Raw genomic sequence first — 72,089 nt, 5'->3', positions numbered from 1 at the left:
TGCCCGAGTCTGGCCGGGGAGCCTCCCCTTCCCCACTTTCCGGAGCCCCGGCAGGCCCTGCCGGAGGAAACGCGGCCCCGGGCAGCCCAGGGCGTGGGGCGGGTCCGCAGTACTCCCGTTCGCAGGCAAAAATGCTTCGCGATGCGAGCTCTCCTCTGCCAAGTCACTTTGTTGCTTTATTTATTTTTTTAAACAAACTTTTAGTCATTTATGGTCTCTCCCTCGCCTTCTCTTCTTCCCTTCCCCCTGCAACCTGCTAATTTAACACTGGAGCGCGTTATGGCAGTATTACAGGCAGAGAACGAGAGAGAGAAAACAACAATACTGCAATGATCCAAATGATACAGTAGAATTATAGCAATTATAGTTCTGCTCGGAGAAGAAAACCTTGCTGAGCTCAGCCAAACAAACTGATACCTTGTACGGATAACAAGCCCGGGGACTGACAGCCGGTGCTGAGAGAGGCAGGAGGGCACAAACGGAAATATTTGCCTTATTTCACTCCAGCCAGCCTACATTAACACCCTCGGCTGCCTCTACCAGAACAATATCCGCTCCGGCTCCTCGCACCCGGGGCCTCCGCGATGAGTTTCTCCCAGGGACCGGCCTCCGCACCTTCCCGCGCCGGCTCCGCTGGGGCCCTGCCGGGAAGGAGCAGCGGGAGCGCTGGCGCTGCCGGCACCGGCCCTCTCGGCAAACCACCCCCCATTCCCAGCGCGGGGCGAGGGCGGCGCGCACTGCCCGGGGACCCCCGGCCCGGGCTGCCCTCGCCGTGTCCCCTCCGAGCGGCGGCCCCGCGTGGCCTCGGAGCGCGGGCGGACGCGCAGCTCCCCGCGCTGCTCCGCCTGGGGCGGCGCGACCGCGGCTGCGGCGGCACCGCCGCCCGACGGCTGCAGCAGCGCACAGCCTTCCCCGGAGCGGCCCGGGGACGGCGCTTGCAGCGGGCTTTGAGCTCCTTACTGATTTTCCCTGTTCATCTTTCGCGTTACACAGAGCCCCGTCGTTGGGAGGCTCCCCCGTCCTTGCGAGGGGACGTGGCTACAAAATGGCAGTTCGCTGTCAGGCTTGGGGAAAGGTGTTTGATCTTAGGGCGGAGACAGGGCGAAGCTCTGTTTCAGACGTTGTGGTTGTAAATGTGCACGATCGGTTCAAGACTGGGTGAGATGTGTTCACCTCGCAGGGAATAGCGTCTGCCTCGGCTGGGGAGGATTTGCCCTCCCTGCGGCGGCCACGGGAGACACAAGGTTGTGACCCATCGAATGAGCACACGGCAGCTTTTGGTCCGTGAGCAGTTTGTACCCATCCCGTCCCCGGCGCCTCCCGCAAGCCTCGATACAAGCTGCTGAAGTCGGGAACCCCTCCGGTGGGTTCCCGCTCCCTGCCAGCCCTGCGCATGGGTGGAGCCGCAGCCGCAGCCCATCCCCAGGCTTTTACACAAGCTGGTGGTTGTTTATTTTTTACTCTCTTTGCAATGGAGAAGAAAACGATAACAACTACCGAAAATCCTGATTTATCGCTATCTACTATAGATACCACAATTCGATTTATCACTGTCTACTTTATGCGGAAGAAAACGCCTTGTGTAGAAGCTGTCTGTAGGGAGGTACAGAAAAACTGTACTTCTGCCTGCCCTCTCAGCTCTTCGCTGTAATTTGCTCCCCGTTCCTCGACGTGCTTGGCGCCCTGGCCCCATGCTCCCCCTGGCTCTGTGCTGTGGGAGCCACAGCTCCTGGGTAACCCAGGGTCAGCCGCAGGGAACGCGAGTCTGAAGCGCCCCACACCCGAGCGCGCAGGAGAGTGACACACGGGAGACCACTGATCTCCCAGAGATGTGATTTAGTCTCATTCCTCCCCTCAACACAGCCCCCTCTCTCCCCCCCGACAAGCGTTCAGGACTATAGTCCTGTGAACAAGAGTAGCACAGCTGGGCGTTGGGGAAGGTGGGATGCCTTGGTACCAGGCAGTGGAGAAATGCCTGATGCCGTTTGGATGTCATGAACTGGCACATGATTCCCCTTGTGAGCCTCACAGCGTTTTATCTCAATCCATATTCACGATGTATTTTTCAGCTTTATGGAGAGTCCTGTTCTGAAGTCTTTTCTGGGCACAGCCTTGGCTTTGCACAGTTCAGCCCTGAGCTGTGGAGATGGGTGGTTGCACTTGATTGCAACCACCAGAACTACTCAATTCCTCTGCTAGAGTCTTGTGAAACACTTACAAAAATTGGCTAATACCCTCCAGACGGTCATGCGGGATCTCAGAACAGCTGCACATCCCCTATAGCCGCGATCAGACAGCTGGGGGAGAACCAGCACATCTTTGTGTCCCCTGGGGCTTGGACAAGTCACTGGTCACCTGAATACTACACCTCAGGGTTCAATGGCTTAACAACCTCCTCAATTCAGGTAAGATAACTGCTATCCCGTCACTGCAGATTGACAATTTAAGCACTGGCTAATCCATACCCAGCAGCTATCACTAGGGCACTGCACTGAAATCTCTTTGCAGAATGATGTTGGACCTAAGCACGTTTGAATTCACATCCAAGAGAAAAACTCATTTTGCAAGTATTGCTTTTTTTGGACTCTCATCACCATTTTTGCCAGTTTTCAGCCTGTTGTCCTGGACGTGAGGCTGCAGCAGCTGCCCATGGGGTGAGCTGGGAGAGCCCTGTGCACCAGGTGTCAGTGCAGGTCACAGTTAGCTGGACTGTCTGGCACTTGTAGTGCCACTATTTTCTGCCTGTGAAACCAGCCCCAGCTTTTGTTGCTCACTTTGGTTTTAGTGCAAGCTCAGGGAGCAATTTCAGTAATAGTTGGCATCTGGGCAGAGGTTGGACATCAGCAGTGGTGGTGACTCCAGAATAATTATTCGTAAAATTCAGATTTAGCCCATGTCTATGTGTAGGCAAAATCTGGGCCACATTCCATGGATGTAATTTTAAAAAAGTATTTTCTCAATAATTTTTTATTCAGTTGTCATTATTTTTAATCAATTAGTTTACTCTTCTGTTTATATGGGTTTCACTATGGACAGAGGACAGCAGTCAATTTAGGTCAATGTGTCTCATCTTTACTTCTCTTCTGCTGTTTTCCCATATCTGGTAACACAAAACTTCTCCTCTGGTCCATGTTCCAGAAGCATTCCCAGCTCATTTTTGGGTTGAACCTTTTTTGCATGGCCATGAGACAGAACAGGTCTGCAGTGATGTCTCTGAGTAATGCTTTCACCTACTGTAATGCTTTCACCTACCTGTTAGATTTAGTTACTGTATTTAACTTACTCATTCCTTGAGCCTAGTCACCAAACCAGTACTCCTGGAAATAATTTGATAAAACAGATGTGGGCACACAGCTTGGTGGTACCACCCCTCCACAGCCTGCTCTCCCTCCCCGAGACCATGTAGCTTCCCCTCTTCTTGCCTCAGGTTTGCCTTTGGGGACAGAGGTGTGTGTGTCCTTTGCTGGCATGCCATTGTCCCCAGGTCGCTGATCTTATTGGTGCGTCACAGCTCTCTTTTTGGTTTGGTTTGGTTTTTTCCCCCAAGTCCTTGGCTTCATGAAATCCTGTCAGGGCTGGCAGTTTGCTGGTTGAGACTGGGATGATGCCATCAATACTGTCTCTCTATTTTGCCAGCTTCCTATCCCATCCCATCCCATCCCATCCCATCCCATCCCATCCCATCCCATCCCATCCCATCCCATCCCATCCCATCCCATCCCATCCCATCCTCATCTTGGGTCCTCAGAGTCCCTCAAAGGCCTTTTCTACTCTTCTAGATTTACCCAGGAGGCTCCTGCCTTTCACATTTTTCCCTCTTCCTCCCATTTCCATGTATATCCTTTTCCCAGGATCTCAGCCTTCCCACACCTCCACAAGCTCTGGCTGGCCCTGCTGCCTGCAGTGATGTTTCTCCAAGGAGGTGGATTTCTTAGCACTCTGTGGATTTAAACCAAGACCACTCCTTTTCTGGAAGGCATATTTTCACCTAATGTAAATGTTTTGTCTAAATATAAGAAGAGCTTTGTGGAGCTCTGCATCCTACAGCCCCAATGACTGCATCTTACAGCAGTTTGGGTGATGGAGTGAAATATGGATCTTCTGACCCTAGAAAACCCATGGATAAAATCCCAAGTAGCTTTCTCACAGTGAGCTTTAGAAACTCAGTGAAATTATTAATGCATTAAGGTGCAGTGGTCTAAAAAAATTAAAAAGATGATCATAGGCTTATTTAATGTTATACCTTCCGTGTTATTTTCTTTTGTATGTGCTGACTAGAACTGAGCAAAGGCTTCATAACAAATAATTTATTTGTCAAACGCATTCTCTTCTCCTGCTCGTGGAATATCCATGAGCAAGAACATTGTTTTCTCAAATGCATTTATCTAAAATGCTCCGGTGGCTCCTTTAAATGAATAACAGAAGGGCTTGCCTGCAAATGGTTTCCGTTGTTTAGCTGTACTTGGGCAAATAAACCCCCTGCTATCGACTGCTTCGCCCGCCTGTTGCGCCAGCAACACCCGGGTTGTGCAAACAGGGTGTGAGAGTGAGTGTGTGTGTGTGTGAATGCTGCCTCAGCTGCTGGGCACAGCCCTGCCATCCGCTGGCACTCGGACCCCGAAACGCGGCCTCTCAGCCACTGCAGAGGGGCTGAGCGCCGCTGGAAAGCAAAGCCATTAAAAATTCAAATGAGCGTTCGATGAGCGAAGGACAATGCTGCACCGTGTCTGAGCAGCTCCGGCGTGACCTTCATGTGGGGCTGTGTTCTATTTCAGTCAACGCAGCCGCACAGGGCAGAGCAGGAAGCAGAATGATCCGGGCAAGGGCATGGGTTGGTGCTGGTCTGGCATTTCATTGCTCAGGAGATGTTATCCATAAGATCAGAGTGTTTTCATCCACAAGCATGGCTGAAGTGAAATAGAATATCAGAGGGAAGAGAGAGCAAACGGTCTGTGAAGGTTGGTGGGACCATTCCACTCAGAAAATCTAACCTTAAAACCATATTTATTATCATTATTTTCTGCATCTCTAGGCACCATTGCATCTGGCTGTCATTTAGGAGCACCACTATCTCATAGAGATTAAAAAAAATATTCTTAGTAAAGAAAAACCTGCATTTCACAGAAAGGAATGGACATTTTTCCTGGTAACAGGCTGATGCTCGTGGGTGCGTGGAGAAAATTCTTCAGTGGCTGTTTGTCAGTGCCTCTCATGGCTTTTTCTGGTGTTGGCCCCTTTATATGGAGCATCCCTGATATCAATCAAGGCTGAATGCTGCTCAGATATCTGAAGGATCTATTCTGATACAGCATCCGTGTTCATCTGTTTAACATTCTGCATCTCCTTTAATGCAAGATTCAGAGTACTCTGTTGTGCTCTGTGGGAAGGGGATGTGTAATGGATATAAACTGTGTTGTTATGAATGAACCTGCTGTCTCCCAGCTTTACACCACTGAGAGCAACACAGACCAGAGATCTCCCAAACTGCACTGAGCACAATCCATTGATAAGAGGGGTAGAGGTGAACAAATGGAAGAGTTTCTACCAAGGCACCCAAATCAGGCACAGATTTGATTTGTCGAGGAGATTTAAGTGGGAAGACAAAAATGAGGAAAAAGCTGCTGTTCTGAAAAATAATTAAGAATGGAGATTCTTACAGGTGTCTGTGCTAACACTAGTTGTGGTCCCAAAGAACATGGATAGCTGGGGCCTTGGGTGTGCATGACATTGTGGAAAAGTAGTAACTATCTGGTAGGGAGCACACTTCTTCCTTCCAAATTCAAAGGGACTTTATCTTAATGGAAAAAATAAAAAAATCAATTTGCTTGTAAATTGGCTCAGCAATTCCAACAGCTGCAACTTGTTGGACTGCTGATTCAAAGTTTTCAATTCAGAAATACAATAAAATAAAGGAGTATATGTTTTAAGGTTTCCCCTTCATATACAGTCCTTAGAAAATTTTTATAGACATATTTCCATTCATATGCACAGATTATAAAGTCTTGAATTCACTGGGTGCAAGTTATTGTTTGGAATCAATGTACTTTCTTGTTTTTTTTAGCTTTTTATCAAACCTTGAAAAAGGCTTGTCATTTACAGAACTCACCTATTATTTCCATTCTTGAAATTTAAAAATAATATTATGGAGCCACAGAAAACTAATTTTAAACAAAAGATGTTAGATTTAACTAAATTACTGTTCCTGTTTTGTAATCATAACACAGAACCTTTAATTCCTCCAGTAAACAGGGTTTTCTCATGAGTAAAAACATATTTGTGTGATGGCTTTTGTGTTAAAAACCCAGGGAACTGTTAAAGACTGGCTGGGCTCTAAGCGAGTCAAGGGCTACTTGGGAAGCCTGGTTACTTCCTTCAGCAGAGGATGTGCTATCATCATTTTGTATAGCAGTGCTGGGGGAAATCTCAGTTTTCTTCTCTTTGAACAAGAACTAGAAGGGATGGTTTGGCTTTATTCTGTTTCAGGTTTTGTTTTGTTTGTATTCTTATATTATCAAAATGTTTGAAGGGCTGTGGATGTCCATGAGGTTTCTAAAACTGAACATGGTTTCTGATTTTTAAAACTGTCTGTACCATAGGTTTCCTGTGGACCCATCACTCAGAAGAGGAGCAACACATGTCCTCCTTCTCTGAATGGAAAATGAGAACAAATGGGCCATTATTTATACTCACTTTAATTCCTTATCCCATAACAGGGCTCCATTTTCAATTTTTTTCTGGGGGGGGGAAGAAAAAGTTCAATGAATAAAGGAGTCTTTAAGACCTTCAAAAGAGGTGGTTTCTGACTTGCAGAATGGGAGACTGAAACCTTTTTTTTTTTTTTTTTCCCTGCAGGAAGACAAACTGGTGATCAGGCAGGGAGCAGAACCAGACAGAAGGAATTTTGTATGCTTTTCCACATTTTTGCAAAGGAAAACAAAAGGAACAGGTGTCCAGGGAGAACCATGAAGTGCTATGAAAAAGAAGAATATGAATACAACAGCAGGGACTTAGGAACCTTCTGATTTACAGGCTGACAAGTGCAGTCTGGGTCCAAAGGTAACCTAATGGAGTGGTGTGTAAGGATTATCCCTTAGAGAAGTGAGGCCAGATCAAACCCTGTATAATTCAATGGAAACAAAGCTATGATTTGGTAGGAAAAAGCAAATCAGGTTTGTATTCATGTTCTGGTTGAAAAAAATCCATTTTCTGGCACTGTGAGCTCTTCAACTAACCTAAAAGCTATGCAGAAATTATTGTGCTTCATAACCTGGGATTTCTTTAGGAATGCCCAAATGATGTAGGATGCCATGAAAACTCTTGTTTTGATCAGTGTTCACGGGAACCAAATCCATTGGATCTCAGCAGAATTTGGTGGCTGTCACTTTGGACACAGGACGGACTTTGCTGCATCTTCTGGGCATGTTTATTCTGTGTATTTAAGAATAAACTGAGGTTGATTCAGAAGGTCCAGGAACATGGCTCCAGAGATTTGTCCTTGGCCATCCATTCTTTCTGGGATCTCCTTGGAAGAAAAACATATTGGATACCTTTCAAAATATCAGTATCTTTATAGGAGAGCTCAAATACTGTAAATATAATAATAAATTCCAACTATGTTTATGGCAAAAAGCTGATCTTTCTAAGTTTCTATCTAGATTTTAATGTTCTCATGTATTTCATATCCCCTGAAATGTGTTTTTTCCCCACCTGCTGTTTCTAGACCAACAAATTCACAGTTGGAGACCCTGAGCTGCACCACAAGGCCTTTATTCTTTCACAGCTTCCCAGTGATATCCTTGGGCTCCTGATGGGGGAAGGACCCTGGCTCTGACCCTGTGGCACCAACCATCACTGAGGTGGAAATCAGTGGCTTTGAGCTGCACAGGTGAAGAAGCAGCTCCCACAGCCCTTTGCAAAATGGTTGGATGGAAATTATTCTGAAAAAAAGTATGTTGCCCCTACTTGGTAACCTTGCCAGATGCTCACTGCACGTTCAAGAATTAATATCCATCCATTCATCTGGATGGCTCCTGGCTCAAGTTAAAAACTGCTTTGTGTGGCTCATATGTGTGAGGCAAATCAGTTGTATGCAGGCACAGAGACCTTGGTCAAAGGCTGTGCAAGAAAGAATTCATCCCAGAGAAGTCAAGGTTGGTGACAGCTGTAGCAACTCTTCCTGAAGAGCCAGCTGGGCCATGGAGTATCGAAACAACATGAAACAAAAACTCTCCAAAAGCAGCATTTCTGTTTGAAGGCAGCTCATTGCACCAGAAGGGCACAAAATGCAGCAGGGGTGACATGCTCTTCTCAGATCGCCGTCACCACTGCACATCAGCCCAGCCCCTGTCACAGCACGGAGGGAGCTCCAGGGTGGCATTCAATTTGAGCTTCACATCTATTGGCTTTCTTCTCAGCCCCTTGTGAGCATCATTTGCTTCAGATACCAGATCTACTAATGATTTTTTTTCCCTCCCCTTGCTCACACTTTAATTGCAGGGTATATGTAATACCCTTAGGAATAGCTGTTGCCACCTGTATTATTATTTATGCTGTGAAAACGAAGCTTGTGGCAATATATTTATTAACATGGTGCCATGGAATCACACGAGTTAACAGCTTAATCCTGTGATTGTAAACACTTTTCTCTACATGTTCAAGCACCATCCAGGTTTTTTAACTTAGCATTGGGAAACTGTGAGCATGAGCAGGTCATAATTTCTTGAGAAAATCTACTCTTTACCAAAGGAAAAAAAATAAATCTCATAACAAAAAAGTGATTTATCCATCTAAAGTGCCTGCCATACTAAGCAATAATGCCTTTTGCAAAAGAAAGAGTTAAACAAAACATTTATGCAGTATAAACTTTGCTCCTTAGCATTAAAATGCACTTTATTCATACTGTAGATTTCTCTTCCAGCCACGGCTATTGTTTGTCACTAACAGCTAGCTTTTGTGAAGTTAATAAATGTGCATAATAAGGACATAAAGGTATGGAGAAGTAATACTGTAATCCTTTTGTTTGGATAATCAGTCTAATGTATGCAAATTAAACCTTATTAGTACTAGGGTTTTGTGTCTGCTTATCAAAATGTGCCATTTTCATGAAAATTGGAAGTCCATTATATAAAGTTATTATTAACAATCATTTAGGAATTATATACGGTATGCAAATTAAAGTTGATTACAACTAATTAAGGGCTTTCTTTGTTATTTGACCTTGTCTGCTTTTTATGTAAATATGTTTCTTTTGGTCTGGCATATTTTTAGACTCAGAAAAGTATATTAAGACAAGTTACATTATGTATTTTTAATATATTTTTGTATTGCATAGAAACCCCCTTGCCATTGTTTAAGAGCCTGGTTTCACTCTGGGCTCTTCTGAGTGACGATATGCAGACATGTGTGCCTTGCAGTTTTAGGATGGCTCTGTGAGATGGACCACGAGTGGAATTGTAGGAACACACTTCCAAGACCCTCCAATGGTTTAAGGAAAAACGAAAAAAAAAAAAAAAATCCCCCTGTGAAATATAAACAGCCTTCATGCCAGAGTAGCCTTTGTTCCACCAGTAATAGAGCTGGATAAGGCTCAGTTTAGTGGCTCCAGACACAGCTAAGTAATAAATGATTGGTCCCTACCTGCAAGGTGCATTGCAGAGCTTAATCGCTTGCTCGCTTCCCCATGACCACTGATCTCAGGATAAAAGACTTTTAACACAGCCAACACGGCGAGCTGAGCAGCAGCAGCCTCTGGGAACTTTTGTCTACCTGTCAAAATCCAAGAAGGTTCAACATTAAGTAAAACGAAAAAAATCTCCTGAAGAAAACTTGTGTGAGTTGAATAATATTTCTATTAAAAACAACAGCAGCACGTAATGCAATTTTGATGTGTTTTCTACCTAGACAAGAAACCTGCCATGTAAGCCAGCCACCAGTGTGGAGACAAGAGAGGACATATTTTGTGGTGTGTCAGAAAGAGATGTGTAATCAATATCTTCACACCTTTCAGTGTCAGTAAAACATGCAAGAGCAAGAAAGCCTGGGAAAGAAAAGAGATATAAGCGTTATAATGTAGGAATATCTTAGAAGTATGTATAAAACTTGTCATCACATATTCTTTGAGTCTAAAATATTGGGATCTGAGGAAAGATGTAGCATAAATCTCCTCCTTGGTACAAAAGGGTGGGCACAAGGGGACATTGATGCTGGAAAAAACACTCTGCATAGGCAAGGTATGTATTTAAGCATAAAAATGGGGATATGCTTCAAAACCCACGTTTTATTTTTTCCTTTCCACATCTTGGGTGTCTTGCATTTTATGTCAGACAGTCTTGATGCCTCCTACTCTACATTTGGGGCTCGCAGGATCTGTCCCCTCTTGCCTGTGGGAGCGTGTCCCACCACCACAGATCCACAGACAGCACTGGTGCCTGGCTAAGCACATGCTGGTCTCCTGAGAGCTGGAAGAAGGGAGTGTGGGTGTTCAGATCCAGCTGGGAAAGGCAGGCATGCTGGGGTCAGACTGGGAGATGGAGTACACATTGCATCATGGAAATGGAAGGTGAGGGTCTGTCTGCTCTCCTTTCTCTTTGGACATGCTTGTGGCACAGAAAATGATAACTTTTCACAGCTGAAGGCCAATACAGAAAATTCTTACTTTGCCCCTTGCAAAAGCAGAGCCTCCTGGCTAGGTATCCAAATCCCAGGGAACCCAGTCAGCTTCAAGGGCCAGGTCTTGAATGAATATGTGCTGCAAATGGCTGGATGGGAAGTTACAAACTGCCGATTACTGGCATGACTTATTCAGCAACCCTTGAGAAGATATTTGAACAATTGGAGAAGTTGGTGATTTGCTCGCTCACAGTGGGACCATGGGGTGCAATTCAGCCAGTGACTTATTACAATGAATCATCTGGGGCTGGAGTGGGGACATTTTGCTCAATGCTTCTCTGCTGGCAGGAGCTAAAAAATGGAAAATCAGAACAGGCAAAACCTGTCTCTGCTGCGTGGGGCAATGTCCAACCTCAGTCACCCTCCCTTGTACTTGGGAAAGTCATGCTGGAGTCAGGAATGAAGTAGCTGTAGAAGCAGCAATGTGTGACCTGGGGTAGGGTGCCAGCCCATTCCCCTGGGAGCTGACCATGGTTTCAGAAACACTCCTGCTTAATGGGTGGTACCAGGCAGATGTGGCAAAAAGAGTTTTTATTTCCAACATTTTCCAGTGAAGAAAAAAAATCAAACATAAGTTCTTCTCTTCCACCTAATAAATGCTGAGCGTTTTCACCCAAGTGTTGGGGACTCAAGGCTCTCAAAATAGGTGGAAAGGAAAGCTAAGAAGGGGTTTCAAATTATTTTCTCTAACAGAATAAGAATGAAACCCTGATGCCATCAAAGGTAATAATTCAGGATTTCCCTCAGGGAGGTGAAAGTCATTGTCGTGTTTTTAAAATAGTTGCAATTTTCTGTCTCTAAATAGCACAGACTACAAAATGTATTGCAAGGGGAATATAAAAATAGTCAAAGTCTTCAAATCTTTTAATTCAATGAGAATGTAATATGCAATTAAAATTAATTATCTCATAATCGAACTGTAGACACTGATTATTGCATCATTTTCGTAAGAGACATGCATCTCAACTTGCATAATTTCTGGTATCTTTGTGGAGTTGGCTCAGGAAAGAATCTGGGCCCAGATGTTTTCATGCCTTAGCGCTCAGAGGGGAGCTGTTGTGGCTGGATGTGCCTTTTTCTCCATGGGGCACTTTGAGCACCTGGGCTTGGCAGAGCCCCAACCCTTGTCCTTGGTGTGCAATTGATTAACTCCTCCCCAGCACCTCCCAGTCACTTCTGCTGCCCCATTTATTTCACTCCCACTTGCCATCATGGAATCATAGACTCATTTAGGTTGGAAAAGACCCTTAAGACTATTGAGTCCAACCATTAAACTAACTCTGCCAGGTCCACCACGAACCCCTGTCCTCATCACCACACCTACAGGTCCTGTAAACACCTCTGGGGATGTCAACACAACCACTTACCTGGGCAGCTTATTTCAGTGCTTCACAACCCTTTCCATGAAGATGTTTTCCCCAGTATCCAATCTAAACCTCCCCTGGTGCAACATTTGGTAATTTCCTCTTGTCTCTTGTTACCTGGGAGAAGATACTGGCCCTCACCTCACCACAGCCTCCTTTCAGGGAGTTGGAGAGAGCAGTAAGGTCATCCCTGAGCCTCCTTTTTCCCAGGCTAAACACTCCCAGTTCCCTCAGCTGCTCCTCCTCAGACCTGTGCTCCAGACCCTTCACCAGCTCCGTGCCCTTCTCTGGACCCACTCCAGCACAGCAATATTCTTCCTGTAGGGAGTTGCCCAAAAGTGAGCACGGGATCTGAGGTGCAGCTTCACCTGTGCTGACAGGGGACAACCACTGCTGTCTTCTCTCCAGCTCCCATTGCTCCCCATGAGTGTCCTCAGGTCACTTATCCCAGCCTGCTGAGATCTGCAGAACGACATTAACTTTTCTCAGCTCATTTGAGTTGTGTCTTCTGTACATCACCTCTTGTTCTTCCGACACAAGGTCCTAACGCAAGAGACATTCCTGTTTTCTGCCTTTATGTTAAGTATGATGTAAGGTGGTACTCACATGTATTTATTTGGTGTCATAATTCATTAGTGCTAAATGTTGAGGAGGGCTTGGCTCTACTGGTGCTTGTCACTATGGGCTTGTGAGACCCTGAGAGGTTCAGGGCATTGAGGAGGATCTGGCTGTACCTTCACCTGATGGTGAATTCTCTGAAGAGGAGGAAAAGAATTTTAAAATCCAGACTCCATTATAATATTAAAGTATAGTAAGCAACATAAAGAAATAGAGAAACATACGGAAATGGGAAAAACAGAATAGAGATAAAATAGATTTGTAATCCAATCTCCAATTTTTCACAATATCCTTGTAGGTGAGACCGTGCCTCCAGGCTTAGTTTCAGCCACCTCTGTGGTTTCATGGGTTGCAGCAACCTTTTCAGAACTCCCTTAGGGCTCTTATTCTCATGACATTTTTCTTTCCCCTGCTGGGTCCTGACTGCTATACATATATTTTTTGTAAGATCTTTGAAAGCACCATTATACTGCCTTTAAACAGACCCCCATCAGCCCCTGGGGAGCTGATAAGAGTTTGGGAATGCCTTCTCCTGGTTATGCCCTGCTAAAACCCTGTCTTCACGACCCTTAATTTTGTGTGCTGTTCATGTGCCATGCAAATTCCCTATGGTGGTGTGGTTTTTTTTTTGTTGTTGTTGTTTTTTTTTTTCTTTTTTTTGGTAGGGTGGTGAATCATGGTTCCCATCTCCTTCTGGACATTCCTGTCCCTTTTGCAGGAGTTTCCTCCAGAGTGCTTGGGCAGATACTGTTAAGCAGATTCCTTTATTTTCTCAGTTGTTTAAATTTTCATTTACTTTAAAAATAATTAATCTGTAATTTAGAAGAAAAATAATGTTTGGATTCACAGAATGGCATTTGAGTAAGCCAAGCCTGTTTGGTCATAAGTAAGGAGTTTCCAGTTGTTTTCAGCAAAGGTTGATTTCTATAAACACTGTGTGTATGAGCTGTAGGTAAGACACTCTTATCTGTTTGCATGTACAGTACAAAAGGTTTCCTTTTCGCCTGTAATGCATGATGTGATTTTGATGACATCATTTTAATACCCCTGATTTCATTTCCATAAATGTCCCCAGAAAGAGCTGAATTTTGCACTTAACACACAGATGCCATAAGGTGGAGAATTTGTGACTTTTGCAGTTTCTCCAGCTCTGTTGATGACTGCATCCTGCACTGGCTGGAGGCTCATATGGCTGTCAGCCTGGAAGGCTGCTTATTCACCATTCCCAAACACCCTTCTTTCACCCCCTTCACTCAGAATATATCTACTGAAAATGTCCTTTTATTTTCTTGGCCTCTATATCTTGTTCTGTGCATTTTGTAAAAGTTTACATTCACTTGCTGGGGTTTCTTTGGCCTCTGTTTACCCCTGGGAGCTGTGTGAATGAGTGCTCTGCCTTGTTCCCCTCTTAGGGGCTGGCAGGAGCCTCCTCCTTCCCCTTGCTGCAGGGCTTGTGTGCCTCTTTCCTGTGTGTGGGCTCTACATTTGCCATTCGCTGCAGCGCTGGATCAACATCTGGGGAAGCCTTGCTAGGTGCAGCAGGAATCTTTTAACAATGACATATCAAGGAAAAAAAAAAAGCTAGAGAAGTGGATTTGCACATTTTTCATCCTGATAAATATAACTATGAAATTGCTTTGTAACTTTGGACACAGTTGGAGCTTTATAATAGGTTGTCAGTGAAGGAGCACCTGTGATCCTAATGCTTGCATCTATTTTCCTGATTTTAGCTATAAATTCCATTTCACAATGCTAGTGGGGATAGCTCTCGGTCTGCAGTAGGGGGTGAGGGTTTAATTCCTTCTGCCTTTTCCTATTCCACCACATCCTTAGGTTTCCACAGACCATCTCACCTGTACAGTACATCCTAATTTTTGCTTTCATGTGGATGAGAGTGTCTTGGTTTTAAAGACAGGTGTCTGCAAAGGAAGGCAGTAGCCTCCCTTGGAATGGAGAATTTAAACCCCCTCCTGCCGAATTATTATTATAATTTTGAAATTAAGGGGCTCTCAGGCAAAGATGTGGGAATAGGAATAGCAATTCTTTACTGGTATGTACAATAAAGCAAACAAACAAGCAAAAGCTGCAGCATTAATAATATACAGAACACAAACCCAACACACACCACACAAACCCAGCACAAACCCAACACACAGAACACAAATCCAACACAAAAACCACAAACCCAACACAAAGAACACAAACCCAACACACAGAACACAAATCCAATACACAGCACACAAACCCAACACAAACCCAACACAAACCCAACACGCAGCACACAAACCCAACACAAACCCAACACGCAGCACACAAACCCAACACAAACCCAACACAAACCCAACACACAGCACACAAACCCAACACAAACCCAACACAAACCCAACACACAGCACACAAACCCAACACGCAGCACACAAACCCAACACACAGAACACAAACCCAACACAAACCCAACACAAACCCAACACAAACCCAACACGCAGCACACAAACCCAACACAAACCCAACACAAACCCAACACGCAGCAAACAAACCCAACACAAACTCAACACAAACCCAACACACAGCACACAAACCCAACACAAACCCAACACGCAGCACACAAACCCAACACAAACCCAACACACAGCACACAAACCCAACACAAACCCAACACAAACCCAACACACAGCACACAAACCCAACACAAACCCAACACGCAGCACACAAACCCAACACAAACCCAACACAAACCCAACACACAGCACACAAACCCAACACAAACCCAACACAAACCCAACACACAGCACACAAACCCAACACAAACCCAACACAAACCCAACACACAGCACACAAACCCAACACAAACCCAACACACAGAACACACACCCAACACGCAGCACACAAACCCAACACAAACCCAACACAAACCCAACACGCAGCACACAAACCCAACACAAACCCAACACAAACCCAACACGCAGCACACAAACCCAACACGCAGCACACAAACCCAACACAAACCCAACGCAAACCCAACACACAGCACACAAACCCAACACAAACCCAACACGCAGCACACAAACCCAACACAAACCCAACACAAACCCAACACGCAGCACACAAACCCAACACAAACCCAACACAAACCCAACACACAGAACACAAACCCAACACAAACCCAACACAAACCCAACACACAGCACACAAACCCAACACAAACCCAACACAAACCCAACACACAGCACACAAACCCAACACAAACCCAACACACAGCACACAAACCCAACACAAACCCAACACAAACCCAACACAAACCCAACACAAACCCAACACGCAGCACACAAACCCAACACGCAGCACACAAACCCAACACAAACCCAACACACAGCACACAAACCCAACACAAACCCAACACACAGCACACAAACCCAACACAAACCCAACACAAACCCAACACGCAGAACACAAACCCAACACAAACCCAACACACAGCACACAAACCCAACACAAACCCAACACAAACCCAACACAAAGAACACAAACCCAACACAAACCCAACACAAACCCAACACACAGCACACAAACCCAACACAAACCCAACACAAACCCAACACGCAGCACACAAACCCAACACAAACCCAACACACAGCACACAAACCCAACACAAACCCAACACAAACCCAACACACAGCACACAAACCCAACACAAACCCAACACAAACCCAACACGCAGCACACAAACTCGCTCCCAGCCTCTCTCGGCTCGGCGCCTTCCCTCGGTGCAGTTCCGGGCGCGGCCAGCAGGGGCGCTGCTGCTCCCGGTGGGCCGGGCAGGCGGGGATTCCCCCGCGGCTGCAGGGGGCGCTGTGCTGCGGGCCCGGGGAGCACGCGGCAATGGCGGCCGGGCCCAGACGGGAAGGGATGGAGGAGACGAGAGAGGCTTTGCTTCACAAACCCTGAGGCACGCGATCCTGGTGCTGCAGGATGACTCTCAGAAGCAGCAAGCTGGGAAGGCAGGATGTCTCGGCAGGCAGGGCGTGCTGGGCTACAGTGCAGCGACAACTCACTGCAGTGCCGAAGAAGCAGCGGGGCAGAGCAGCGGTAGCCCTGCTCCCAGCAGGGCAGGGAGAGGCGAGCTCATGATCCTGGGCACCCAAGCAGATGGTGATAGATCCCTCTCTTAGGGAGGTGGGTGTTAATGAGGTCCCTGTTCAGTGGCTGCTCTCACAAGCAGAGGCTCACCCCATGGCAGAAGAAGCAGCTCTAGGCTGGGCTCCAGCGGCAGCAGCGAATTCCCTTCCCAAGGGAGCAGCTCCAACCATCCTCCTCCAAAGCCGAGAGCGAGCAAGAGACAGACAGAGAGCAAGAAAGAGCAAGCCAGCAACTGCCTCAGCCTCATCTTTTGTCAGCCCAATTGTCCTGGTACCTCTGCCCCTCCGAGAGAAACTCCCGGATAAGAGAGGTGCAACCAGATGCCCTGCTCCCCTGAGCTTGGCCACTTCTTTTGTTTTTCTTAAGGACCATTTGTTAGTGTTTCCTAGCAGTTTAAGGGAAAAAATTGTATAAGTAAAAAGGAACGAAAGGCAAGAAACCTAACCTCCAAGAGAAGGTTTCAAATTCGTCCACATTTTTGTAACTGTACTTACACTGGCATACTTGTGTCCCTGTTAGACCTAGAAATAATTTTGTAGTTCAACTTTCTCAAAGAATGCAACTGTCAAATTATTCTTCAGAGGAAAGGAAGGAAGGAAAGAAGGCTGAAGTGGGTGGAGTGTAAGTAACAATTACTGTAGGCTGATAATATTTAAAGATTCATAGAGAGATGTATTTCATGGGCCTTACATATATGTAACAAATTCGCCTACTCTGTAATCTTTCTCATTATTGACAACACAACAATCACATCTTTCCAGAATGGTAAACTGCAGAATGTTTTTCTTCTGCAAATGCTGCATCTGAGCTCAAATAATTAATGTGAAGTGTTATTACTGGGAAAAGCTGGCAAGCCTCCTGAGCAGGTTACTGATTCAGGCATAAAACCTTCACTGAAGGAGCCTTCAGTATGGGCTTTCTTTTTGAGTCTTAGGTCTTGATTTTCAGATTGAAGGAGGGGGTAGTCCTAGGGGGCTGCAACTCAGTGCTCAGAATGTGTAGAAATTGGACATTTACTTGTATACTGAAATATGGCTGAGGGAAATGTAATTTGGGAACCTCTTCTGCAGCCCTTGAGCTCATCTGACGAGAAGATACAGAAAGCAAGCTAAGTCATGCATGAAGGAGGTATGGCTGTCATTATATAAATGAACACTACTGAAATATATTTAAAAGTAAAGATCACCCTACAGCAAAATTGAGTTTTATTTCTACAAAGAGATAAATACCCATAACTTGCTTTTACATTTAAATTAAAAATATTTCTTGTGAAGGGAAGGAAGGAGGACAATCTAGCCATGAGAAAGAAGAATATATTTTCCCTTTCCTTCATTTGAAGTGATTTTTTAAATGCAGGACTGTAGTGATGGGCTAGCAATAGAAAGCAGTTGTGAAATGCACCAATTTTGCCCAGCTGATTCTGGTGTCACAGTGCAGTCTGACACTTCTGAAGATGCATCTGCTCTTCTGATCCTGGACTTTGGTTACTTATCCAGCAAAATCAATGTCAAATAATGAAATAAATACTTTGGGCAAAGTCCAAAAAAAAGTGAGTGTCCTTTTCCTTCTCTGGGGCTCGAGGCAGCTCCCAGTCCTGTTACCTGTGAAAAATTCTCACCTAGCCCAGGATCAGAGCTTGTGGCTTTGGAGCAGCTCAGATTTGTCCCATACTCTTCTCCCTCTGTGCTTTTGAGCTAGCAGAGATGCCGTGTGTATCCTGGCATCCAATCTCTTGGCTGAGAGGATGCAAAGGGGGACAAGGGGCTGCAGGTACAGGGCTGATGTGGCTGGTTTGCACCAGCCTCCTCTCCTTGGGGTGCAAAGCACACAGGACACGCTGGTGTACTCCAGTGCCTCTCAGCTGGTCAGGGATACACGGACCTGAGGCAGCTGTAATTTAAATTGGAGCTGCTCAGGACAGATGGTGAGAGCTCTGTGAGTGGTGTCCTGCTGGAATCCTTTCAGCCTCTTGTACTGAGCATAGCCATGCAAGGGAGTGGCTCAGTAGGTTTTCATCTTCTAGAAGAAAAAACAGAGAGAAAAATACTTCTTTTATTTTCTTTATTTTCCCTTTTTTGTTCTTTCTTTTCCCCCACTTTTTTGTTCATTTCCTGCGTATAATGGGTTTTGTATTTTCCTTTTCCCCTGTATTTCGAAGACTGTTAATAAATAAATAATGTGAACACAAAATTGCCATTCAAATTTGATTGTCTCAAATTATGTCTAGAATGAAACAAAAATTTACTGATCTGTGATTTTGTACGGCAAAGGCAGCTCAATGCTATTCAATCCAGTAGGGGAGATTTAAAGAAAGAGTATAAAAAAGCCCAAGCAACTAGCAAAGAAAAGAAGAAGCAGGGAAAGTGTGATAAAGAACAGCATAATACTTTAATGGTGTGAAGAGATTTTTCAACAAAACCATTACTAATACTGGGTATTCTTCTAAGTCAGTTCTTACCATCACAAAACCATTAGCTCTTTGGTAGTCACAATCCCCCCTGTATCTATATCATGTCTTTTCATTGCTTTTTATTTGTCTTCTGCTTGACTGGTAACATGCAGCACCCTTGTGCTGTGTACTTATTTCAAGACTGACTGCAACAGTTATAAATATCTCTTCAGCACTGAGGGAGGCAAAGAAAAAGCAATGAGCTTCAGTAGCCAGAGTTCTGAATTGCTGCAGACAAGAGAGTCTGTCAATGAAGACTGGTGAAATAAAATTTTTGCTGGCTGTTTTTTGTAGCTTTAAAGAAGAACCTGTGGTTATTTTCATAATATCAGAGACAAAATTATTATTAGAATTGTTTTTTCTGAGGAACTTGCACATGATACTTAAATAGCCAGAATGTTTTCCTATGGTAACAGGGCTCTGCTCATTATCTCCTGAATATTTAGTCTCCAGGCATGAATTTGAGTGAATATTTGGCAATAAGCTTTTAGTTGTGGGTGGGGATTGGGGCATTTTGTGTTGTGCCTCCTCTTTGAGAAGGCAGAAGAGCTGCTGGCTTTGTTGTATTACAATGTACACTAGTGTGTAAAGAATCAGTGTGACCTGAATCAGACACTTTTTCCTGCATAAATACCCAGGGAATGCTGCATAAATACTCAAGGCAAAACAGTTGTTACTGAGGTATATTTTCAGGTTTGTTCACCGTCAATAAAATGGAAGTAAATAAAAGGAAACTGCTTAAATCTGACCTAGAGTTTATTGCTTATATTTGACTTGAATCAGACACTTTTTCTGTCAGGTGCTGTGGAAGCCCTGCACATCTCATCCTTTGTCTCCAACAGCAGCAACACATTTTTTTTTTCTCTGTGCTTTCAAGAAATAAACACTGTGTGAATTTGGTTTCCATGCACAATAAACACAATTTAAGTAAAAAGCTTAAGAAAACCTTTTTTCTCCTTTTAAACCTTGCTTCTTGCCAGTTATTCACAATGTTGGGTATGTGTTTTAAAATAATAAAATAAAATTAAAGCTTCCCACTATTATGTGGAAGTCTGAGAACTTATTCCTTCAGCTCCGGTGTTTTTTGAGACCTGTGCACTGCCTCATCCAGGGACATTACCTGTCCCATGTCCTCAGTAAAGAAAGATAAATTCAGAAGACAGAGTTGGGTTCTAGATGTTTGCTGTATCTTTTGCAGTAGCATCTCCAGGAGTCCACCAAGGATTTATATTTGAGAGGGTAGCAGCCAACTGCCTAGGAGTTTGTCAAAGTAGGAGAACAGGATTGTCTGAAACAGACACATGATCACAGAAAAAAAAGTTGCATGGCTCTCATCACTCAAAGATTGTGGTGTGCTGAGTCCTTCTCCTAGGTCTGTTCTTTGAGGGCCCTTCTGGCAAAGCTTTTGTGGGGCATGTAGAGACAAATAACACAGTGACTCTGCAGGAGCCAGTGAAAAAGCTCTTTACGAGCAAGGAGTAAAACTTGGGCTGGCTTTGGAGGTGAGAAAGTGGTCAGATAGCACTGCTGGCAGACTGAAGGAAGGAATTAATCGTGAAGTAAGAGAGCCTGTGTGGCACAGAAGGATGAGCTACATGCTGAAGAACCATAAAGGCAAGCACTAACAACTTATGGTTGATGAGTGAAGACAGAGGACAACAGATGCCACAAATTCACCATTGTAATAAGAAACCAAGGAAAGTTATGTTGCCACCAGTGTCTCAAATGGTGCTAAGGCTCTGCACCGATGTTCTGTGCAGGAAGGTTTTACTTGTGTGATGGCTGAGCTCCAGGACAGGGCAGAGCAACAGGTGAAATTTGGGCCCTACGTGATGTTGCCCTCGGCTGGCTTTAGAAGCTGCAGGTGTTTTCATCTGCACAGCAAGGAGGGTAAAGGCTGGAGGAAGCTTCAGAGAGTGATGATTTGCCCCACATGGGAAGGGACATTTAAATTCCCCATTGCCTGTGATGTCTGATTGTGTTAAGTAGAATCCTTCCAACTCTGTCAATAGAAGGAGTGGATATTGATCATTTACATGGGGCATGATGGATAATCTCATTTTTGTACAGTACTTCTTATCCAAACTGCTTTGCTCAATTAAACTCTGCTCAGCAGAGACTATTCAAATCTGCTGTAAAGTTCATGCCATGACCACATTTCCTATCAATTTCTCCACCGGAATATATATTAATGGAAACATGGGGATATATTAATTGTACAATTTTGAATAAATGCAACCTTAGCAGAGTACATTTTTTATTATTATTTAATAATTATGAGTTCAGGCTTTTCTTAATTTCCTGCTGTGAGCTTTTAAAAGTCACGGCAATGCTGAAACATAAATAGAGTATGTGATGCAACACTTTGCCTAGGCAAATATCAGACATTTTTACCTCAGGAAAAACAGAATGAGATTTAAAAAATTCATTTGGCTCATTTGAAATTTTGCACTGTTGAAACCAAACAAGGGAAAACTCAAATCAAGATGGAACAATATTTACTTAAAAAAATTAAACTAATATTTTCTAAGACTTGAGTAGGCAAAAAATGATAAAAATCCATAGAGAGCATGAAGATGGTAACATTTCTTGAAAAAAGATCTTCTAAAACATGGATTAGAAAATATCTAACTCGGTCAAGTTTTTCTCAGCCATTACATTCCATAGTGATAAAACCGGGGTGGAATGATGTTTGGATTCTCCCAGACAGTGGAAAAGCAGCAGTGGAGTCCAACATGAGACAGTAGGATGAGGAGACCTGGAACCACCCAGAACAGAGGGATCATCATTGCTTACTCTCTCATCACCTGGGCATCAAACTCACACATTCTCTCCCTTCCCCCTCTCCACTTTGGTTCCTTCCTATTTTGTCTTTGAATTTTTTCCTTTTCGTCTTTGTCTTCCTTTCTTAGCCACTTGCTTTGTTCTGACAATATGATTACTTAATACTTACCTGCCAAATTAACTGACTTATTTTACCAACGAGTGGATATACTGTTCCCTGACACTCGGTATTTGACAGTCCCACAATCTTTTCTGTGTCCATGAGGTGCACACTGTAACAGGAAAATTCCACTAAGTATGGTGGGCTTTCTCTACAACACACTACAGTTACATACCAGCATGAACCAGGACGTGTGTTGGTTTGCCCTCTCTTTGGCTTTTAAAGGCAATAAAATGTGAACAATTAAAAAAAATCTTTTACAACCCACTCATCCTCTCTCCTTTATTCCAAAAATCACACCCAACTGACCTCTTACTGAGAATGCCGTTCCGTTCGGTAAGACTTGTCTTTTCACAATGAAAAGAAAAAACCCTATTCAGCTAATTGAGCAATTTGCTTAACTGGATACACTGCAAAAATGTATAGTGGAAATGCTAATGTATTAAGTATGAGTGTGTATTTGTAAGCGTGGGGAAAAAGAAATGCTATTAGATGCTGTAGCTGGAATGCTGCATAAATACCCAAGGCAAAACAATAGTTACTGGAGGTATATTTTTAGGTTTACCCACTAAGTGTTGTTCATTGTCAATAAAATGGAAGGAAATAAAAGAAAACTACCTAAATTTGACCTAGAGTTTATTGCTTATATTTGACCTGATTTTTTTTTTTTTGGTTGATGTTGTTTTTGCTGAATGTTACATACAGAGCTGAGGAAATCATCTTCTTTTGCTTTTTATTAGCACAGTCTACTTGGAACCTAGCCATGGATCTGAATGCATTTGTACAGAACCCACTGAGAAACAAGGCAGGGGGTCTGCTGTGCATAATCCTTAAAATGTTTTGCAAGACCACACCCAGAGCAGGGAACACCTGTAGCACTCTGTTGTGCTACAACCTCCTGCACTGACATCATCAATCACCCCAAATCTGGCAATGGTTTGCAGGAGAGTGGAAAAAAAGGATTTGAAGCAGAATGGTGAGATCACTTTAAGGGTGATTATCAGGGGCCCTTCCAAACACAGTGAAAGACTGTATTAAAAATCATGGAATGCCAGCAGGTAGATAACAGAGGTTGGAGGTGCTGGCCCCTAAGTCACAGCCCCTCTGTCCTTTCCTGCCTCTCAGAAACAGTCCTGAAGATGTGCCTTTCACACTGGGTGCCGAGCAGGCTCCAAGAGCCTGGAAATCCTCACAGTTACAGCAAAAAACTGGGGCAAGAAACAGTTTACTTACCACATCTTTGATTTCCCCTTTCCTCTTCATGGAAGGGGGCTGAGACTTATGCAGGAACTTTCTCTGTGGCACATGGATGAGAAGAGCACAGCTGTGGTGGCCCAAAAGTTGCTTTTTAAGAATAAGCTACTGCCTCTTTTCTTAGCTTGCTTTTAGTTCCCAAATATTGCAGCAATGCAGTACCTACGTAATGTGTGTACACTGACGAATACCCCGCCAGGGGATGAGGTATTTGAGACTCATTTTGTAGAACCTGTAAGCCACCCATGTAAAACCATGTTTGTTTTCTAGGTAGCAAAGACAGTAACATCAGGACAATCGTAGAGCAGAGTGCATTGAGAGGGTGAGCAGTGGAGTGCAACACCAAAGTGGAATTGAGAAGCAACTGAAAGACTGGGATGACATAATCACCATTTCTTTTTCACTGTTTTTTCTTATGTCTATGACTGTTTTATCCCACTTTATAAAAATGAGGTAATGGAAGCAGCTCAGCAGTGTCTGGCATTTACGTTCTCCTAAAATACAAGGGTGTACTGAGCTGCCAGTGGCACACACTATAAGACTTGCAAGACTTTTTAAGCCTATACCTTTCTATTGCTTTTTCCTGACAGTCCAAGACCTCCAAATGGGGTCTGTCATCCTGCAGCAAGACTCTCCCACTGATTCTCATAAGAGAGATCTCACCAGGTATCTTTTGAGGTCTAGCCTGAGGTGGGTTCTATGAAATTTAAGCCAGTCTAGGAAGAGAAAATTCACCCACTGAGAAGCTAACAACAATTGCTTCCTCCAAGGATTGAATCTAAGAGTGAGGGAGTTTTCCTGTCCAGAATCCATTAAATTCCTAGCCAGTTCAAACCCTCTTTTATAGGAAGTGGACAGTTTTTGCACATTGTGTGGGAAATAAGAAAATAGGTTTATTTTTCTTCTTTTGTCTTCTATCTACATATAATGGCAACTTTATGGGCAGGTATTTGAGGATAAATGGATTGCCTCTCACACAAAGGTTTTAAATGAAACCTCTTTTCTGACTAAAAAATAGGTTAGTCAATTTTTAATGGCTTTCTCCTTCAGCTGAAGATCATCAGCTTGTATTTGATGCAAAAATGACACTATCACCATAAAAGCTCCTTCTGTTGGGATTCACTGCACCATTTAGACCAGATAGCAGTGTAAAGTCCTAATGGAGAAATAAACATTTGAGCATCTTTCCTGATACTGTAATTGCCACACTTAGGTGCTGCTGTATGTGAAAACAGAAGTTCATAGAAAATTTCCTTGTTCATTCCATATGCTAGAAATTTTGCCGTCCTGCCTGCATATGTTGTTTGTTATGTATGTGAGTGTGAGATGTATACCAAAGCAGAAGCTTTCCTTTCCCTTCCTGTGGTGATGGAGATGCTTTGTGACACAAAGTGTAACTCTGTTCCTGATGCCTCTTGGAGAGGAAAACTCACACAACCCTCTCCCCGCTAAAACTCTGATGAGAGAAAAACCAAGGATAAATTGCAGCAAGAAACTCTGAAGCTAGAAGTGTAGTAAAATGATGGAAGCAGAGATGAAGACTCAAAGCTGGTGAGATATGACAAAATTAGCATGCTGTACTCAGAACTCCTGACATCACTTGGTAGGAGTCACAGTCATAATATGTTCCAGAGATTTTTCTTCTGGCCAGCCCTGTTGAGCCTCTGCAGTCCCTTCTTGGGAAAACCCCCTGCATCACCTGGGATGTGCTGACACTGCTGGGAAGCTCTGACACGGACACAGGTCACTCAGGGATGGGGCCATGTCCTCATTTTGCTGGGTTAAAACCCTCAGCACCTCAGAGAGGTACTTGGAGCAGCAGCTGTCATGTTGTAGCACCTCTCTGGCTGAATGCTTGGCTGTGACAGAGTGGAAGTTTGGCTTTTGGCAGGTGGGGGTTCAAATGCTTTCTCTGTGGCAGGCACATATTTATGCTAAGGAAAGAACTTGAAACATCAAAGTAGGGAAAAGGGTGCTTGCTGGGAAGAAAACCCCACTGAATTACCCTAAGGACACTCTAACATTAGGAGGTCTGGGTTTAGGAATGGACAGATTCGGGAACATATTTTGTTGACCTCTCTTCCCAGAGTAATTGAAAATTATTCAGCTCTGATGAGTGTAACTGCCAGTAGCTTCTGCTTGATATAATTAAGTTCTCTACCTTCAATTTGTTTGCTTGTGTTTCAAGCTTTGAAAAAAGAGCACTTAACCTTTTATTGTTTATTCAGATTTATTTAGAGAAAACAAAATCTCTGTGGCTGGCTCTGTCAACTACCTACATTTGTGCTAATTTCTGCAATGAGGTATGTGTCAATAAAAAGCAGCTCAAAAACTCTTTCTTCCAGAATTATTACTGACAATGTAAACAGTTTTCAATGACACTGGATGTCACTGATTATGTTAGCATATGGAATGGATACAGCCCTGTTCCTCTCAAAGGACTCAACATGTATTTTTGCCTGCAATTATTGTGTCATCTATGTTTGAGATTTCACCCAAAACATAAGAAACTCTAAAAACATTAAAAAGTGGATATTTTAAGTGTCTTGATCGCAGAGAAAATCTCACTGCAATTGGAATCCACTGCTCAGGCATGAAACTTCCCAATGCAAAGTTCAATGCAGCTGATGACATGGGTGGGATTTTATTAGATCACAGATATCTAGCCTGAGTTTTGCTTTTGTCTTCTTTTCCATCACATTTAAGAGGCTTTGTACCTCTCTGCAGCTTCTGTAGAGCTCAGAGTGCTTCCTATGCAACATGACTTCTACTCACAGAATCACAGGATCCCAGAATGGGTCAGGTTGGAAGGGAGCATGGTGAATCATCTGGTCCAGCCTCTCTGCTCAAGCAGGGTCATGGCACAGGATTGTGGCCAGTCAGTTCTGGAATATCTCCAGTGAGGGAGATTCCACAGCCTCTTTGGGCAATCAGTTCCAGTGTATGGTCACCCACACAGTATGAAAAACCTCTGACTGGCATATCTTGTGTGACAGAGACATTTTCAATGCAGGTTTGTGGTGACCTTGTATTTTTCATTTTTGAGTCTTGCTCCTTCAAGTGGGCATGGGGCAGTGTGCTCCTTGCTTCATGCTGTCAGAGAAGACAGGAGGTAAGCCTGCAGTGCCAGGCAGGACATTAAAGAAGGTTTACAGAATGCTGAGGGCAGGGAGCTGGGGAAGATCAGGGTAGATGTAGATGTCAGGAGAAATGTACATCATGTCAACTGGAGAGTGAGCTGAGGTGAGAAACCAAGAACTTTTGTTCTGCCTAAAATGACTCTTAATTCCCCAAGGTGAGAACCTACACAGGAAGGTCCTTGCTCTCAGGTCTCTGACACCTTGAAGTGCAGCTGCTGATTTGGGTCCACATCCCTCTGGCTGGTAATTTCCAGAAGGAGAAAACAAGGTCTTTATCACTGGATGTTGAGGTGCTGTGGAGCTATCACCATTGCTGGGGAAAATCAGTGATAAACAAACAGTGTGTGACACCCCCCTGCCCAGACATGTGCCCTCCCTGCAGACCTTCACAGAGGGTTCTGCAGCCCAGAAGCACAATCACTGCCCAGGACATAGACAGACATGGCTGCTTTGGACTCCTCTGTGGCTGCAGTGCAGTATCAAGTGCTTTTGCTGGCTTGTAAGTCCAGTGATTCCAGGATTCTTATTTTAATCTGCGGTGAAGAAAACATTGCAAAGGAAACAATCCATGGATTATATGGAGTGGGGCACACAGAAGGAAAAGTTTGCACTTTCACCTTCAGCTTCTGATTTCTCTGCCTTTAGCTTTTCCGGTGGGTTGATACATTCTGTGGCAACCTTCATGGTCAGGCACAGCAGCCTTCGGGGCTCTGAAAAGAAAATTATGACTATCCTCAACCTCTACTTTTTCAGAATAAATCTTGTCCAGAATAGCTGTATTGTTCTTCACACAGTAGAAAACTGTTGGCTTTCCATGGCTTTGGCAGGGTTGTAATAACTCTGAGGGCATGATTTTGCCTGAGACTGTGTCTGTGAATAACCTTTCACGGGCAGTGATCCTGCAAACATTCTGGCATGTCAGTGTTCTTACGGGTTCTTCCATGCATGAACGTACAGGACTGTTGGAACTGAGGGCTTAGGCATGGAGATGTTAATGTTTGCAAAGGTAGTAATTTCCCAAGTGTAATGTCAAAAACTTGGGTTCAGTCTGGATTGTTTTCTACTGTTCTATAAGTTTATCAAACTCTGTAACTTCCTAAACAGGACTGTGCATAGTTGTTTCAGAGAGACTCACCTGTCTGAACAGGGAAAGTTTATTATATTTTAAAATTAAAAGGAATTTGGACTTGTTTTTGCAAAGATGCTGATAAGTCTCTTCAGATTTTTTTTCAAAAGGGTCCATGCAATGTTCATATACAGACAAAATGTATTTTCTGATAGGAAAAAATAATCCAAACCCATAGTTGTTCAGTTCTTGATTGCCACTTTATAGAGAACAGAACCTTACATAAACATGTATGTGCTAATAAACATCATATATGGACATGCTGGTTTAATGTTGCTCTCACTCTGGAGTGTTCATCATTGACTGTCATGAGTCTTTCATTTCTTTGCCTCTTTCCTGGTTCTGGCCAGGACAGGGGTAATTTTTACAGCACCCAGCTGTACTTTGAGCAATCAGAGGTGAATCCTTGCACAATCACATGTGAATGGTTCACCTATCCTGAATACTCTTGTTACTATTGTTGTTGTTGTAGTTTTCTTATTTCTTTGTTGTTTCTAGTAAATTGTTCTTACCTCAACCTGTGATCTTCACCTTTTTGTTCCTCCAGTTCTCCTCTCCATCCCTCTGAAGGGCTGTGGGGGATGACTGTAAAGTGAGTGAGTGGTGCACAGTGGGAACATTAAATTGGGGAATACTATTCCTAAACTATGACATGCCCATAATTTCCTATAGTCACAGGAAACAGCCATGGGAAATAGACTGGGCATTGAATGCCAAGATCAGTCACCTCAGCCATTCATTACTGACTGTCACATCAGAAGAACTGAGGTTGTGACAGTATTTCCTCCTTAATCAGCTCGAAGGGAAGGGTCTTCCCAGGCAGGTGAAACACTGCTTACTTTCTTCCTACAAAATGGAATGGTTTTGAGCAGCACCAAACCATTAAAGATTTTGCAGTGTTGCAGAAAGGTTGTAAGAGGTCACCTGATACAAGCTGGGTGAATTTAAAGGGCAAATCCTCAGCAGGTGCAAAGGATCACCCTTCAATTGACATCAGGGAGGATGTCATGGTGGGGCTGCTGATAAGACTCCAAGGGACCTTAGAGAATTAGTCTCAGCCAGAGAGCCTGCAGTGCTGCAATTACTGTTCTGCTTTCTCAAATATTGTTCCAGTAACTCTATTTGACTAATTTTTTTTTTCTTGTTCTGTTCGTAAGTGTAATCCATCAAAATCTGTTTTTTCCACTGCAGTACAGCATATTGTCAAACCCACGTTTTTTGTTCAGCCTGCTTGTTAAGCTAGGTACACTGAAGCCATGGTCTGAATGCATCTAAGTTCACATTTAAGACATGTCTGAAAATCTACAAAATCTACTTTGCTTTTTTTTCCCTTTCATTCCCTTTTTTTTTTTTTTGTGTTTTTTTGGTTTTTTTTTGTTTTGGCAAATCCTAAGTGATAAACGCATTCCATGGCCTGTTTTGATACCTGGAAGTAATATGAAGCTGCTGATCATGATACAGTTTGGGTTGAGCCTGGTTGGTAGGGGCAGGCTGAAAGAAGTAATCTGAATAAAAGTGCATGGCCTCTTGGACCCAAAATTGGTTGCCTTGCCAGTCCCAATTCATTCATCTCACAAAAAACCCTAAACAGAAATAAATCCTCAGCAAATTCCTATCAGTTTCACAGCGATCATTTGCTTTTCTGGCTTCCACTAAGGATATCATTATGCTCTTTAGTCCTAACCCAGTCCTAACCTGCTCAGCTTTCTAAATAGTTTAATTAATCCCCTGCCTTTCTGATTGTGAGTGCTATGTATTGCAAGTGAGATTTTGATGCAAAGCATCACTAAATTAATTAGTTTTGGCCCTGATCCACCACATTTAATGGGGGTATTTGCACGTTCAAAGGTAGACCACTGTTGAAGTGCCTCATTGAATGGAGCACTTCTCCTTAATGAGAGGGGGCTAGGCAGCTTGGCCTCTGGCTGCTGGATGAAGTTATCAGGGGGTACTTACTGCCTCAGCAGACAACCTCTGCTTCTGGCATGATGATATTTTACTTATGTCTTGTACAGAAGTGGAACATCTTGAATAATCATCTTATTTCATGCCTTCTTCTGTATGCCATTGTTACCTCATGCTGAAGGTGTTATCACTAAATTCTCTGTGCACATCTCAGAAAGCACTTTGGTTAAGGCCATGAGAGAGATCTACCTTGAAAGGTTTGATTAACAACACCTTACATGTTAGATTTTTAACACAATTGTTTCTGTGTGTTCGTGGACTGACATTATTAGTTTGATTCTTGGCCAGTAGTTTATTGTTACCTTGTAGACTGAGATTAAAATTGATGCTACGTTTGTGTTGCTGCAGGATGATAGTGTGTTCCACATCAACAGACACCACTTGTTAACTTTTCATCAGGATGTACATTAGAAAGAGGGAGGGCAAACACTGCCAGCCTGGCTTTGGTTCCTGTGGCTTTTTAGATCAACTCAGTGAGTGGCTGGAGATCTATGTCTTCCTTCAGTAAAACTCTGCTTCTGCTGAAATTCTGGATGTTTCCCATCTGTCTCACTAAAGATGGAATTTCATTTTCATGGGCTTTTCTCAGTATAGGATAACTGTACCCAGCAGCACATGCCAAGATTCAACAAACAGTGTTGCAGAGTTTTTTAAACAATTACTCTTGCAATAGTGTCCTGATAGTTTGGCATGGCTGGATAAGATGCTGCTGGAGTTTCATAACCATATGGAATAGGTGTTATAAGATGCTGAACTCAACAGACAAATCACAGACCTTGAATGATGAGAGGCAAAATTACTCAGGCAGAAACCAACTGGGTTTGTGAATCTAGTGTCTGAAAATGTTATCTGAACTGGTGTTGGGAAACTATTGTTTTACTGTCTTTTATTTGCCAGCTCCCTGGGCTCCTGGGCCACTGAGGTGGATTACATCAAAACTTCAGGATGACCTTTCTGTTCAAGGCAACAGTGATGCAGTGCTTCATCTCAGGAAGTTAGCTCTGAAAGACTAGGTTATTAAGGTCCTGACTGACTCATACAGCTATTCAGATTTTCATCAGCACCTTTGGGAGTGGAAAAGTTCATTTCAGCCTACTAAACAGTCCTGCTGGGAGAATTCTGCCTCCCCTCCTAAGACAAGCCATAGTCTAGTGGTGCTACTGTGGGTAAGGGGGTGCAGTTTGGGGTAGACAAATAAACTCCTGGTTGTCATGGAATCATTCTCCAGTAGCAGTGATGTAGGCTGTGGTCTTTCCTACAATTTCTTCCTTAGTTCCAGATTATTGTAGGAACCCTACAATAAACCAAAAATCTGTGTACCTTAATGACCCTTTGGTCAGATGTATGCACAATATAAACTCAATTACTTTCTGCTTTAGCTTGTGGTCAAGTAGTAAAGAAGCAAACAGTGGAGTCAAGGTGCAAAACAGCCTGGAGGGAGGAATTTCAAGGAATCACAGCCAAATATTACAAGTGTTTGTCCCCCTTTTAGTGGAAGAGAGATGATTAGTGACACAATATCTGTGCAAAAAAAGTCAACATCCATCCTGAATAAAAATCACCAAAATAAAAGTTTGCAGACCCTGTGCTACACCTATCCCCCTTTCCAGGATGATGACGATTTTAATGGTTGGACTGTGTTTTGCACGAGGCAGCCTGGCTCCCCAGGGAGGCACGGCAGGCCTCTGCCCTCCGCAGGGCCGGAGCCCGGGCCGTGCCAGGGCGCTCGTTCCCAGGGCAGGGCCGGGCCGGCCCAGGTGCCCCGCGTTCCGAGGGGAGCGGCGGTAATGAACCGGCGGCAGCCTGCCGTGGGAGCCCTGCCACTGTTAAATTTGTAGCCAATTAGCCGTGTTGCACAATTCCAGCAGAGTAACACCAGTCTCTATAGACTTGGTATAGAGAGAGAAATTAGTTTAGACAAATACCTCTTAATCCCTTGTTCTTGGCTGGGCTGGAGCGCCTACTGCTAAGCGCTAATGGCACGGGGAAATCCCAATTTCCAGTGTCAAGGGCTTCGAGGAATCAGGCTATTAAAGAGAGACATTTATTTTGCATTAGCTTTGATCAGCAGCTCCTGGGTGAAATCTCCTTAAATAAATACCCCGTGCGGCCTCTCGCTTGGGGACGCGGGCTTCGGGCCGGGCCGGCGGCTGAGGGAGAGGGCGCCGGGGCCGCCTTCTGCTGGGCCTTGCCCCGCGGGAGCAGAAGCACGGAGTCAATTACGATGGAAAAGATCGCCAAGATTATCGAATCCAACCTGTTACCGAACACCAAACTGGACCGTGGCACTGAGTGCCACGTCCAGTCTTTTCCTTAAACACCTACAGGGGCGGTCACTCCACCACATCCCCGGGCAGCCTGTTCCAGTGTCCACGCAGAAAAGGTCTACTGACCTTTTCTGTGAAGAAATTTCTCCTAGTGTCCAAACTAACCCTCCCCAGGCGATGTTTCTCTCATCCTGTCGCAGGCTGCCTGGCAGAAGAGGCAGCCGCCTGCTCGGTGCGGGCACTGGCGGGGACGGGCGCGGGCGGTGCGGGCAGGCACCGGGCCCTGCTGTGCGGAGCCGGGCGCTGCGGGCAGACACCGGGCCCTGCGAAGAGGAGCCGGGCGCTGCGGGCAGACACCGGGCCCTGCGAAGAGGAGCCGGGCGCTGCGGGCAGACACCGGGCGGTGCGGGCAGGCACCGGGCCCTGCGGAGAGGAGCCGGGCGGTGCGGGAAGGCACCGGGCCCTGCGGAGAGGAGCCGGGCGGTGCGGGAAGGCACCGGGCCCTGCGGAGAGGAGCCGGGCGGTGCGGGAAGGCACCGGGCCCTGCGGAGAGGAGCCGGGCGGTGCGGGCCCAGCCGCGGCGGCGGCGGCGCTTGGGCGATCTCGCGCTGCCCCCCGGCGGCCGTTCCCGGCCGTGCTGCCGCTGCCCCGCCGCCGGCTCCGGCCCCGGCGCCTCTCCCGCTCCCCGGCTCTTTGGCCAGGGCAGGGCTGGGTCCCCCGCCCTGTCCCGCTCGCAGCCGTTCCCCCTGTGCCCGGGGTTGTGCATCCCGCAGGTCGGTCGCCCCTCGGGCAGGGGAAGCCGGGCGAGTGACGCTGGGAGCCGGCGGTGCCTCTCCCGGGGCCTCAGCCCGACCCCCGGGGAGGCGAGCGAGGCAAAACCGCACGGCCTCGCCTTCCCCAAGCGAGAACGGGTCGACACCCATTTAAAATATTAAATTGTCGCCGTTTGCAACCCAAACACCTCGGTGTTGCAAATAAAGCCTAAGGAAGGAAATTACTCAGTCAGCGTCGCTGCACCCTGTCCTCGTGTCAGGTAGCTGGAACCTTTCCATGGCATTAAAGGATAATACCTCGCACCGGGGCTGCCATGAGGCACAAGAGCGTATTTTTACACTTCAGCCTCCCCATGTTATTCCAGATGCAATTTGCCAAATAATACTGACGTCTAAATAAGCTAAACATATAATAAAAGATGAAAATTGTATGGGAATCTCTCTGGACGCAATTATTAGGCCCTCATGACATTATTTAGGTGCTCCAGAAGCTTCTGGGACTGAGGCGAAATTGCACTGACACATGCAAAGTAACTTAGGAACCGACCAGCATTTTCAGATCACAGAGTGGCATGCTGGGAAAAAAAAAATGTATTGCTCCTAAATACTAATTGCATGCACTGGGTCTTGGTGAACAATGTGTACATATAAAATGTAGCAATTTCTGTACTTATGTAAGTAGCTGTTATCTAAAAATTACACAGCTTACTACTGTGTTAAGTTTATGACTGCTTCCTGGCATTGCATGGACACACAGTACCTGCAGAAGGCACCTGCTGGGTTTCTGAATGCATCAGGTACATCCCAGCATTTCTGTGGCTTCGGAGGAATGGTAATAGCATGACAGTAGCACAGCAGGCCCCGCGGCACACTGGTGGGGAGGGAGGATGAGCAGTGCTGGCTACATTAGGGCCACTTTGGAAGCATCTAAAATAATTTTGCAGATGAAATACCCATATATTAAGCAAGGATATGAAGATGGAATAGGTGAAATTTGCTTTTCTGAGTGTTTGGCTTGTAAGTACCCAATTATTTTTCAGCTGTAAATAACAAATGTGGCTGCAAGTCCCTGCTTACCTCGTAGCCTTTCCTTCAAGCAGGACACTGGGTCTTGTGCCATGGCCTTCTAACATACAAATTAATTATCTGGTCTGCTTTGGTCACATTTTCCATGCCCCTTGGTGTTTATCCTTGGTGTTAGCATGTTTTAATGCTGTGTTTGCTTCTGTGTTGTCAGGGGCTAATGGCCATAATCTGCCTCTCCAGGGCAGCCAGGGTGGGCTTGTCTGTGTGATGGGGCCTCTGCTCAGCTTGGAGGTGTGATTCCAAGACATGAGGCTGGTTTATGGAACTTCGCTGCCGTCCTTTCTGCTGAGTGCTCCCACTGGGTGTACTTCCCATTGTGGAGAGTTGCAGGGATCAGCTGTCAGGATGGGGTATTGCAGGGATGGTACTTGGCCATGAATCATGCCTAATTCCCTAGTGAATCAACACCTCTGAGTGATAAAAATATTTAACAAGAAATTCCTGACTGCCAGGCTCTTAACTCCTAGGCACTGGGAAATGTGAGAATGACTGGAGACCTCCACTGTGGCAAAGATACCCAGTGGCTAAGGTTAACACAAAATTAAATTCACATTGGAAATAAATTGTGGATTTTTAACATTTAATTAAGTATTCAGACAGATTTCCAGGAGGTGTAGCAGAATTTTTTTTCATTGCTTTTAAGTTTTAAAATGAAGACTGGTTATCTTTGTAGAAGATATACTCTAATCCAAATGTAAATTGTTGGGATCAATGCAAGAATTACTGGATGAACTTCTCTGGCCCTTGCTATGCTGCATGTCAGCCTAGATGATGCTAACAATCACTTGTGGCCATAAAAATGTATGAGCAGTAGAAAATTATAAGTTTGAGAAGAATAAAATGATATGAAATTAACTCCATAACAGAAATATTTTTGCAACATAAACTCCCCTTTAACTTCTCTTGCATTATTTCACACCCTCACTGAAAGCAGCACAGATTTATAGTTGCATGTTCACATTAAAAACAAGAGCTGAAAAACTTAAATAAGGAAAAATTAACGTACTTCAACTGAATGGGAACTGACTCCAAGTAAAAGGTCTGTCTGACCAGTTAATTTGCTACTCAGTTTCCTTATGGAGGAACAACTTCCTGCAGCCATTGCTTGTACTTGACTGACTCAATTTTTAGAAATTCCCCCATTTAAGATACAGTGTGATTGAATAGGTAATTGACTTTAGGGAATAGGTAACTGAATAGGTATCTTTCTTGATAGATGAATAGTATTTATATTTAACCCTCTCAGATAATGGTCTCTCAAAAGCTCAAAGTAGGTTTTCAACCTCTCTGTGTTGTCCCGATGATCCTGAGAACAGCCCCCTGACTTCAACAGAAACACAGTTAGCCACTGGGACCTTACATTTATTAGGCATGTTCAAAAATATTTGTGAGTGAGTGGGAGGTGGACTATAGGATTAACACAATTGCCGTGTGACTACCTGAGCCAACTTCATGTGACTTTAAGTCCACTGAAGTGAGTTTTTACTCACTTCAGTGGACTTAAGTCACATGAAGTTGGCTCAGGTAGTGAACCAGCCTTTTGCTTAATGAGTGTATTCAAAGAGAGGAATGAAAATTAAAGCAAAAAGTCAAATCAGTTGGAGAAGTATATTTTTTAAAATAAAAAGAGGGTGTGAAGACCTTGCATTGCTAATATTTTTTCTTGCCCTTTCTCAAACACAATTATTGAGGAAAGACTTGATCTGCCTGGAGTTCAATCATGTTATGTGGTTTTGCTTTATTTTGAAAAGTGGAAAATTTTGAATTGCCTTTTTCTATTTTGAATGAGATGAAGCAATAAATTCTGGTTTTAACACATTTGAGATTTTCAGTACTTTCTTCCTTAGCATTACAGAGACCTGGTCCAGGTTCCTTTCTGAGATATTTTCAGTGAAAAACTGTCTGGGCTGCTCACTCCTTAACAAGGAAGAGGACAACTCTGCTTTCCAAAACTTTTCCACACTAAGAGAGACAGAAGAGAACTAGATACTTCCATATGTGATTCATCATTATCCACTGCTACATTGGGATGAGGTAATTTGTAATTTGATGAAAATTCTCTACAGGGGCTATTGATTATGAGCTTATCTTCAAATGTCAGCATTGTGTTTACCTGGTGTTGGCCATTGAACATTAACTAGGAATAAATATGAAAGAATAGAGAGGGAGAGAACAGGAGGTAATATTTTCCAAAAATACTTAATAAGGAAAAAACGAATGGCTTGAAAAGCAAAAGTGGTCTGTGGATTCATAGAAAAGGGAAAATAGTAAAGAGGAGGCAGAAGGAACATACAGACAGCAAAAAAGAAAAAAATATCTTTCCCCCTTTTCTGGGGCCCAGATGGGAAAACAAAGGTGGTTATGTGTTTTCTTGTAGCTGCAGTAGTTGAAGTCTGGCCAAGTGAGGAAGGCAACCACTTGTTTTCAACAGAATATAGCCCAGTGGTAGGGCTTGGAAAACTGATGAATGTTGAAATCTTCTCAATACATCTTTGCTCAGCTGAGCACCTTCTCTGGTACTGCTCAGGCAGCCTGTAATGTCACAAGTGCTTGTAGCCTCCAGCACATCACAGAGTCCTCTTCACTTTGCCCTGACTTTCTCTGGGAAACAGCCTGTGTTTGTGTACAGCTGGTGGGAGAGTATGAGAAGAGGTGTGTACTATTCCAACACAGAAAAATGTCAGGAGGGAGACTGCCTCTCTCCCTCTGCCTTCCCCAAATTCAGCCTGAAGCTGCAGCCTGGCCTGTCTCTACTCAGCAGCCCCAGAGTCAGGTCAGGGTGGGTACATCTGCTCTAGTGACTTGGGATAGCACTGGCAGCATTCCCAACACTGGAGCTTGATTGTGCTGTTAAAGTTAGAAAGTGCTGGCTTGGGATGGCTAACACTCTCTCAAACAGTTTTAGACACATTCATTGCTTTCAGATCCAAGTGCCCTTTAACCATCAATCAGCTGAGAATATTTTCTCTCCAAGTTTTTCTGAGATTTGCATATCTAGGCTGTGTCTAGTGTCTCCTTGAAGGTTGCTGTAACAACTGTCCTTTCTTTTTTGTCTCACAGACTTTCAGATCTCCCCAGAATCAGAAAAAATTCCTCAGCCTTGGAAGCACCTCTTTGTTTGGATTGTTGCACATATTGTCAGTGCGTGGCTATTGATTCAACAACTCAGTGGACAAAAGGACCATTCTGGATTCTTACACTTGCCTTTAAATGAAAGTTGTCAATTAGCCCCTTCAGTTTCAAAGGAGTTTAAGCTGACCAAACAATCTGACACCTATTCACTCACACAAAGGGGAAGAAATCAGAAGAAGTAAATACTGCATATTAAGTCTCCTTGTCTATGAAATCCAAAGAGTTTCCAAAATCTCTGATACTGTCTAAACTCTTCATTCCAGGATCTAAAGTGTGTATTCATGCCACCATTGTCTCAGCTGCAATTGAACACTGCAATGACTTTTAATCTGATTGCTTTCTTCTCTCTCTCTTGTTCCTTGACCCTGGACTTGTCAAAATGCTCTGATTGTATAGTTCAGCTCTTTGAATCTCTCTAATTCCACTTCATTTATTTATTCCATATTCTGTAGTTATTTCCTTTACTTCTTCAGCCAAAGGAACTTCTTTGTCTTCTCTTATCATAACCTCTTAAACCTCATATTGCTTTGTTGGATCCTGTTCCAGGGTCATGTTTGCCTATAGAAGGACTCTGTATTTTGTTGGAAACTGGAATTAGTCCACTACTCACCTGCATTACATTTTTCTAAATATCCATATTTGAGTTTTTCCCCTACACTTGCATCAACACACGGGCTATAATTTTTACCCAGGCAAGGCATTTTTAGTGCATTGGAGTTCCCTACATTTTATGGAATTGATTCAAACCTCCAGAGCCTGTCTGTGATACAAGGGTTAATACTAGGAATGAACAAGAAGCATTTCTGAAAACTGCCAGACTAACTGGAAAGCCAGGTGGGCCAAGGTGGTCAAGAAAGCAGCTTGGCTTTAGGTCCTATGTTTTATGGGTCAAGCCTGGAGCCATTCATAGGATCACAAAACCATTTAGATTGGAAAAAAGCCTTTAAGATCATTAAGTCCAACTCTAAAGCTAACACTGACAGGTCCATCACTTAACCACGCCCCGCTGATACATCCCTTAGTGCCACATCTACATGTCTCTGAAGCACCTCCAGAGATGGTGGCTGAAAAGTTAAATAATTCAATAGATAATTTCTGTTACGGCTCTCCTCTAAGATTGTGAAAGACCATTTTCTAAATCTACATTCTGCCTGATATCCAGATGAGACTTCAACCCACATCTCCTACAGCTCAGTCTAAACTCCCAAGTTATATCTCTTTTTGATGTGTGTTTCTCTTTCTGCTCTGCTGAAGACCTACAACAGCTGTACCATCAAATTCAACTGTACGGAGGGACAGACCATCTTAGGTGAGATCAGGCTTTGAAGCAGAGGAACTCTTAGAACAGATCAGCAATTTTTTTAGCAAAACAGTTTTTGGCATGAAAACACACTGGTTTGTTAACCATGTTTTTTTGCAAAAGTCGAATCTACCTGAGTGTGGTTACTGGTTCAGGCACTGGTGATCTGCACTGTGAGAGTACCTAATGTATTATTTTGTGTACTGCTCAGTGTCCTAGCCACCTCTCTTTCTCTACAAGTTTTCTTGAATTCTTCCTTGTATTTTTCTTTTGATTACAAAATTATTAGCCAGTACTGGGAGGTGGTGTATATATCTCTCATGTATTTATCTTTTTTGAAAAAAAGAAAATCCATTTTTTTCTCTGTTACTGAGAATAGAGTAATAATTTTCCTCTTTGTTGTGGAATAGGGGGCATGTTTTTAGCCAACTCCATTTAATGTCTCTTCCAATAATCTGTCTCATGTGCAGATTTTCTTGTAAAAAAAGTCCCTGCAGTAATTCACATTCTAGTTCTTTAAATATATAATGACAGTCCATGTTATGAAATATATTAACTTCTCAGTCACATTTCCTATTACCCAGGTAGAAAAGATGCAAAGTTCCAGTCTACATCTCTCTTGAGTCCTACTATGGCAGCTTCTGAAAGGGCTCCTGGTTTTGTGTGTCCTGCCAGGAGGAGTGGCTGAAACTCACAAGGATCTCATCTCATCTTATCTCTTCTGCCAGTGACCTGTGACAAACCAGAGGCAGCCCTAAATACCTCAGAGGCAAGGTACAAGGAAAACTGTGTCAGACATATCTAAATTAACTGGCTCCTGAAGAAAGACTCCTTCCATCCTGTCATTATTAAAAAAGGAAGGAAAACAAAACGCAGAAAACCAAAAATCCCAAAACAAACAAAACCTGAAGCTTTGAAGGAGAAAGGCAAGTAGTTTTTCTCTGAAATTTCTGCCTTTTAAATGTTTTGAGCATTTCTCAATCCAAAGAGGTGCCTCATCTTCTGCTGAGTCCTGTTGGATTCACTATGTCATGTGGCATGTGGTTGTTTTTTTCACATGTTAATTATATGAAAGTGTGTCTCTTTTTGTATGAATTTTCAATCTTCCATGCTTAAATTTTTTGAAATGTCTCTTTGTACTTGCCTTATGGTAAAGGGGGGGGGTAAAAGTGCCTCATCTGTCTTTTCTATCACACTCCTTATTTCCTTTGCATTCGATCCTTTCCTCTTTTATTCATTTCATCTCATCTCTTAGGTAAACAGTCCAATTCTGTTCCATTTTGTTTCATTTCTGAGGTTTTCCGTGTCCCTAATTATTCTCATCACCCATCTTTGAACTCTTTTCCTCTGTGCTATATCCTTTTTTTGACATTTTAGGTGCAAATTGTTGTAGGTGCAATTTAGATCACTTAAATGTCCAAGTCCCTGACTTATGGATGCAATCAGGGACTCAGACATCTAAGTAACTAGATTGCAGACACAAATAATTACATTGCAAAATGTGCCTGCAAGTTTTGTGCCCATGAGAAATGGCTAAAGCCAGACTAAAGAGCAGAACCTTCATCACAAACAAAATATCCCCCTCACCCTTTAAAGGAGAAAAGACCCCCTCCATTTGAACAAGATACTAACACAGAAAAAAAGTCAATTGTATGAACTCTATAGAGCTGTATGATAAATGTAATATGAATAGAATAATATGTCAGAAGATGTAGAATGGAATAATAATAATAATAATAATAATAGTAATGAGAACCTTATTGGGAGAGAAGAGCACAGTGTGCACTGAGCTTCCATGATAGCCAGTGTTTGTCAGAAACATTTGCATGTTTCTGCCTTTAAAAATGAGACTTGAGATGGTTTACTTTGTGGCATTGAAATATTTCTGCCATTAATCTACAGGAAGAAGGTCTAAGACACTTAGCCCATGTCCACAATCCAATATTCTAGAAAATTCAGGCTAATTTTATTGAAAAATATTTTGAACAAGGTTTTATCATTCCTTCTCTTTACAAATTAAATGCCTTTCTCTGATGAGGTTTCAGCAGACTACAAAGTTGTGGTCATATTGTTTAATGGTGGTGCTGGAGGAAAAGTTGGAATGAGAGCTGTATTTTTTTGAAAGAAAAAATTTATTTGAACTTGATATTTTTTTCTTAGGTTTTCTATATTGACTGGAACTAAGTTGCATTTTCAGCTGAAAAAATATAGCTCCTCTTTCAAACATATGAAGAGAAGTGCTTATGCTTTCTGCTATTTGTTCTGAAATTAAAAAAAAAATCTTTTTGTCTTCAAAACCCAAAAATTTCTAATATTTAAAATTAATGGAATACGCTGTTAATATTCTGTTCCATTCCTTTTTATTAAGCTTTCTGAAAAAGAAAGTAAAAAGATTAAAAAAAAAAGATAAAAAATAGCAGTACATAAATACTTAGATTAAGGACTGGCTATGTTCTAGAATTACACATAGTGGTAAACTTTGATTTTAATTAATAAATATAGATCAATTTCAAAATATTCTGGATGTATAATGGTATTTTCTCTAGGAATTGTCAGCACTAGGAGTGGAGAGGAAAGTTGGTGGGGTGAATTTATAATAGTGTCTGCACAATTTCAGCCAACGTTTTCCTCCTGTGTTCTCGAATTCTGTTTTAATTTCTTATGTATTTCAGCCCCATGTTTGCTCCACTTCCATCCTGTGCCTCCTTTGCTCTGTGAGTCAGCATTCCCAGCTAATGAATTTTGGTCATCTTATGAGGCTGAGATTGGTTAGATATTATAGCCAAACCATAGTATGGACAAAGCAAAAATAAGTTGATTACCAGTATAAAATAATTTTCAAATCTCATAAGGCTTGCCTATGGTACAAGACATTTCCTTCTACAAGGGAGATTATATCCTCAAGAATATTTCTCTTAAATCCTGTATTATTTACTAATGGGTCCACATTTCAAATAACTGTGAAGAAGAATTTTTTCTCAAGTGTGTGTTCCTTGTTACTCACATAAGAGAACTTATGCATGACGGAGTCACTTAAGTTTAATTAAATGGGCCATATTAAGTCCCTCAGAGTAAGAATTCTATCTAGAATTGTTAAATATTTAATCAGCTCTCAACCAGAAATGCTGTTTGGTTAGTCATCCATTATTCTATCTTCTTCTAAGTGAAGACAATGAGAAAACTCCAAGCATTTTAAAGGAAGAAGAAACAAATTCAGTGCTTATGTGTCAGATGTATGAAATTAAAGAAAATGAGCTCACAGAAAGAAAGAAAAACTGCACAGAAACTTTTCAGTGCACTTACGGAGAGCAATACCTTTCTGGAATTAAGCCAGATTTCTTAGCTACACTAACTGGTATGTCTTTGAACTTAGGCAGAAAGAGAAGCACCTGAAAAACAGAAGTTGATGCAATAGCCTCAAGACTTGCATCTGCTGCCTGTTCTTCCTTGATCCAGCATTTCTCCCTACTCAGAGTCTGGTGGTTTAAGCTAGACTGTGTGACTGTCTTACAGTGAGGCAATGAATACAAAGACTTTTCCATGGGTGGGGTAAATCAGGGGAGAAGCATCACTATTGTCACAAGACCAGGCCCCAGCAACTCTGCAGTAGAGAGTACCAGCCCTAGCAATCGTGTGCAAATTGAAATGGGCGCAGCTGTGTGGGTGCTTCTCCTGTGCTCTCTCCCTGGTCAAACACATCTGGTGGGGTCTGCCTGTGACTTCCATGACCTAGCACATGTTTTTCTACATACATAGCCTAGAAACAAAGGTCTAGAATAGGCCAGAATAAGTTTTTCAGAGTGCACATTCTTGCCGTTGACCATAAAGTAGCTAAGAAGAGAAATTTACGTTGTAGGCTTCTAAAATTCTTTGAGATTATTTCCCTCCTACCTCATTTTCCTCCCTGAAGAGGAAAAAACCTCTCTCTATGCTTTCAGTTCTTCCAAATAATTTGAAAACTTGACTGTACTTTTCCTTGCATTTCAGACATAGTCAACATTTTCAAAAACCTTCTGAAAAACATCTGGGATTACGATGGACATGTGGCTAAGGTGTGGGTAGAGCTATGTGGAAAGCAGAATTAAAATTATTTTTCCAAAATATTAGTGTAATTTCATATGCAATCACTTCTCTAACAAGTCTCAAAAGAATTCAGATTATATTGGTTATTTTATGCCTCAACTCTACCATTTAAAATTATTTTTAATATAATTTCATTGTGTCCCTCATCCAAAAAAGCTTATAATTTCTTTGGGTTTTATTTTGTTTTGTTTTATTTATATATTACAGAGGCAGGATGCCTAACAGCTTGAGGCCTTTAAAAAGCCTAGGACCCCTTGAGTTTTTCTTTTCTCATCTCTTCTCTTTGAAGTGAAACATTTTTATTCCTAGTCCTCCACTTTTTTCTTCCTCTTCTTCCTGCTGTTTAATATTTGCAAGCTTTTAAAGGTCAGCTTTTCCTCTCTCTGCTCACCTTGTCCTGCTCACTACTGCAGGGTATCAATTGCTGACCTGGCACCTCACCAGGTCCTTGCCCACCATTTTGCTGTGAAAAGACAAGACCATATGAAATGTTTGCCTAGTTCTTGCGTTGCAAAGGTTTCATGGCCATTCAGATGGCAGTGAAAACTTCATGAAAATCTATTAGGTTACAAAGACAAAGACATCATAACTATTCTTTGCAGCTCTCAGAAATAATAATATTTGGCAAATTCTCTTAAGCTTCACCTATCCTCAAGGATGGAAGAACCTTGAATGTTCATTTTGTTTCAGTTTGCCTTGTATTCAGTAGAGTTTTCTTGTGAAAACTCCCAGAGCCCTTAACAGCAGAACACTGCAAAGTTGCAGTAGTACCAGAAGATCTAGGTCCTGGGTTTTCATGAGTTTGAGTGTGAGTACATGAGTCTGAGTGTTGCTCACCTTTGTGTGTGCACTGACCAAGCTTTGAAAGCCTGGTCCTGTGCAGACAATGTGTGAGCCTCTGTTCTTGATTCCTCTCCCTTCAGGTGACAATTGGCTTTAGACGCCCTGTGTATCCAGGGCCAGGACAGAGGCAACATGAAGGGGAACAAATGTCAGTACCATCTAAATCCTTTCTTCATTGTTGATATGCAGACAACAGTAGCCTAACTTGGTCAGCCTGGTAAGGTTGAGATGGATATTTTGACCTCCACAATAATTTGGTATTTTTTTTTTGCCTCACTATGCAAGGGAGAAGTCAGTGAGACAATTTCCTCCCTCCTGTGCTTTCCTCAGCCCAAGGGGGCTGTGTTGCATGTGGATATGTCATGGCAGTCCTGTAACCATCCCATCCCTCTGGGTCTGACCCTTTGTGCTCACACCTCTTTCATTGTAACGTGGCATTCTGTGGCACTCGGAGCTGGCTGTCATTTTACAGAACAGCAGATTGAAATGATTGTTGCTTCCTCCTCTCTTCCTGCTGCTGGCAGTGGTTTTATTTTCTCAGTTTTAGAAGGCTCCAGGCAAGTGCTGCAATCCTCTTCCTTCTCTAGGACCTTCTTCAATAATAACCCTGGTCTGACTGAGCCTATTAGGGAGTTTTGTGGAGAAATATTTAAACAGTAGGTCCTGTGATGAGATTTGGGCATGAAGGAAGCCCTGATTGGATTGAGGCTGTTGTATGTATGCAGTTTCTTCTTTTGTTGCTATGAAAAAGAAAGCCAGTGATGGAATATAGGTGCTCTGAGATGCAGACATTGGCAGAGTAGAATTTCATAATAGACCGACTACCAAAATTCAGCCTCAGCTACTTGTCAGTCCTCTTTTGTCACTGGCTCTCTAGCTCTTTACTGCATTATGCCCTTATTAATGAATACATTTTATTTTTTTAAGTACCAATTCAGTTTTGGAATGGTTTTTTGTGTTGAAAAAGGTAGGATTTATTTTTTTCCCCTGTGAGTTATGCAGAGTTCTTGGCATTTAAGCACCATGAGGTTGAATTAATTCTACAAAGGAAGGGTTTGGTCTGATTTACTTACAATGAACTCATTTCTGCTCCACAGAACCTATTTTGCCTGGAACCTTCTTGCTTAAATAGAATAATATTTTAATCTTGTGCTTTGGGTCCTTTTAAACCTGATTCTATTTTGTGCTCCTATTATCCCAATAACAGTTCAATTAGGAGTGGTTAAAAATCAAGATATTTATTTTAATTGCATGCTTATCTTATGAGGGTATATTGCAGTAAATAAGGAACATTTGAACAAAAAAACCCTAACATTGCAACATGTCTTGTCACATTATACTTACCCTACACCTGATTTCAAATGTAAATTGCACAGCATTTAGCTCTAATGAAAATACTCTAGTGAAGGAAATTGTTAAGATTTTCTGGTGCTCCCCTAGGGGTAATATTAAAACCTCCATTACTAACATCTCACTCTGAGAAGACAAAATGTGCACTGAGAATACAAAAGCTCTGTTGGCATCTAAATGTGTGCCAATTAATTCGCAGTTACAGACCTGCAGATCTGTATGGAGATGTAAAAATAGGACCTGGGAAAGCTATTTAGATCCCTGTATAACGGGGCTCCTTGACCCTGGATTTCTAATGTTAGTTTAATCATGGCATTCTGCTTTCTATTTATTTATATAGTTGCCTCAATGAACAAATTAATAATTATACAGCACATTGACAAACATGCCGAGTAATATTTGCCAGATTTTAAATTAATTTAATTCAAGGGCCACTTCATTTACAGGATTCATAGGCATATCAAGGAGTAGCTTTTACTTCATTGCTATTCAGATTACACCAAGATTTTTCATAATTTTCCACTCTCCTTTTTATCTCTCACCCCTTCTTTCGCTGAGGAAGACAATTTAACTTGCTTTTCCAAATAGGTGGTTACTTTCAGGCAGGTGGAAAACAGGTAAACGAAAGACAAACAGAAATGTAGATAAATGCATGGGTAACATACATTTTAGAGAGATAATAATTTTTATTAGTGGAAAAACAGCTCTAACAACTCACATTTATTTTTCCATATTTCAAATTTGCAATCCATCTCCTTTTGTTTTTCACCTACAGTTTCCATTGCATATTATTTTAATTTTAATATATCTTGTAATCCTGGGGAAGACTGTTTCTGTGTTGAACATACTCAGTTACACAGAGGTGCTGTGCTTTATATTGTTTGTAAACAGAGACTTGATATTAGAACCAGCAAGTGGCTTGAACTGCAGTATTTGAAATGAGAAATATATGTCCCATGGCAGGCAAGTCAACCTTTTTAATGAAGGCTGTGTCCTTTGAGCAGGGGGAAGGAGATGATCATCAATCTTTAAAAATACTCCCCTACTTTCTCCAACATGGCCAAGTACAAGGAATTTACAGAACAGTGCTACTTTTCTTTAACAGTATTCTCTTTTTGTTTCCCATTTCATTATTCTTTTGGAAGAAACAGGACAACTGGTATGTGAAAAAGACTTTTTCTTGAAAGGTGGCACATTGCTATCTTGGCCAATACATGGCAGGGTCTTCTGCTGGAATATAGAGAATCTGAGACATATTTAATATTTTCTCCATATTTTAAGAAGAACTGCAATGTTGGGGAGATAAGTTCCCCCTTATTACACTTATAACTCATATGATCTGTGTTTTAATGTATTTAATTATGGCAACACCCCCCTCAGATGCTGGCACTTAGACACGCATCTTCAGTTGTAGAACAAGACCCATGAAAGAGCCTTTCATCCCTTTCTGATGTCACCTGATTTCTATAAAAAAATTCTTACCTTGGCACAGGAAATTGCCAAGGAGCCACTGCACTCAGCCACCTGAGTGACACAGCAGAGCCTGAGCTGCCACATCCTCCCCCTGCATTGCCTCTGCTCCCTGTGGCAGCAGTGCTTCCTCAGAAATACTGCACCTAGTTTGGTACCCAGGCATTCCTTTCTGGGCTGAGCCCCCATGGTTGAAAGACCACTATGAAATAGTCGCATGGGTCACAGACACTCAGCAGTTTGCTAAACACAGCTGTGCTTGCTCTCCTGCTCTTTTCTAAGTAAATCTGGTTGCAGATTTGGAGTTTTAGGGGACAAGATCCTCAAAGACATGAAGTGCAACTAGCAATGGGGACTGGTCTGAAAAGCATTGGAGGAGCAGTGCTGTGTAATTGTACTGAACTTCCAAGATGTAGCCAGATAGTGAAACTGAGAGCTATCAGTGGGGATCATCTCACCTGGCTTCTGGGGAAGGACTCTTCTGCACTTGGGTATCTGGCAGTGGCTTCTGCAATGGATACCAGAGGTCTAGGACCCAATTCAGTTGCATAAACATATGCTTTAAGACTCTTCCATGCATTTTATATTGTTGAAGACCTCTGCATGCAGCTGATGTGTGTGACAGAGGCCCTAGAGAAATGGGTTTCCTTCAGCAGCTGGAGCCAGGCAGCATATACTAAGGTATCCTTATTACCTGCTTTGGACAAATTGCATCTGGGTTTCACCAACCAGATCTGCATGAACTGTATTGAGAGCTCAGACACCTCACAAGCCTACAGAGTCCTACACGTTGGTGCCTAAAATAAGGTGTCCTACCTGGCAGTGAAGACCACTCTAAATATCTACTGGTAGGCAGAGGTAGGAAGATGAAACTCATCTGAGTATATTAGCAATGAGAAAGCAAGATTTAAAGGAAGACAAGTGAATCAGCTTCTCACATCCCTGGCTCAGATGAAGGCTAAATTTGGAAATGAAAATTGTTTAGGTGATACATGGGTCTCTCTGGAGAAATGTCTTGGAAACCATTTTAGGAGAGATCAGAGGGGCTGGGGGTGAATTGAAAAGAAACATTTGAACCAAATGCTTATTTCTAATTTGTGTGACGTGACTTAAAAGATGGAAAACCAACAGCTGGTGATGTGAAAGATAGATATGAGGGAGATAAAAGAAGACTGTGGAGAAAATTGAGAAATAATTTTTATGCCTTTAATGTACATCGCATTTAGGAAATTTGTGAGATATCAATGAATAGTAAGGTTCTTCTCAGAAACAAATAGGAAATAGATGTGCCTTGTGTAAGACATTAGCAGTCTCTCTTACGTCTGAACAACTTTTCATAGGTAAAATTGCTTTCGCTGGCACGATTATCACTGTTCACTGCTGCATTCAGCATGCTGCTCAATGTGATAATGAGTGATGTCTTTTTTCCATCACTTCAATACAGGTATGCAATTTATTCTGCCAGTAAACACTATTATAATGTAAAATTTATAATACAATATCTTTCAATGCCAGTCAGAGTGATAGTTTGAAGGAACTTGAATGTGTCTGTTATGTATCAGAGCAAACAAACCCCACATTAACAACAAAGTTGCTTACTTGGCAGAATGGTGCAGCTGCCTTGCTTTGCTTGCTGGGGTGAATACATTAACTGCAGTGCTGCTCCCTGGAGTGTCATGGCCCCAAACTCCCTCACTGTTCCTGCACAGTCCTCACAGTATCATGGGTACCAAATGGAATGGGCACAGTGATGTCATGTTAGGCATTTGGAGCACTGGGTTTACCTTTTAATATCCCCAGAGCTCAAGCACAGGGTCAGCACTACTGATGGTCCTTGGTATTGTTAGTCAGATAAACTCTCATGTTAATCCTGCACATTTAAGTTGACAATACAAATAAATACTTTCTGCTCTGTGTGTATGTGGGGGTAGTGTTCTTTCTTTCAAGAGCTTTTAGAATATATTCCAAATAATTTCCAATAATTTAAAAGCCTTTTAAAGAACAGGCTCTTCTTCCAATAATTGACAGGCAAGACAATACCAGAGGGGGAGGCGAGGTGGAGAGGGGCGGAGGTGTAGATTGCTCTATATAAAAGCTGCTAAATTATGTTGTCAAAATTATAGCAACATTTTTTTTTGCTCAAAAGCCTTGAAAAATCACACTCCTCCAGTCCCAGACTTCTGGCTTTTGTTTGTTTTGTGCAACCAACCTAAAACTTCATGTCATGAAATCTGTTATAATTGGAAGCACTTGTTGGATTAAAAATCAGCCCAGGACCAGGAACCCAAACATGTGACTGAAAACATTGTCTCTATTTTTACACACAACTACAAGAATAAAAAATTTTGACTGCTGCTGGTGGTATCTGTGATGTGTAGGCTGGATCTTTGCTTTCGTCTTGTTTATTTCCCATTCTTTGGCAGGTTTTCTTGTGAAAAGTAACCTGTCTGGAGATCTGGAGAGTGCACTCTAAGCTGATGTGATTAGACACTTGTGACAGTAGGAGAGCCACTGACTACAGGCCCTTCAGTTGGGAGTGGTCTCCATTGAGAACAACATTCAGTAACTTGCTGAAACAGGAGTCTCAATAACTCTGCATTTCAGTTCAGAGGTCTTGTTTACTGACTTCTCAGTATCCCTTCCTTCCTTCCTTCCTTCCTTCCTTCCTTCCTTCCTTCCTTCCTTCCTTCCTTCCTTCCTTCCTTCCTTCCTTCCTTCCTTCCTTCCTTCCTTCCTTCCTTCCTTCCTTCCTTCCTTCCTTCCTTCCTTCCTTCCTTCCTTCCTTCCTTCCTTCCTTCCTTCCTTCCTTCCTTCCTTCCTTCCTTCCTTCCTTCCTTCCTTCCTTCCTTCCTTCCTTCCTTCCTTCCTTCCTTCCTTCCTTCCTTCCTTCCTTCCTTCCTTCCTTCCTTCCTTCCTTCCTTCCTTCCTTCCTTCCTTCCTTCCTTCCTTCCTTCCTTCCTTCCTTCCTTCCTTCCTTCCTTCCTTCCTTCCTTCCTTCCTTCCTTCCTTCCTTCCTTCCTTCCTTCCTTCCTTCCTTCCTTCCTTCCTTCCTTCCTTCCTTCCTTCCTTCCTTCCTTCCTTCCTTCCTTCCTTCCTTCCTTCCTTCCTTCCTTCCTTCCTTCCTTCCTTCCTTCCTTCCTTCCTTCCTTCCTTCCTTCCTTCCTTCCTTCCTTCCTTCCTTCCTTCCTTCCTTCCTTCCTTCCTTCCTTCCTTCCTTCCTTCCTTCCTTCCTTCCTTCCTTCCTTCCTTCCTTCCTTCCTTCCTTCCTTCCTTCCTTCCTTCCTTCCTTCCTTCCTTCCTTCCTTCCTTCCTTCCTTCCTTCCTTCCTTCCTTCCTTCCTTCCTTCCTTCCTTCCTTCCTTCCTTCCTTCCTTCCTTCCTTCCTTCCTTCCTTCCTTCCTTCCTTCCTTCCTTCCTTCCTTCCTTCCTTCCTTCCTTCCTTCCTTCCTTCCTTCCTTCCTTCCTTCCTTCCTTCCTTCCTTCCTTCCTTCCTTCCTTCCCTCCCTCCCTCCCTCCCTCCCTCCCTCCCTCCCTCCCTTCCCCTCTTAAGATTTAGTGACCTTCTATGATGGCTTTGCTCTTGGAGAGAAGAAAATCTGTGTCAAGGGTATATTCTTGACCAAATTCATACTGTCTCTCAGATATTAATTTTTGCAGTAAAATGTGGTAGCTCTCCCTCTGGTCATTTCACAGTACAATAATTTGCTCTAGAAGTAAGCAGCTAGAAAATTTAATTAATTTTTTACTTGAAACATTCTAATGTATTTCTTTTTTTCCTTGATATTTACTCTCCACATGTAGCATGCCAAGCTGCAATTCATTTCTTGCTGTAGTCCTCACGTCCCATAAAGCCTATATAGCTCAAGCATTTCAGAAAGGAAGAGGCATTTGGAACATGATATGAAATATAACCTGAGTTTCTGTTCACTCTTCCACATGTTGCATCATTTATTAACACTGTCCCTTCTTAACAAGTCTAGATGATGAAGCTTCTGCAAAATCTGTCTGACCAGCTGCCTGTCTGTCTCCCACGTACTAAACACAAAGCAAAGCTCATAGGCTTGTGTGCACTTTTCAGCTTTGGTCCTTCCAGAAGTGTCTTTAATTAAAGTGGGAGAAAAATCAACCCTCCAAAAAACGTCTGAGAAAACAAGATTATACCTTGCATGAACAAGGGAGAGACTGAGATGCTTTTTCAGCTTGTGGTGTTCAACTGTGCAGCAGGCATTGCATGCTGTAGTGCTTTATGGCATCTCTCTGCTGTAAAGGCTGATTAAAAAAGAAAGGTAAATTCGTGCTGTTGTCATCCGATGACATTTCAACAAACCTACAATATTTTTATTATTTTGAAGAAACCTTTCTAAGAGTAAACTGTGTGCTTTGAGAAATGTACTTGCACATGATACTGCATGAGTTGAAAGTCTTGATATTGTTGACAGGTAGATGAATAGACTGCAGTCTCTTCAAGATGCAAGACAAGGAAAAAATTGGTCTGGAAGCCTGCTGAAGAAAGAGACTGTTTGGCAATCTGGTGCAATATGAGCAGCTCACCCTCCTGTATGTATCTGGGGTAATGTTTGTAGAGTAGAACCATAGAATTGTAGAATGTCCTCAGTTAAAAAGGGACCCACAAGGACTGTCCAAGTCCTGACCCTGCACAGCACAACCCCTAGAGTCACACTGTGCCAGAGGCTGAACAAGCCAAATGACCTCATATGCTGCTCATTTTCCCTCTAGACCCTTCAGCACCTTTTAACCTTCCTTTGGTTGCTCTCTAATAACTTTTTACCTTTCTTGTATCTTGGTGCCCAAAACTACATGCAGAACTCAAGATAAAGCTGCAACAGCACAGGGTAGAGTGGGGGTTGCCACCTCTCTCCTCCCATCATCCCAGAATTCCTGGGAGAATTTGCAGAACAATAACATTATGCACACACACACACCTGTACAGGCACCTTTTCTGGGACTACAAAGAATGGTTTTTTTCCACACTTTTTGAGCATTGTGCCTCAGATTGCTTTCATGCTGACTCAACTTGTAAGAGCAGTCCCTTATCCACAGAGGTAAATAAATCTCATCTTTTTTGTCAAATATGTGGACGCTTTCCAAGATTTTTTTGACAATGATCCTTTTTACCTAGCTTTCAGAAATGATCCTAATCTAATAGTTTATGTGCAAATTTTTGGCTAGTCTGCTGCTGTCAAATTCAGCAGTCTTTTTAAGGCAGGCAGTAAGCTGTGTTTCGTCATTGTTACTGTCCCATCTTCCTGCTTTATTTTATGTCCTGATGACAGGAAGTACTGCAAAGATGAATGGGATTTAAATAATTGTATTTTTTTGGTCTATATATTTAAATGTTCACAGTATTTCAAAGCTAAATAATGTCCTGACAAGTGAAAACAGTGCCTGGCATGTAACTGAGAAACTAGTCTTGAATGGTATTGAATTTCTGGCCAATTCTGAGCTCTATTTTCAGGTGTGCCAGACCTGATGTTGATGTTCCTGACACATTGGGTGCAGATATCATTTGTTTTCCTCTTAGTCTTGCACTTAACCTAGCTCTGCCTGGAAACTGTCACCAGTGTAAATGAGAGCAACCTTTGCTTTTTAACCTCAGGTTTCTCCATCTCATGTTGTAAGCCAAAGCAGTTCCCAACTGCCACGTTTGGAAGAGAATTAAAATCACATTGTGACTGATCCAAGAATCAGACCTGAAATGTGTAAGCCTGTTTTTGTCTACTCAAGTGCCAAAGTAACAAAACATCATATTTCCAAAATATTGAAAAATATATTTTCATATGTTCATGTATCTCAAGAATGACATTGTTACCTGTAAAAACCAGTTTGCCATCAGTCTGTAAAGAATGCTAACTTTATTCCACTAAGTGCTACACCCCTCCCAAAACAGGGTCAGGAGTATCGGCAAGGGGAGGATTACGATCAAGGAAGCATTTCTTTTGTAATGAGATTGCTTCTAACATGGTGCTATAATCATATGTGCAGGGTTACCAAATAATTTGCCTTTGCAGTAACTCTTATGACAGTAAGTACCAAAGTAGTAATTTGTGTCTGCTACATTTTGTGAGCTGTTGTCAAACAGATAACCTGTCTACATGCTCAGAACTGGTATCTCCTGCTGCTCAGCTCAGTGGACAAGGGGGCTTTATTCATGGAGGCACTCTCAGTAGAATATAGGTTCAGACTGTGCATGGAGGTGCTCTAGTACTTGTAGAAAAACAGTAAATTCTCTCTGAATAGCACTTACATTATATTAGCTACTGGAGATGAGTCTTTGATTTTTTGTTTCTTTTGCAATAACATCATTTTCTCTGCATAAATTCTGTTTGTGATTTATACTTTGATACTTCATTCTGTGTTTTGTTGTTTTGGGTTTTTTGGTTGATTTTTTGTTTGTTTGAATTAAATGTATTTCTTAAATAAACCATCTGTCCTTTTTTTGTCACTGGAGATGGAGAAGATACTGGATTATTTCTCACCCATTAAATCTGAAACAAATAAGATCTTCTATCAGATAAAATAAAGTGAGTCAAACTCAGTGCCATGATAGATCACTTAATTAACCAGGGAGAGCTATTTCTTTAGTAAGAATCACCTGCTGGTCAACATGAGAATTTACAAATTCCTGTTCTGTAGATTAGGAATTTATGTATGAGATAAATCCATACAAATATTATATACTGGAATAAAGTTATGAACACCTCGAGGCTCTACTGTAAAAAGCCACTGTTTATTGCCCAATAAAAGGCTTTCAGTACAGCTGTATCTATGCTATTTACCAAGTAGGAAGAGAGTAGAGGATTCCAATAGCTAATAACTGCTTTTGCCTTGATTATGCCCCCTTCACCCATTAGTGGCATGCATTAAGGCTCAGATTTTTAGGCCATAGTTCATATTAAGCAGGACCATCAAATTCCCCAGGTTTAGCTGTGCATTGAAGTCTCTTCCAGTCCAGTGGTATCTAGTCTAGGGCCCCTGAGCTTTCCTGGTGCTCACTTATTGTGTCTTTGTTTGCTGGCTATGTCCTGACTATATTTTAAAATTAGGGACAGTCTTTTCCATCTCCTGATGTTTCAGGATAAGAGGAATTGAACAGTATATAAGCCATAGGGACTAATGTTTCCAGAACAAATTTCTGGCACAGGCAATATTTTACACTTTAGAGGTGAAGGATGGCCAAATAGTAAACATTTTGAATCAAATTTTCACCTCTCATTGAAATTAAATCAGAAGGGGGAGTATGTCTGAATATGTCTTATCACAAGTAGCAAATGACAGGGTGAGATGAGATGGCCTCAAGTATCACCAGGGAAGGTTGAATTCAGCTGCTAAGAAAATTTTTTTCACTAGTAGATTTTCCAGGCATTGGAAGAGACTGCCAAAGGAAGTGGTGGAGTTGACATTCCTGGAGGTATTTGAAAGATGTGTAGAGGTGGCATTTGTGGGTATGGTTTATTGGTGGTGCTGGGTTAGCAGTTGGACTCAATGATCTTACAGGTTTTCCAACATATATGTTTCTATGATTCTACGATTTAATAATTCTGTGTTAATATTCCTCCCTTCCTGTTTTTTCTTTTCTCTGATGCAGAATTTCATTAAATTAATTCAGGAATTAAAAAACAATACCTTAAATACCAATTAATTTCTGAGTTCTGTTTTTGAGCATTTTACAAAGTAAATTTCTTGGTTCCAAGTAAAGATTTAATGTTTATATTTTCTTTATGACAGTTTTGTAAAGAATTTTGGTTTTAAGCATTAATTGTTTGGTTTTTGAGTAGTTTTTTATGATACGCTTTCATCACAGATGATCAACATTATAATTATCACCTAAAATTTAGCCTTAGCAGTGGTACTGATACAGAACATTACATTCTGAATGCTCACTTTAAATTATAACCATTTTTGACAGCTGTGCTACTAAGCATTATCTAAGAAAAGTAAATGTATAGGGTATTCAAGTGTATGTATTGATGTTTTTAAGCCCAGTCACTCAGAAATGAAGCTTTTTCTCAGGTATGAACTGAACTGGTTTGCTGTGTATTCTGTACAGCATCTCTGTGCTCTGTTATATAACACAGGCTGGGTTCTTATAAAGGTGCATATAAATGGCTTCTTCCTACTGCTCTCAGGTGCTATGGCAATTGGGGACTCACTTTTTGTTATAGCAGTGAAACCTCCACAGCATGGAGGACTTCCAAAGAGAGCAAATTAAAGGAACAGCACTTTTCATGAGTCATAAAATGATCATGTTCTTTTGCTAGCTGAGACCAAGCTGATGATGTTTCTGAACACTGGGGTGCCTTGTGCCTTTCTGGTAAAAAAAAAAAAAAAATTACCTCAAATGTGTGTAGCATAAACACTGAGAGATTTCTGACTATGTAGGTGAAGCTGCTGATAGACCAAAGCAGGTAATTTTACTGACAGTTTTGCTATCTTTGGCAGGTTCCCCATAAATATGTGCTACTTATTGCTTATAGTTCAGCTTATTGGCTAGGAATCAAAATTTACAGGACCAAATCCCACACTTGGAGAGGTTTGCTCCTTTGAGGCCACTCAGGTGGCTGAGAGAAAAATACACACCTTCTAGGACTGGCAGAGAGCTGGGAAAGGGTAATTCTTTTCCAGCTGTGCCTCCCAAGAACCATCCCATAATGCAGGCTTTGGGAAGCAGTGAGTGTGTGCTGCCAAGTATGTTTTAGTGGCACATGACTGTTTTTTAAAGCTGCTGCTTGCTGTGACTCTTGGAGGCTTTTAAACTAATCTGTATTTAGCTATGATAGCATCTCTCCATCTCTGGAGACTCATCTTTGACCATCTGTTTTTGGAGGATGAAAACTGGTTTGAGTTCCTTATTTGTCTGCTGAAATCAGGGGAATTGGTAGAGTGCTATAAAATTGGAAACTTGGACTTTATCTTCCATTTACAAAGAGGAACATTTCTATTTTTGTTCACCAGGGAAGGCAACATTTGCAGCTGACTGGAGGAAGAGGTCAGATGTACTCAAAGATGTTGAGAGGCACTAATGCATGGACTGACCAGTTTATGGAACAGGATGAAGGATGGAAAACAAGACAATTGTGCCAAGAGAAATTATTTCAATCACTCAATGTGCCCTGAAGTGTTCTGCATAAACTTAAAGGTTGGATGGGAGAAAGAGGGTTTCTGCTTTCTTAACTGCATTGTACATGCAACAGGGAGAGTGATTTATGGACTAGGTGCTTATGATCTGTAGCACAAAATGAAGCCAAATATTGAAGTCTTCCATGTTTCACACATTCATAGTTGCTTCATTCAATAGTTCACATGTGATGGATGGGATAACAACACTTGCTAAACTTCAGGCACATGAAGTACTAAACCCTCAATTTTCCTTGTTTTCCCAACTATTGATGTCACAATATGCATCCATTCTGGTCAGTGGAAATGGTTTTTGCAGGTTGAGTAATCCTTTGTACTGTGCACTACTATTATTTTCCTCTGGAATCTTCCCATTGTAGAAAATTCTGTGTATTTGTCTCTTTGTAACATTGGTTACAACATGCTGTGAAATACGTACCTGGATTGGTGAGGTCTGAGTCAGATTTTCTGCCCCTTTGTGCTGCTTTTCATGCCTTTCACCTTTACTGACTTCAGCAGTACGCAAACTCAGAGGCTTTAATTAAAAGGACAAATTCTGCTTGTGTTTGTGTTGTGATGAAGGCCTGGGTATTCCTTTGGGTGAAGATGAGTGTTACTGAGGTCAAGATGTGGTCCATCATTATCTCTGATGTAACAGTGTGAAGGAAACAATCATAGCTACTTAGTTTTTTGACTGTTGGTATAAAATCAGTGTTGCTTGGTCTGTTGTGCCACTATTCATCTGTAGATGCAGACCGAGGTAGGATGAACCAGGAGGGATAGTGAGCACCCTTGCTGGAGCTGACAGTTGTCAGAAGAAATGTTTATTGGGAAAAAATTATTGTCTCAACTTGCTGATGACCTTAACTTGCTCTTTATAGAAGACAGCTTGACTGATGCATAATTGTATCCTGAGAAATTTGTTTGCTCAAATTTTAAAGGAAATAGTTATTTTTTATTCTGTTACTTTACAATGCTTTATCAGTAAAGACAACAAAACATTGTTTAAATGGAGTACCTCAAAGATGCAAAAAATGAATCAATTTCTTACAGCAGTGCTTGTCTCTCTAATGGAAACCCCCAGGATGGATGGGCTTCTGTTTCTTGCTGCAAATGTTAGCTATCATGTAGAGGAGCTATTGCTCTATCAGAAATCATGCCTAAGTCTGTTATTCCAAGGACACAATTTTTTAAATAAAGAAGTGATTTTGTTATTTTAAAGCCTTGGTAAATAAAGACATAAAAAAGGGGTTCATGCAGAGACATGGCCATAATTCTGGGTGGGAAGCTATGATGCTAGTTTACTTCATTTTGTTTTAGGGAAGGGGACAGAGTTAGACATGAGCAACAATCTATACAAAGTCATTTATCAAGCTTTCCTGGAGTCACTGTGATGTCCTTGAAAGTAGACTGCTTCATTTCTTACATACTCTGATGTGGAAGAGAGATGGCTGTTCTAAATCTCAAACATCGAGAAAGGCAATGTGCAAACAGCTGGCACTAGCTTTTAGCAAAAATTCGGGAATGTGCTAACACAGGAATAGAGCAGCTACAAATTATTCTGACAAATATTTGTTGTCACACAGAGGCTGGCTTCCCTGTACTGACTGTGCTGCAAGATTTTACTGTCTTTTCCTCTTCTTACTGAAGATCTTGGACACTTAAAGGTGCATGGTCAATAGATGGCAGCAAGTCATTTATCCTGACTCTTACCTCTTCTGGGCAGTCCTCTGTGCACAATCAGTGCTCACCCTCCTGTTTTAACAAAACACCTTCTTCTTCTTTGCAATTCTAAAGGCTGCAATGAGATGTATAAGCCAATGACAGTTAATCATATGTTTCATCAAAGAAATATCCTCTTTCAAATATCTGGCATGTCTGTTTTTACAAACCCCCTAACACAGTTTAAACTCTATGTTTCTTTAGTCCAACAATTATAGACCCCTTTAACTGGTATTCAGAGTGATAAGAATTAGTGATTTCCTGTGGGAATGCTTTATCAAGGCACAGCAGAGGAGATGGTGCTAGAGGGGAACCTCTACACCTTACATAGATGTCTACCCCATGAAGACCTTACATGTTGTCATGGCAGTGAGTGAAACTGGCAGGAAGAGAAAGTTGATGACAGGAATTTACTGAATGAAGAAAAAAAGCAGTAATTCTTCAAAGTACAGGAGCTGAAAATAATGTTGCTCACAGAAATTTTCCTTCCAGGAACTGCAGTAAAACTCATTATATCTCCCAAACTACCACAGTTCCCAAAAGGAGTTTTCATCTGTTAGTTTAGTTAAGGAGCTTTGACACCATGCTTTCTCCAGTCACAGTGCTGCCTCTGACACTAATCTTTTGTGCAGCTTTGAAAATGGATGAGAAAATCTTTTGATGAAATCTGTAGGAATCCAGAAAGTGAAACCTGTATATGGCCCACTACAGTCTTTTCCCTCTGTAACCTTTACTGTTCCCTGATATTCCAATATAACTGTCTTACAGCAAGAAATTCCTGTGAAGGAAGATGAGGGAGAGGCATGCTGGTTTTGCTATTAATCTTTTGCAAAGCTAATTGTGATTACAGCAGAAAATAATTATTTCCTCAGTGATATTGCAAAATCAAGCAACTGGAAAATCATTTCCAAACTTTTAAATATTCTAGAACTACCGTTTTGCTGAGTGATTGGTGGTGTTTTGCTGTGAGTTGATACATGCCTGATAATTATACTGACAATATTGACACCTTTGAATGTTTAATAGAAAGTTAAGATTCATTTGACAAAGGATAGGTAATATCACATTCTAAAATTAAAGATGTGATGATAAAACCTTGAATTTCACCGTTTAGTTATTAAAAGTGCATTTATTTAAGAGAAGTCTGAGAAGTTTTACATCATTATTTTATTTTATGTATGTATCTTACTTTACAGCTGTTCTAAGGATTTGATACTTGAAAGATTTATAAAGCCAAGCTATATAAAGAACATTTGAAAACAGAATCAATAATTTCTTACATAACTAGAGTAGCAGCATTATTCTGGAGATCTTAAGGCATATATTCAAATGTTAATTAATACAGGACCATTGTGAGGAGAATAATTATTGATATATTCATATTATGAGTGAATAAACTAGTCACAGAGCATATTCTAACACTGCTGAGAATGCAGTAATAACTCCTGCTTGACCAACTTGGTAAACTTCTGGTTTGGTAGATGAGAGGAAGGCAGTGGATGTTGCTGACATTAATTTCAGTAAGGTCTCCCATGAGATCCTCACAGACAAGCTGATGAAATATGGGTTGGATGGGCAGACAGTGAGGAGGATTATAAACTGGCTGAGTGGATGGGCCCAGAGGGTGATGATAGTGACGTGAAATTGGAGGCCAGTAACCATCAGTGTAATCCAGGGGTCAATACTGGGTCCAGTCCTGTTTAAGATCTGTGTTAATGATGGGGAAGGTTGTGCCCTCAGCAAGTCTGAAGATGACACAAACCTGGGGGGAATGGCTGATAGGTGCTGCCATCCAGAGAGGCTTCATCAGGCTGAAGAAATGGGATGACAGGAACCTCATGAAGTTCAGCAAGGAGAAATGCAGTCCTGCACCTGGGGAAGAACAATCCAAGGCACCATTATATGCTGGGGGCTGCTCAGCTGGAAATAAGTTTGACAGGAAAGAACTTGTGGGGTCCTAGTGAACACCAAGTTGAACATCAGTCCCCAGTGTGTCCTTGCTGCAGGGAGGGTGAGAGGGATGCTTATCTGCTGCAGGCAGAGCGTTGACAGCAGGTTGAGGGAGGTGATCCTCCTCTCTCAGCACTGGTGGGCCACTCCTGGAGTGCTGTGTCCAGCTCAGGGCTCCACATAGGAGAGACAGGGACCTGTGGGGGTAGACAGAGAGAGCCGGGACAGTTCAGCGTAGAGAACAAAGTCTCAGTGGGGAATCTCAATGTGCGAAGGAAGGGTGATATCAGTGGGGCCCCGTGACAGGATCAGAGGTGACAGGCAATACTGAAACACAAAAGGCTCCCTCTGAACATCAGGAACCATTTTTTTACTGTGAAGGAGACTGAGCAGATGTTGCCCAGGAAGGTTGTGAGATCTTCCTCCCTGAAGATATCCAAAAGCTGTCCATACATGGTGCTGGGCAGGTGTCTGTAGGTGGGTGAGCTTGAGCAGGTGGTTGAGCCATGTCACCTCCTGAGGTTACTCCCAACCTCAACTATTTTGTGGTTCTAACTAAGATTCCAGTTTTTCTCTCACATCATATACTCTGTAAAATCCTTATGAACCTGGATATTTTTTGTGCTGTGTTTCCATGTTTCTTACTCTATTCATATTCTGAAGTAACACACATTTTTTGGGATAAGTTCTCTTTTTTTCTTCTTAAAGTTATACTCTTTCTTCTTTGCACTGCCTGCTTCCACACTGATTTTCCTCCTTCCCTCCCTTCTTCCTCCATCTGTTTGGATTAATTTTCCCTATCATGGTATTTTTGACTGTTGAAGGTGCCCATTCTGCCTTTATTTTTCACTCTTCTCTTGCCTGAAAGCCCAAATATCTACCATCACAACTGTTTTCTTCCTTTTCTTCCTTCAACAGCAGAGATCATATCTCCAGCCTGTCCCTCCTTCTCTCCCACTCCACTTTCCCAATCCCTGCTATTAAGTCTCCTTGGCATTTTTTTCCTAAGCCTTTGCCCATCTCTCCTCCTGCTCCCTATGTGGAATGTCTTCTAAACAAAATCACTCATCCCAGCTTTGTCACTAAACAAGATTTCAGAAGAAATAATTAAAAAATGAATAAACACAAGTATTTCCCAGAGTACCATAAGCACTGAGTGTAGGCAAGGTTGTGCTATAATGATTATAGCGAAAAAGAAAAGCTATCTCTGGTAGTGTCAGTATATCTGGTACCTTCAATTTCTCTCATTTCACATTGATATCTGCTTCTTTTTTTTATGTTGTGGAGTGCCTGTGGCTTCCTCTGTCCACCTGGGAGAAGGAGAAGGGCTTAACATGAGCAGTATGGCTTGATATGAGCAGTCTGACTTTGCCAGCTGGAGTTTAAATGTCCCCTTCATTTGTCCCCTAGGACATCTCTGTTGTGACTTCAGACATGGCACCATGGGTTTTATTATTATCACCTATTTTATCACATCTTTGACAACTAGAGTCCCCTCTCACCTGCAGGTTACTTTTTCCCTTTTGTCTCTTCTGAAGATGCAGTGGTAAAGTCCCAGAGTGGGCTGTAAGCTGAAGCCTTTACTAAGGCTTTTTAAGAGAATTCCTTTGTGGGATTCTGTCCCCCACTGTTTGTGCCTTTTTGATATGATTCTCTCTCTCTCACACACATAAAATGACTCCTAGTCTTGCAGTTGATATTGATGGATTGGTTTTCATGCTGTGTTTCTTTTGTTTTTAATCTGTGTTTGTTGCAGAACCTCAAGATCTGGGTGATCTGAGTCCTGCTTTAGTCTAAGTCTATTAGGGTAGACGTTCAGGCAGCTACTACACTACAAACATCAGATTAATTGTTCTTTTTATCAGTATTTAGGCAGGATGTAAATTTGGGGGCAGCCTTAAACAATTTGCAGCTCATCAGGAATCCTGGAAAGAGGGAATTATGGAAGGAGGATGTTCTATAATAAAGAAATATGGGGAAACTTCCTTTTGCCTCTGACAGTCCTTCTGACTTTTTCAAATGCTGAGTCAGTGCTTAATCAAGCAGCAGTTCTGTCAAAACTCACAGGCATGAAGCACATGAATCAGCTCATATGATACACTGGCAAGGACGCCCTTGAATTTTGGTGGGGTCGGAGCCCAATTTAAGAGTAATCCTACTGACCACTGGATGTCACTGCGACACTGCAGGAATGAAAATTGAGGCAAGGATTTTCAAAAGTATCCAAAGAATTTAAGAGCATGAGTCCTTATGACCATTATTTCAACTTTAGGAATTTCCCTAAAATTTGCTGTTAGCCTACATTGCACTGATGAATAGTGAGCTTTAATTTTGAGAGTTAGACACTCTAATCTATCAAAAAGTGTATTAATTAGTATAACTAAAATGTGTGTTTGTGTCTCAGAAAGGGGATTCCCAAAAGGGATTCTAATTGTACTGTTTTGTGTCATTGATACAGTGATGGTTTTGATGATAAATGAAAATGAATTATATTGTTCAAATTAAGCAAAAGGCAGGACTGATGGAGATTTCAAGAGATTGGGTAATCTACTCCACTCAGAGCTGGAATCAGATAATGTCAATGCTAATTTAATTTACTCTTATCATCTGCAATTATTTAATAATCTCATCAGAAAATAAACTTGATTTCTTTACTCTTATTTCAGATCATGATTTCCAAACTTTCTATTCTTGTTCTTCCCCTTTTCAAAGATGCAAAGAAAGCAAACAAAGGGTTGTGAGGACATATACTGCCATATAAAACACCCTTATATACACATAAAATGGCTCTATTATGCAATAACAGTAAAAAAAAATTGAATTCTACTAAATAAGGAAAAGCGCAATCTGGGACATTGGACTATTCCGCCAATGGTAGAAGATGGAAAACTAGAAAATAAACATACACATTGAACAGATCGCTTGAATTTGAGACAATCTTTCACCTTACTTGGAAAAAGGAAACCTTACTTGGAGAGCTGTAGAAAAGGCTGCTGATAGTAACAGGCAAGACCTATGGGACTTAAATGATGAATCATTCATAAATATGAAAATCAAATTCCGTCTTTACTGAAGGTTGTGGTGCAGGTGGGTGTCAGGTCTGTGCACACCCAGCACACACAATCCATGAATTCCTCTCGTGCTGCAAGAACATCCCAGCTAGCCCCCACATACCTCAGGGCTGGCTTGAGGCAGTGGCCAGCTTGAAACCAGAAAACTTTCACCCCTGAGTATTTGCCCAAACAGTTAAAACAATTTTAGACAGTTTTTGACATTCCCTAAGGCAGCTCCTGCTACATATAGTCCAGTTTTTATCCTTAAAGTTGGAAATTCCTGTATTTTCAGTGAAGATGATTTTTGCTTGTTTTATGTTGACTCAAGTATTTGGTTTCTTCCTTGATTCTTCCACTGCAATATAGGTAGCAGAAGTAATTTTCTAACCTTAGAAACTATGGCTAAGTAATGTCTTTCATACTCTCTCTTCATTACTTTTTATTCACCTTCAGACAACTGTGAATACTGCCATGACTTAATTATATGACTGCAAAGATTCTGAAGTTTCTCTCTAATTTCTCCTTGGTAAAATTACAGCAATTTATGCAAGTATAAATTGATATACCTCCACTAGAGTTTTTGGCCTGTAGTTAGTATTTGCTGTGTATTTTAAAATGTTTTAAGAGTTGCAGCCACAACAGAATCTCCTAGATTAGCTGGTCTAAAGGATAATTGCTTGACATGATGCTTATTAGCAGAATTTCACAGATGGTCAAGATTGAGTTTTATTAATTGCTCAAGTTAAGCCAGAGTTTGTTCATAATTAATGATAGAGTAGTAAAAATTCTCTCAGCTCAGAAGTAGAATAAACATGACCCTCTAGAAGGGAAGCCAAAACTGAGATGGTGAATATTTATTGCTGGATTACTGGAAACAAATTCAATACTAAATGGGTAAATTGTTTCATGAAAACGAGACCCTTGTGGGTCACATGCCACAAAGAGCCTGAGCTGAAAAGTAGATTAAGGGTTAAATTTAGAGTTCTTTAAATAGAGACCCTGGAGATGTGGTTGTGAATGTGGTTGGAAATGGACATCCAAAGGAAGGTCAGGGGAGCAAGAGATTTTCTCTGTGCTCAGAGAACATTTGTCTTGTGGGTCAGAGGCAGGGTCTTAGTCCAGACCTAAGATGGGAAGTAGGATTCAGGTTTGGATTTGGACTGAATGGAAGGGAGAGCCTGGAGGTGTGGTTGGAGCAGTGCTTGAAATGGCAGAAAAAAAAAGTGTCATGTGAATGAAAGAGATTAATGAAAGATAAAGAGGTCTCAGGACTTTTATTCAAATGGAGGGATGGGCAGTATTTGAACAAAACAACAGGGATATTGGACAGGAACTATTTTAGAAAAGGTTCTGTTAAATGTCAGTTCCATTAAAACATATAACCAAATGATATTGTGTTTTGTTTTTATACTGTGAAAATGATAGAGGACTTGCCTCATAAAAATGATAAGAAAAATTATTATGGTGAGTTTGTAGAAAAGAAGGAATATATACACTTTCTATTATGAGATGGTAGAAGTAGTAAATCTGCTATAGGCAATACTTTTCCACTGCATGTATTTGATCTTATTTCATATTTGTTCTAACTTCCTATTTTCTGATCAGCTTTTACAGGGCTGCCAGTTCAACAGTAAATACAAATTTTGTTACTATAAATTATGCTGCACCTGAAAGCACAAATTTCTCATACAGAAGTTTTTCAGATTGAATGCCATATATTTAAAGAAAGACTGGGAGGGAAGGAGTAAAAGGATTTTTGGAAAGCTTTCAGAACCATTACCTCAGCACAGAGTTCCCCTCTTTAGTGGAAGAGAATAAAACCATTTTGCCAGAAGAGATTTCCCCTTAAATCAGCACCTGAAAATTTTCAAGCTGACACTTCTCAGCCTTTAAAAAACACTGTTTAGAGACAGTTACAATTATCTCCCAAACAAGCATTGCAGTTCTCAGCTATCTCAATAAGCCAGGGTGTGAAAATAGGCAATGGAATTGCCTAAAAGCCTTGGAAGATTTATAGTAACACAGTGAAACAGCAGCAATTCCTTTGCAGGTTAGTAGGTGCAGCACAGACACAACTATGCTTTGCATGTGCGAGGCCTTTTCTTAAGCTTTTTGCCTTTTTCCAGTCTTGGCTGATGCCAACACAGAGTAGCAGCTATCACATGTTTGATGGCCTGTTTGGCAGCTTCCTTACAGAACAATAGGGCAGCTTAGCTCCAGAGTCCCTGGAGGGATATGGAGGCAGTGAATCCTCCGGGGTCTGTATTCTGGCACTGAGCAGAGCAGGAGCTGTTTCATTATACTGTGCACTACAGGGACCTAGGTACCTGTTTCCCTGTGGAAGGAATGAGTGAATGAACTAATTAATCATTAATTTCATGCCTCTCAAGCGTGAAGTTGTCTGACACTCACAAAGCCAAGGAATTGACTCTGCTCTCCTTTACACCTTGTTTAACCTAATGAAACAGCAATGATTTTTTTTTCTTTTAATGTAGGAGAGAGCTCAGAATGCACCTTCATAACTTTCAGATCACCTTAAAGGGAAAGCAACATTGCCCTAGAATTTATTCAGAAGACATTACAGACATTACAAAGCTCTGTGTTCTGCTTCAGATCCTGAAGCAGGTTGATCCCCAAAACTGCCATCATGATGTGATTTAAGTAGTTATTTGCTCAAGTAAGGTGTCTATTCTCTCAGCCAAAGGAAATTTGACGTTTGGTTGCCACAATAATATTAGAAACAGCATTATTGTTTGGAATATACAAAAGAGTGATGCCTGATGACTCAGAACTGTATTATGACTTATGGAAGTTTGCAGGTGGCCTTAACCAAGATTTTTTACTTGCTATTTTTGGGTTTTGGTCACATTTTTGAGGTTCTGCCCAGCATGCAAGGGTCAGTTCTGCAGCTGGTGGCTGTTACAGCCTGCAAAGGCAGGTGGGTGGTGGCACACTGTGTGGGGTACAGGCTTGTCTCACCTGCTCATGGGCTCCTGCCTGCTGCTCTGCTCTGTTGGATGTGTGACCTGAGCATGTTCCAGCCAGGAAGAATTCACAAGCCAAGTGCTGCTCAGACACCAAACTAATGCAAAGGAGGATCAGGGGCCAATACTGGGTTTACCACAGATTCATAGAATCACAGACTGGTTAGGGTCGGAAGGAATCTTAAAGTTCATCTATTCCAACCTCCCCACTATGGGCAGGCATGCCACTCACTAGATCAGAATGCCCAGAGCCCCATCCAGCCTGGCCTTGAACACTCCCAGGGATGAGGCATCCACAGCCTCTCTGAGCAACCTGTGCCAGTGCCTCACCTCACCATTCTCTGAGAAAGGAATTTCTTCTTAACATCCAAACTAAACCTGTCCTTTTCCAGTTTAAAACCAGTGCTCGTTGTTCTGTTACTATCTGACTTCCAAAAAAAAAAAAAAAATCCCTCTCCCTCCTTTTAATAAGCAACCTTTTAGGTACTGGAAGGTTGTAGGTCTGCCTGAAGCCATCCCTTTTCCAAGCTGAACAGCCCCAGCTGTCTCAGCCTGTCTTTGGATGGAGAGGTTTTCCATTCCTCTGATGATCTTCCTTGTCCTTCTCTGAACCCATTCCAGCAGGTTTGGGAGATGTGTAGCTAGATTAAATCTTTCAAAAGACAAGAAAAAAAAAAAATCTTGTCTCAGGTTTTCTCACTGCTTCAATGGAAGACAGCATGATGATGTACTTTAAAGCAGGATTGAGTCACCCCTTGGTGAAGCCTGGACCGCTGGCTGGTACTACTTTGTTCCAGGCACCTTTCCAGTATCCTGCTGAAGATGTTCCTGAAAGCAGTGCAGAGAGTGCAAGGGCTCCCCTTGAGCTCTGGCCATGCTCTAGTCTGATTGCAGTCCCTGAGATTTAGGCAGGCTTCATGTCCTTTGCTCTCAGTGTCTCAGATGGAAATGAGATTTCATACTCATAATTTCCTATGTTTTCATTTCCTCATCAAATATTTGTTTGTTTGTTTTTTTGTTTGTTTGTTTAGTCCCCTCCCTTGAAAATCTGCTTGTGTTTTGTGTATTTATTCCTCCTGGCAGGTGCTGGTTGAGTAAATGACAAGACATAACTGAATTTTTCTCTGACTGTCACAATCCTCAGGACATGCAAGGTCAGGTCTTCGCTGTAGAGGAAGCCGACTTAACAAGGTACTAATTTACTTCAAGGAAAGAGATTACTGATCACAGTAGATTTCTACAGCAGATGAATATGTAATTAAGAATGAATAATTTATTAAAAGTATTCAGCCTTACTATCTGCTCACAGTAAGTGTGTGAGTATTTCAGAATGTTATGTTTGTCATTAGATAGCTTCTGCTATCTCCTTGTCTTAGATTTATTTTTCTAGCCTATTTCCTGAACTAAAATTTGGCCATATCACTCCAAGAGTGGATAGGTGTACAATTTCTTCTTTTGCATGTATAGACTAAAAATAAGATTTATAAAGCTTTTTGAAACATAGTTTTGAATATTTTTTCCATAGTTGCTTAACATTAGCACATGAAAAGGGAAAGCAAATACAAAATGAACCCTCTAAAAAGGGTGACAGATCATAAACAGAGCATTTGTATTATGCTTTCTGGCCAGGATTTCAGAAAAATTGTATTTTATGTGTGTGTTGTCTTCTTTTTTAAATTTTTAAAGCAAACATCTAAAAATTGATGTAAGAATATCTAATGAGAACTGTCAAACTTTCTACTGTGGTTTAACATGCAGACAGTTAAATCCCACACAGCTGCTTGCTCACTTGTCTTCCCAGCAGAATGGGGGAGAGAATTGGGGGAAAAAATCCTGGGGTGAGATAAAGGAAGTATAACAGCACAGAGACGGATAGAAAAAGAATATTATTACTCCTTCTTCTACTGATAAAATAATTGCATTACAAAAGCCAGTGATACACAATGAAATTGCTCTGCACCCACTCAGTGATCCCCATCCATTACCTGAGCAGCCACCCTCTGCCACCTTTCACCCTAACCTATACACCAGGCATGACATTTTTTGGTGTGGAATATCCCTTTGCCCAGCTGGGATCAGCTGTTCTGGCTGTGCTCCCTCCCATCTCTTTGTGCCCTGCAGCCTCCCTGCTGGCAGGATGGGGTGAGAAGATGAAAAGCCCTTGACTTAGTGTAAACACTGCCCAGCAACAACCAAACATCGGTGTGTTGTCAGCATTGTTCTCATCCTAAATCCCAAACACAGCACTGGACCAGCTACGGGGAAGAAAAGTAATTCTATCCCAGTTGAAACCAGGACACTTTCTGAATTGAAAAACTCATGACATTTATTTAAATGCATAGATTTGGATATATCAGCCAAATGGCAGATTCCTGTTTTCAAACTGACGTGAAATCAGCCCTCAAAATGATCACACTAGATAAGATGGTTCCATACTACAATTTTCTTTTGGCACTGGCTTGACCAAAAATATCTGGTTGGACTGCATTCAGACCTCTTCTGTGATTTCTTCACTGAGGATAAATTGTGTATTTGAAAAGGAGGACTTTCAGAAAACACTTTGGTCAATGATAAGGTGTGTTTTTGGGGAGGAGAGATGAACTACTAGAAGACGAACTACTACTAGACAAATTTTCTCACTTTTATGTCTCTTTCTTATCCCTGGAAAATGTAGGGCACTTTAAAATATGGAAGAAAACTAACATATTTTTTTTTGCTTTTTGAGCTTCTTCTTTAAATCTTCTTTCTATTATACTGTGATGTAATTTTTTTTGCACACTGTCTATCTATTGTACTCTCATATAATTCTAAGTGCAATTCCTCTACACAAGTTTTCTTCAGCAGAAACCTCCATTTTTTCATTGCTGCTTTCTGCTTACTGAGTCTGTCCTTATCCAGATCTCAAACCCCTCAAGCTCTAGCTCAGGCCAGCCCAGACAGCTGCTGCTCAGAGGTGTCCTTGCCCTGCATGCCCTGGCTGTGCTTTCACTGCCCTGTGTGACAGTTCCTTGTCACCACTCTCATTTGAGAACACCAGGTTTTTCATAATCTGTGTATGCACAGCACATGTAAAATCTCTCACTGATGTGAATTCTAGCTGCAAATCTTAGGAATACAATAAAAAGCTCTGAAAATTTCTCTTCTTTCCTCTTGCCCATTGTCACTGGGTTCAGATAACCATGCCTGCTGTATCCTGCCATATCCTGTTCTGTGATTCTCCCTTTTGTTGACAGCTGACCTGCTACCAGGACTCTGGAGAAATGGGGGCTGAAAACATTGTGTGTGAGTTTCAGTACCACCATAATGTGCCTCGTGGGGATAATCCAGCCAAGGCTGCATTCCTGGTACGGTGTCTCTTTCCTTTGCCACCTGTAGTCGACTAATTTGCTACCAGGCAGGGTTCCTTGTCACCACATCTGTGGTGGGGGCCTCTGGGTCTGTAGAGAGGATTGAAATGAAGGCATCATGTGGTGATACTGCATGCTGCTGTGCCTCAGCCATAGCAGGTAACAAATTGACCTAATTGGAAACTTGCAAACTTTTTTTTCCAGCAGAACGCCCTCTTGTAATTTTCCATATGAGGGAAAGGGTTTCCATTCCCTAGCCAGCAGTAGGGAAGTTACTCCTTTGACTTTTCCATTTTAAATATGTAGCTTCTGGGGCAAAAAGCTGGCTGTGAATGGGTACCTGTTGGGAGGATCACAAAGAGAGCCTTCTGATTCTGTCCTCTGTCCATTGAAGCCTGACACAGCAGGAGGGACTTGCTGGGTGCTGTGTGATGAGAGTGGAACCACATCTCTGTGAGTATCCAGGCTTCTTTTCACCATGGTTTTTTTTAGTTTTCTTTTTTTCTTCCCTTTTTCTTTTTGTTATTTAATGTAGCTTCATTTTGAATAGATGTTCGAGTTATGTTGATATGTATGTTACTAACAAATTGAGGAAAACTGTTGACAAGGGTGGAGTGGAACAATGATTTGGTGACTAATATGTGGTTTTTTAACCTGTTTTTAAAGAAAGACTTTAATGAAATGTTTATGAGAGTGTGTACATTTGAGAAGGGGATGAAACACAGCACAGTTTAAATGCTGTCACGTTTTACAGCTAGGATACCATTTTTTCTTCTACAAAAGCTGATAAAATACAAGTTCCATTTAGGCGTAGGATTTATAGTTACTTTAACATATGCCCTGAAAAAATGTGTATCTACAGGGGATAGTAGTTCATGGAGAAAACAAGTTGGTGCTGAGAAGTTCAATTACTCTCCTGAAATATCAATAATGTAGCTGGAAGAAAGAAAAAACAACAGGCCACTTCCTATATTGGATGTATTCTCAAAACGTCTATAAAGGCTTGCTGCCAGCAGCAAGAAAGTAATAACTATAAATGTTGCTCAGTGGGAAGACTTAGTGATAGAGCCCCTCTGTTTGAAATTTTACCGAAGCCCTGTCAACACAGTGTAACTTTCATGTTTTTGCATTTTTATTTTTATTATCGTTTCTATTATTCTTGGCAGGTGCATGTGTTGGCAGGTGAACTCAGGGTCTCCCTCCTGGCAAGACTCTCTGTCTTTTCAAGTCACTCAGCCTGCTGTTTCTTGACTCTGGGATCTGCTGAAATATGTTTTAAACATGCTGTTCTAGATGGTCACTGTAGCACTTACTAAAGTCCCACTCTATTCTACAGAAAGCTTAAGCCGCAGAGTGAGCAATGTAATTTTATTCCTTAAAGAGTTACCAAAATATTCCTGCAATTTCTTTTATTTGAGAGCTATGGTTGAATTTAATAATAACAATAACAACAGCAATGATGACGATGATGATGATGACGATGATGATGATGATGATGATGATGATGATGATGATGAAACAACCCCAGCATGTTCTAAGCTGCTTGAGGCAAAGTGTTTTGTGTTTTTTTCCTCTTCTTGAGGTACTGGCACGTGTGCCTGGTCTCAGTAGCATGAGATCTTATGTACATGAAGAAAACAGAGAACATTGTGTGATAACACTGCCACACGTGGGAGCTGACAGAGCTTTGCCATTGCACAGGACAGCCCTTGATCAAAAGAGCTCCTGAGGAACCTTTTGAGCTTACTTCTGATGGAGAGGGATTGGTGACCTGAGGTGCTGAAACAAATAGGCTGAAAACAGATTCAGGTTAATGGTTTTCTTTTCTAAGGAGCTTGAAATGAACAATAGAATCTTCTCCCCCCCGTTCTTTTTCTTTAATTTTAATAACCATTCTCAGCTGAAGGTTTAAAAAATGTTTTTACAGTTATTTTACATATTTCAAAATAACATTTATTAGCCTAATACCTCTAATTATGCATGACAGATGAGTCACATGTAGAGTGTGCTCCCACATTTCTTCATTTGAATTCATGTACATACTTACCTAATTTGGCAGCAGCGGCATGGCTACAAGTTAAATGAAATCATCCTGCTAAGATTAACTCTCAGAGGCAGATCTATAGTGGAACAAGGACTTTAAGATTTGGGTCCTTCCAGATTTTCACAATATTTTCATTGCAGGGATCATTACTTAAGCTCAGAAGACAAACGTGTGAAGGTGGATTGGTGTGAATCTGTCTTTTGCCTCAGACAGTGAAAGCTCCTGTTGAATGAATTTATTCAGTAAGAGCAGTTCAGTTACTTTGGGGATGAGCACTTTTGGGGAGACAGGAAAGTGCTTTAGAGTGGGCTTACATTAGTATTTAATTTTGGAGAAGTGGAGTGTTTCTGAAGCAAATGTCCCAATTTGTGCCTCGTTGTGCTGCAGTTTGCACCTGGCAGAAGTTCCAGGATATGGATTCCTGAGTTCCACTGGCATAGGGATGGTCTCTGCTTGCTCAGGTGTGCTCAGTCCATACGACTATGATGCTGGTCCAGATGAACCCTCCTACAAACACCTGTAGTGTGGCTATCAGGCCCCCAGGACCACCAGTCTGCTACTCTCACACTGCAAGGTGAAGCAGACAGAGCTCCAGTGGTGTGCAGCCAGTGTGATCCTTCGTTTGGGTGATGGGACACATGACAAATATGCTGGAGCACTTGCCCTGGCATTTAATCACAGTCAGTAAATCATGGTGATACCTGTTACTGGAGTTTATGGTTGTTGTCAAACATCTACAAAGTGGAGATGCTTCCTGCCCACAGCATTTGTTTTTTTGTGCGGCATCTCTGTGTGAAGGTGGATAAGTTAATACACCCAAATAATCCCTGAGGGAAAAAAGAAATCAAATTTTCGGTCTGGAAAGGAATGTATTGGAAGTCGTTCATTCAAAGGTAGGTTTAACTTCTGTGGCACCTGTGGCTGGGGAGGTGCTGGGGGCCCTGCATTTTGGTCTTCTTCTTCGAGTTTGTGTTTCTTGCTCCCCAGATGGTTTAAGTAAGCAGCACATTTTCTGGCAAAGGAGAAGGTGCAGCTGTTTCAGCTGTATTTTTTTATTATGAATCCTTATTGCATTTTTGTGTCATAATAAACACACATAAAGCCCTCTTTGACTGTATTACAGCAGGAACTAGAAAAAGATCTATTAAAGTTCTAATCATTCCCCAAATGTAGGAAGGGAACAACAGTTTCCAGTGATGTCTGATATGTTATCTTTAAAGACTAAAAAACTTTGTGGAGTTCCTTACATTTTCTATTAATAAAAGGAATACATATTCAGTAAACACTAACTTTATTATTTTTTTAAATCTCTGGGAATGCCTGGTTTCCTAGTTAGGTATTTGAAACATCTTACCTGATGTGTTTAGTAAAAAATGTAAGCAGTCAGACTGGCAAAAAAGAGACTTCAAAATCAGAAAATGCACTTGAGACATATATTTATGCAAGAAAAATTACACTTTGGACAATTGTCTGGTTAAGTTATGTAGAGGTCTGCTTTAAGCAGTCACACAAGTTATCAGCTGAAACAACATGCTTTATACACATTGTTCTTTCAATAAAAGGTCAAATAAAATTGTGCTGGAAGCCTAGTGGGTACTTTAAATGGCTAGTTACTCAAAATGGCCTTTTGGGGATGATATTAGAGGGAGTCTCAAATGCAGGTTCTGTTGTATTTTGTCCCATACTCATTTTTAGGGTAAAAAAAGCCATGACCAAAACCCAGATGCTGTTTTTTTAATGGTGCTGTCATGCTGAGCTCTTGTTTTTTTGCAGTCTTTCTAGAAGATGGATACAGCTCCTCAGTAAAAATGCAGAGATGTGAGGCTGTGTCCCTATATGTGATGCCTCACTATTACAAACAACCCTATCATACAGCAGCTTTCAGA

General features: G+C 41.9%; 3 long non-coding RNA genes across 18 annotated transcripts in view; 2 read left to right on the top strand and 1 right to left on the bottom strand.

The window, feature by feature from the left end:
- The window catches only part of LOC135293367 (uncharacterized), a 19,097-nt gene extending 7,604 nt beyond the window's left edge, over nucleotides 1–11,493 (top strand). Inside the window, exons 2-4 of one of the 2 annotated variants that reach the window (XR_010355469.1) lie at nucleotides 6,853–7,056; nucleotides 7,721–7,947; nucleotides 9,414–11,493. This is a non-coding gene — a long non-coding RNA (uncharacterized LOC135293367). Of the gene's footprint in view, nucleotides 1–6,852; nucleotides 7,057–7,720; nucleotides 8,988–9,413 lie in introns of those variants that run through there. The other variant, XR_010355468.1, reaches the window with a different exon arrangement.
- A 5,541-nt stretch (nucleotides 11,494–17,034) lies between these two features.
- On the bottom strand, nucleotides 17,035–32,999 carry LOC135293365 (uncharacterized). Of its 8 annotated transcripts, XR_010355463.1 has the most exons (6): nucleotides 32,059–32,182; nucleotides 31,591–31,692; nucleotides 28,213–28,285; nucleotides 23,414–27,284; nucleotides 22,190–22,292; nucleotides 17,035–18,806 (listed from the first exon to the last, which is right to left on the bottom strand). It is a non-coding gene; the product is annotated as an uncharacterized LOC135293365 (long non-coding RNA). The 8 variants fall into 8 exon arrangements; XR_010355461.1 differs by having other exon boundaries at nucleotides 22,190–27,284; XR_010355462.1 differs by having other exon boundaries at nucleotides 17,035–22,292.
- LOC135293364 (uncharacterized) lies at nucleotides 31,418–65,991 on the top strand. 8 transcript variants are annotated; one of them, XR_010355454.1, is made up of 9 exons: nucleotides 32,814–32,965; nucleotides 35,639–35,825; nucleotides 36,852–39,149; nucleotides 47,310–47,413; nucleotides 48,393–48,580; nucleotides 49,770–50,254; nucleotides 50,408–50,525; nucleotides 54,942–55,125; nucleotides 65,896–65,991. It is a non-coding gene; the product is annotated as an uncharacterized LOC135293364 (long non-coding RNA). The 8 variants fall into 8 exon arrangements; XR_010355459.1 differs by lacking the exon at nucleotides 65,896–65,991 and having other exon boundaries at nucleotides 36,852–38,232; nucleotides 38,808–39,149; nucleotides 54,942–61,196; XR_010355456.1 differs by lacking the exon at nucleotides 65,896–65,991 and adding an exon at nucleotides 51,586–51,688 and having other exon boundaries at nucleotides 54,942–61,192.
- Nucleotides 65,992–72,089: the final 6,098 nt, after the last annotated feature.

The sequence above is a fragment of the Passer domesticus genome, chromosome 2, assembly GCF_036417665.1.
Source record: "Passer domesticus isolate bPasDom1 chromosome 2, bPasDom1.hap1, whole genome shotgun sequence".
NCBI lineage: Eukaryota > Metazoa > Chordata > Aves > Passeriformes > Passeridae > Passer > Passer domesticus.
The sequence above is the reverse complement of the archived record's forward strand: the minus strand, read 5'-3'. Positions and strand labels throughout refer to the sequence as shown.